Below are 72,089 nucleotides of genomic sequence, written 5' to 3'. Positions count from 1 at the left end.
TAGACTGGTTTTGCCACCTAACACAAACAAAATTCATTTTTTCGTCACAGTTCCAAATCCCTTAAGTTACATCTAACAAAGTGCTCCCTTTAAAGATGATAAACAATGTCCGAAATTTTTTTTATGTCCTTATGTTCGTAACGCAAAGTAATCTCGAAACGTCAGGAAATGCTTCCATCCAAATGAGACAGAGCTGAGGTTACAGTAGGGCTCTGCTGAAGAAACGGAATAGGCTTTCACAAGATTATGTGCCGCAGTCTCATCTCTCCTCCGTATGAGAGAACAGTAGCGATTTGCAGTCGTGATCCACCATCTTTTACTGTGATCTTGCATGATATATTGTCGCTGAGCTGTCTTTCCCGTCAGAATAACACTTTTTCCCTCGCCCCTAACTGGATTTTCGACCGATGGATGTAAAAAGACCGAGGACTGCCCGATGCTTCTAAAATGAGATTTTGTAGCGTGCGGTTACGAAGTTGTCTGCTGTTTCTTTACCAGTTTATAGGTCTGTGAATAAAAGCGTATGATAAGTTAAGAAACAGGTCGTGCTGACGAGAAAAGAATGATAAGCACACTATCAAGTCTATTGTCACTACAATTATTAATGTTCCTCGGGCTGCTAAGCTTAAAACTTGTTTGTCTAAATCATTTCTTTCTTATTATTCGTGCTTTTCTTACCATGGAGTTTATTTCCACATTCTCGGTAAACAAGTGTTGCCTTTAATTCCACATTTGATGATTGTTCTACTGTAGACAAAGGAGAACAGCTGTTTTCTTATTGGCGCACGTAATGATTTCTGGTTTGACGAAAGGTAGAGTTGTACGGTATTAGCATTATTTATCATCGATGATAAATTTTTTGCTTGGTCTTCTTGGATGAAGAGGTATTATCCTTTATACAACTCGCTGGGATTTAGTTGCAGTTGAGCCGGCAATTAACTTGGATTCTTGTTGTATCTCAGTGCAACGTAACGTTATGATCTTCTCAAACTGGGTTTTTGTTGTAACAGTGCTTGTTTTATGTGTAATTTCAAACTGATACAAGTGGGTAAATGTAAATCAGGATTAAATTTTTGTAATAGCTTTCCGGTTTCTAAGTATATTGCTCAACGGTAATCCAACCTCTGGTCCTGTCGAAAAAGAGGCCAGCATTCAATCACCAGTATCTTAGGTTTCATATTTACACAGCGATCCCTTCGATCATCACTCGCCAACTGTTAGATAAACATTCGAAAATAAAACTGGAAACTCACATGCCTGAAGGTGTTTTTATTTGACATTTTATATTACATACTAGGTCACTCAACCCTTTTATATAAAGATGGAATTACAGATAATTGTACGTATGCTGCCTTTATTTAGAAAACGGTAAATGAGTAAGAAAATTATTTGAAATTGCTTACGGTGAAGGTCCTTCCGTTTATCTTGATTCATAATCAGTTGCAAGCGCCATTTTGTAGGTGAAGTTATCCGTAATGCGTGAGGTGTCGCGAAATTACTGCCAACGCGTGAAACCTTCAGGAATGGTACCAACGTTTCGTTCCCGAATGAGATTCGTAAGAAGAAATATCGCTCTGCCAAACCTGCCTTCACTCGTATTGTTCGGAATTTCTGTATCGAATGTTTCGACGATCGGCACCATCCAAGGGAATGCAACAAATATTTCTCAAGAATAAACGTAAGATTAAAATATAATAGTTACTACAAGAATGGATAAGAATGAAATATACGAATATTAGAATTTAAAAACATTATAACCATTGCCTATACGATACACACATATATAATCATGTATGACATTTTTCGTAAAACTCAGTTGTAATTTTATAATTACTATAAAGCCCTTACATCCCAAACATGAAAAAGTAAAAAAGATAAAGAAAAACAGTAATCTTGTATAAAAGACGAGGCGCGAAAGCAGAAGGCCGCGACAATGGCCACTGTGCCTCCATTTCGGCTGAGATTATCGCCCGCTGAATGACACCTAAATTACGTCAAAAAATTTGACCGTCGTTTTTTTCAGACCAGACACGATCGCGTATCAAGGGACAATCGGAGACATATGTTTGTCTATTTTGACACCTCTTCCTCCGAGTAAAGTTTCTGGGAAATAAGGGTTATGGCACTTTCCGTGTTCTCCTCGTGAGTTAGTTTAGAAACCGCATTTCGACAGACTCCAGACCGATTCTGCTTCCACCTACGTACAACTCGCACAGTGATCGCAAAGACAAGAGAAATCCGAGCTCGTACGGAAGAATATACAGGGTGTTTCAAAAATGACCGGTATATTTGAAACGGCAATAAAAACTAAACGAGCAGCGATATAAATACACCGTTTGTTGCAATATGCTTGGGACAACAGTACATTTTCAGGCAGACAAACTTTCGAAATTACAGTAGTTACAATTTTCAACAACAGATGGCGCTGCGGTCTGGGAAACTCTATAGTACGATATTTTCCACATATCCACCATGCGTAGCAATAATATGGCGTAATCTCTGAATGACATTACCCGAAACCTTTGACAACGTGTCTGGCGGAATGGCTTCACATGCAGATGAGATGTACTGCTTCAGCTGTTCAATTGTTTCTGGATTCTGGCGGTACACCTGGTCTTTCAAGTGTCCCCACAGAAAGAAGTCACAGGGGTTCATGTCTGGCGAATAGGGAGGCCAATCCACGCCGCCTCCTGTATGTTTCGGATAGCCCAAAGCAATCACACGATCATCGAAATATTCATTCAGGAAATTAAAGACGTCGGCCGTGCGATGTGGCCGGGCACCATCTTGCATAAACCACGAGGTGTTCGCAGTGTCGTCTAAGGCAGTTTGTACCGCCACAAATTCACGAAGAATGTCCAGATAGCGTGATGCAGTAATCGTTTCGGATCTGAAAAATGGGCCAATGATTCCTTTGGAAGAAATGGCGGCCCAGACCAGTACTTTTTGAGGATACAGGGACGAATGGCGCACCCACAGACTGCGTTGTCTTCTATATCTTTCACATCACTTGCAGCGCCATCTGTTGTTGAAAATTGTAACTACTGTAATTTCGAAAGTTTGTCCGCCTGAAAATGTACTGTTGTCCCAAGCATATTGCAACAAACGGTGTATTTCTATCGCTGCTCGTTTAGTTTTTATTGCCGTTTCAAATATACCGGTCAATTTTGAAACACCCTGTAGATAGTCGTTCTTCTCTCACCACACTTGCGAGTGGAAAAGAAAAGAAATGACTGGCAGTGGTACAAGATACGCCCCACAGTATTTATGTAGATGTAAATTACGCGCAAAACCCCGCGATACAGGTCCGCCAGGCAAGTTGTTACGGCGGCGTAAGCACATCGGTTTTGCGTATTCATGACCACGGGGTGAGCTCTCAAGCACCCATCGAAGGAACCGTGCGTCTTTGTTAATTTTGCTACGCAGCGGCGGCACGTACTGTGTTTCCAAGTGCAAGGCAGTGTTATGCTAGCGGGTGACGCAACCCTCCGTAAGGCTTCTGGCTTAACCGCCTGCAGGAGTTGGCGGCAGCCACCTGCGGTATATCGCCAATTATTCGGACGCGCGCACCCCGGATACGGCTTCCCTTATAGGAACGCAATTAAGGCGGCAGCCGGAGCACTAGCTCTTCCGCGCCGGCTGCCTGTCAAGCTCTGGCAAACCCGTCGACAACAATAGATCCAATTAAATGAAAGAAAAACAGGCGAGACCGCTACCGAAAGATTTCCATACCTTGCACTTCTCCGGATTCCGACGAAATCACAAAGCAGAGTTATTTGCTTTGTGACTCCGGCTGCGGCAGTATGTTGTAGGTCGATGCCGTGCGCCCTTGCACGGGAGATTAAGTTCTCTATTCGGGTCGGAGCTCCTACAGAAATTCCGTTTTGACTCCTGCCAGAGAAGGAACAGTAAGTAAAATCTGTACTGTTGCTTTGAAGTGACAGGGCTTTGAAGCGTGCCTTTATACTCTGCGCATTACGACGAAGCTCTGGTGATATTTTTAGCGAAATAATGAGAAAGCACCGTACAGGAATACAGAAGGGGTAAGTTCTACCCGCTACGTCAGGATTAAATATAAGAAACAAGAAAACTTGAATATATGGGTGGAAAGGACTTTAAAAGCGTTATACTACAACCTCAGTTTTCTTACAGCCGACATTATACGCTGAACAGTCGAATACGTCGAACGTTTCCACCTAAAAACTTTTGCCTCGTTAGAGATATTTGTAGTCTCTTTTCACTTCACGAATTGTGACCTTGGGCTCATGAATCAAAGACGTAACTTTTCCTGCAGCTTTATTGATCACCGATATACAGAGCAATAGAAAATGCAACACATTTTTTTCTGAAAGCAGATTGGTTTTATTCAGGATTCCAATACGTCATATTATTCTCTACTCTTTCAGCCACAATATCCTATTTGTCAACATAATATCCGTTCAATACGACGGCTTTGCGCCACCTTACTGGAAGGGCCTGTAAGATCACATGCTACCATTGTACTGGCCGACATCAGAGTAAACGTCTTGCTGCATAAATAATCAACTCATCATCCACGTACAGTACTGCTTTCCATGGAATGTGCCCTTTATTGGGCCAAACAGATGGAAGTCGGAAGGTACGATATCCTGGATTTATGGTGGATGAGGAAGATTTTCGTGACCTCGTTGCGATGATGAGACACGCCTCACCGAACGACTTATCGTGCTTTTGTTAATTACCAGGTCTTCGTACACGCTCTGCAAGCGTCTTAGAATATCTGCGATACTCTGGTTTTCTATCAGAATAAACTCAATTATAGCGCTCTGTTTGGAACGCAGCTCATTTGAAGACGTCACTTTCAAGGCTACTTACAGCGCCGCCAGCTACCGAAATTTCCTGAAACTATACGGGCTGAAACCGGAATATCTCAAGATGTTACACAAAGCATTCCACATTTTTTCAACCGAAAATGGTCAAGAATGATTTTTTTCATTAATTACTGAATATTCCTCGTATAATGGACTCCACAACAACAGATATGTATGAGGTAAATTCAGTGATATAACACTTTATTTAGTCGGACGGGGTACGAAGAGTAAATATACACGACAAACGGAGTATTTTTGTGCAATTGTTGCGGCCAATTTCCCAAGGGAAATCTATTCCACTTTCCACTCACTGTCTAGAGTATCTTACCACTTCGCTTGGAGACTGATTTGTGTGAAGAGTGGCGAAAACTTGTGGCCATGTTATCTACCAAATGATCGCAACAACACCACAAATAGCTCCCCGTGTGCCGTGCACTTTTACTAGGTAATTTTTTGTCAAACTTGTAATAGGATTATATCACTAAAATTACCTTCTGTACAACTAGAATCGCAACTCTAGCGCAAAATATACGCATGACATTGTTGCATAAAAAATAGTAACTGTCTGTACCTTGTTATTAATGAAGTTGCGAAAACGTATTAATGTATGTTAAAGACCATTTTTCAATGCTCGGTAGTCTGTACTTTGCATTAGTGTTTAGGTCCGCGAGTGGGATATGTTACCATTTGATATATTAATGTAGTTTATTCATAATAAATTAAAACTTAGAAATATGAACCTCTAAGACATGATTTGTTGAGAAGGCAGGCAGGTATCCAAACATGAATTTCATTTTTTGTTATTATTTGTCCATACATTACTCCAGTAGAGCTTCATAGATAAATATTATTTGTTTAACATCCCTTCCACAAATTTACTAATTGAAGAACTCAGTTTATCGTACACATCCTGAGGGATCAGGCACTCAGGTATGGAAGGGAGTGTGTGTGGATGGGGGGGGGGGGGGTGAGGTAGAGGGAGCATTGTACAGAATAATGGTTGAATACAGCATAGATGAAAAGGTTTGCATAGAACAGACTGGTGCCGAGAGCTGCATCAATCCAGTCTTCTGACTGGACCTCAATAACTACTTGCAATCGCTTCCCACGCCCGGGTTCCCGGGTTCGATTCCCGGCGGGGTGAGGGATTTTCTCTGCCTCGTGATGACTGGATGTTGTGTGACGTCCTTAGGTTAGTTAGGTTTAAGTAGTTCTAAGTTCTAGGGGACTGATGACCATAGCTGTTAAGTCCCATAGTGCTCAGAGCCATTTGAACCATTTGAATCTACTTGCAAATGAATTAGAGACGTCAGCCTATGAGCGCTGACCTTACGAGACACCGAGGTAATTAGGGATTCATCTTCAAGAGTGACCGATCAACAAACTGCACTCTCAGAAATAGATGGTAGTGCGTTGCCTTGCTTACAATACAGGTCGTCTGCACAGAGCAGTAGATGAGAAACGTCATTCATATGACGGCAGTAAGTTCCTACACAGCCCAGTCACATTAATGTAACCGCCTGTCAACAACCCGAATAACACCTTCTGCGGTGTGGACGTGCAGGAGAAGAGTCCCTGAGGTTCTGGAAGGAACTAACAGGGATGCGCCACGGCCAGCTGCTCCAGGCTTCCCAGTTGAGGATCCTTGTTGCGAGGAGCCTGATCGAGGTGGTCTCACATATTCTAGATTGGATATAGGTCAAAGAACCTTGGTGACTAGGTGAATATGGGTAAACTCATCCTTGTGCTTTTCGAACTATGGATGTACACTGTGAGTTACATGACACATTGCAATGTCTTGCTGGCAGATGCCATTGTGCCAAGAAAAAAGAAACTGGATTTAGGGGCGGAAATGATACCCAGGGATAGATGCATACTAGTGTTGAGCCATTGTGTCTTCCACAAAGACGAGATCACCCATGGAATGCCACAAAACATTCCCTGAACCATAATGCTCCCTCCTCCAATCTGGACCTTTGTTGCAGTGCAACGGCCATCTGTTTTATGCAGCATAGAATGCGATTTATCTGAAAAGCACACCTGTCACCACTAATTCGACGTCCAGTTGCGCTTTTGGCAAGCAAGTTTCAGCCTACATTGCCGATAAACGCCAGTAAGCATGGGTGCATGAAGAGACGCCTGCAGCAGACGTTCGCTGAATTCTTGAGAAGACACTGACGGTAGCCCCTTGGCGCATCTGGGTGGAACGCAAGACCTTTGGCTCGACGCCTTCACGCACTGTCAACTCACCCACACAGACTCTACAAAGACACTCACTCACAGATACTCTTTCCCTGTGCGCTGTAGTTCTGATGCTACTTTTAATTACTGTTAGCGCTTGTTCTACTGGACGACAGCACGTAGAACAAGCTAAATTGGTGTTTTGGTTGGTACTCTATCAACATACAACGTTTGGTACCGATGTGAGTGTCTGTCGTCTGGAGGCTTGGGTGTGAGCCTCGTGCAGCTGGCGGGTACAAAGAAAGATTCTGGCTGGTCGCCTCCTGTCAGCAGCCATGAGGGCTACTCCCAGTGGTGGCGCTCGCGGCGCCCTCTGGGTGGCTGGATAGCGAAGTGGTTACTATGCTGGCTGAGCTGTGGTAGAAGTGGACGCATGTGTTGCGCGTATTGCCACAGTTTTACACGTAAATTTGAAAAGATTCAACACGTTGCGTGTTTCCGCTGTGTGATTATTCCCACCCACTCTTTGAAAACAGACTGGTCCAATGCTGGACAGTCACAGTGATGATCTCTCTGGTATGGGTGAAGATAGGCAATCACCTGCCAGCGTGGTTGGAGTGGCCGTGGTTCCCCAGGGAGTGCTGCACTTGGTGGCTGGCACGTGCTTCACAGTCATGAGTGTGTACCATCAGAAGGCATTGTTTTCCGATAGTTGTGTGATGTTATTAGAGTATTTAGCCTTCCAGTAGAACCAAGGCTAGGATGCAGTCATAGCGAAACACAGTCGTTGCTGTTGTGGTTTCCTCTAATACACTCCTGGAATTGGAAAAAAGAACACATTGACACCAGTGTGTCAGACCCACCATACTTGCTCCGGTCACTGCGAGAGGGCTGTACAAGCAATGATCACACGCACGGCACAGCGGACACACCAGGAACCGCGGTGTTGGCCGTCGAATGGCGCTAGCTGCGCAGCATTTGTGCACCGCCGCCGTCAGTGTCAGCCAGTTTGCCGTGGCATACGGAGCTCCATCGCAGTCTTTAACACTGGTAGCATGCCGCGACAGCGTGGACGTGAACCGTATGTGCAGTTGACGGACTTTGAGCGAGGGCGTATAGTGGGCATGCGGGAGGCCGGGTGGACGTACCGCCGAATTGCTCAACACGTGGGGCGTGAGGTCTCCACAGTACATCGATGTTGTCGCCAGTGGTCGGCGGAAGGTGCACGTGCCCGTCGACCTGGGACCGGACCGCAGCGACGCACGGATGCACGCCAAGACCGTAGGATCCTACGCAGTGCCGTAGGGGACCGCACCGCCACTTCCCAGCAAATTAGGGACACTGTTGCTCCTGGGGTATCGGCGAGGACCATTCGCAACCGTCTCCATGAAGCTGGGCTACGGTCCCGCACACCGTTAGGCCGTCTTCCGCTCACGCCCCAACATCGTGCAGCCCGCCTCCAGTGGTGTCGCGACAGGCGTGAATGGAGGGACGAATGGAGACGTGTCGTCTTCAGCGATGAGAGTCGCTTCTGCCTTGGTGCCAATGACGGTCGTATGCGTGTTTGGCGCCGTGCAGGTGAGCGCCACAATCAGGACTGCATACGACCGAGGCACACAGGGCCAACACCCGGCATCATGGTGTGGGGAGCGACCTCCTACACTGGCCGTACACCACTGGCGATCGTCAAGGGGACACTGAATAGTGCACGGTACATCCAAACCGTCATCGAACCCATCGTTCTACCATTCCTAGACCGGCAAGGGAACTTGCTGTTCCAATAGGACAATGCACGTCCGCATGTATCCCGTGCCACCCAACGTGCTCTAGAAGGTGTAAGTCAACTATCCTGGCCAGCAAGATATCCGGATCTGTCCCCCATTGAGCATGTTTGGGACTGGATGAAGCGTCGTTTCACGCGGTCTGCACGTCCAGCGCGAACGCTGGTCCAACTGAGGCGCCAGGTGGAAATGGCATGGCAAGCCGTTCCACAGGACTACATCCAGCATCTCTACGATCGTCTTCATGGGAGAATAGCAGCCTGCATTGCTGCGAAAGGTGGATACACACTGTACTAGTGCCGACATTGTGCATGCTCTGTTGCCTGTGTCTATGTACCTGTGGTTCTGTCAGTGTGATCATGTGATGTATCTGACCCCAGGAATGTGTCAATAAAGTTTCCCCTTCCTGGGACAATGAATTCACGGTGTTCTTATTTCAATTTCCAGGAGTGTAGTTGCTCAGTCGTGATAGGATTACGTTTCTCTCCTTGTAAGACACACTGGTACTATTCACACGAAAAATATATCTATCCATTCCAGAATGCTCGCTCAATATCCGTTATCATGTTGTTGTGTTGTCGTACCAGCATTACATTATCGCAAAAGTTTTCTAATCACAATAGTTAGACGGTGTTAAGCACTGATCTTATAGTGTATTCAACGCGAGATTCAGTGTCCTCGGTTTAATGTTCATTGTAGCAAGCATAAGTTCATATCACAAGTTCACACTTATTTAGCTGCAGATTTCATTGATTATAGAGCTGCATCCCTATATCCCCTATTTGCACTGTTGCCGTCACGGTATTCGTTTTAATGTTCCTTGCAGCAAGCACAAGAATCACACCTGGAGAATGAGTTTATCTTACACTTATTGAGCTGGAGACTTCGTTGATTTTTGTAATATATCCGGTATTTGCACAATCCCAGTATTCATTTCAAAAGCGGCTTAGCTCGAGATTACATTGACTTTTCGTACTAATCCACTATCTGCACCGTCACAGTATTCGTTTTTAAATGCATAAGACTACACCCATTACACGATGTGAGGTGAGGTCTGCCGGTACAATATTTGCTATATCAAGCATAAGAATCACACATGGAGGTTACATGTTGGTAATACTTCATGCAGCTGAGGTATGTTCATTTTTATTCGGTCACTGTTTTTAAATAAATTATCTGACCTTACCGCAGCTGTGCTGCTAAGTACAGCAACACATTAGGCAGAAACGCAATGATAATTAAAACACAGTCTTGATCGCAAATTTCCTTTAATCGGAGTGACTGGTTTCCATTCCTAAGGATCATCTTTAGACTCTGAAATAACACACGTACAGATAGAGGGATCCCTACACTAACGTAAATACACTGAAATAAGATTACAAACTACGTATACCCAGAACGGCAGGTGGACTTTCATAGAGCAGGTAGCGCCGATTCACGACATTGATCTGACTGCTAAATGGATAGGCAGGGATTGGTCTTAAATAGCACTGGTCCCACTCACCGCCCTGTGTATGACATCAGTGTTAACTAATCAGAAGTACAGCGTGTACGATTTGCATAAAATGTATTGCAGTAGTCTATATTACTAAGTTATGAAGAAGAGTTATAGGTAAAATACATAGTAAAATAGCTAAAAAATAACTATTCGTCAAACATTATACACTCTAGGAAATAATTAGTTTAAAATAAAGTAGTCTAGGCTGCCCTCTGTTATCCGTTCCGTAATATACGTGCTGTTGGCAACGATGTATGGAATAGCTGCCAAAGGTTGACATAGCGATAGAGAGAAGCTACTGGCAAAGATTATCTATATCGACGTTGAGGGTTGTCGTAGAAATGGCGTCCTATTTCGATGCGCCATTATGAAAAGCTGCCACAGAGTGCTATAACGACAGCGAAGACGATCTATGTAAACATTAAGTGTTGCCGTAAAGACGGTATCCTCTTTCGATGTGACACATCAAAATTAAGTAGAAAATATAATACTGAATATAATAGTCCTTAAAGATTATTCATAGTAATATGAATGGCAGAATAGAGAAACATGGGGCGTTAGTTAACAAGCAATCTTGCCTAATATGTAGGAAGGGAAAATAGACACAAAGGGCAGCATAAGATTCTAGATATACAGACCTCCAATAAATCTCGTTTTAGACACGAAATGGTTATAAATTCATGTAATAGATAATACTGTGTAAAGTAATGGTGATGCTAGAATAACCCTTGCAACATTAAAAGATACAAAATCCGTTAAAAGTAGACTGTTAGTGGAAAAAACAGCTTGTGAAGTAAAAGAGGGGGGGGGGGGGGAGTTGTTGGGAACAGAACATTAAGAATGTTAACATAGCAGCGGTCTTCAATATAAAGAAACTATAATGTCATTAATCATGAAAAAGTGCTTATGATAAAAACACGAGTCGGCATTGTTTGTATAGAAAGAAGGCAAACTGAAACATTGACTGGACAAAAAACGAAAGAGCAGTCAAAATTATAACAAGTCATCAAAAGGGTCAAAGAAATATTTTTCCCTAAAATCAAGCTGCTCGTTCAATAAAGTTAGAGGCTCATTTTTATGATATGCGTAAATTTCTATTCCTTCTAGTGAATTTAATAAAGATCCTTTACGGGCAATGTCGAGAATTTGGAAATTATTTTGGACTGGCCCTTCAGAATGATCACTGTCTGTTAAATGTTGGCCCAATAAAAACTTACCTTGGCTAGTACCTGAGGTGTGTTGTCTTAAAGTTGCGACCTTTCTGTCCAATATATTGTTTCTCATAATCATTATATAAGATTTTATAAACACCAGATTTTTCTTATTTGATGTCATTTAGACCAATTCTGTGTCTAAGTCTCTTCTGAAAGAATTTGTTAGTAGTAAAAGCTATTGTCAATTCGGTATTATTAAATTATTAATTATTTTGTTAGAAATATTCCCCATATATGTCATTTTGGTGACTTTTGGATTACCATCTTCAGAAGTGTCATACGAATGTTGTAGTTTATTAAACAAAAAAATCAGTTTCGTTGGGATTTTAATCATTTGTATTAGCAATCTTCTTTAGTATTGACATCTATTTGTGGATTTCATATGGGGTCAGCGGTAATTTTACAATTTTACAATTCTTTGCATCACTGATTGAAAAAATGCTTTTTTATATTTGGGTGGATGACAAGAAGCAGCATTAATGATGACATCTGTTGCCATTAGCCTTCTGTAGATTGCAAAATGATGTTTATTGTCCCTGTTTGTAATGGTGAGTTCTTAAAAATTAATACATCCTTGATTTTCGTGTTCAACTGTGAAAATCAGTTTGGGATGTGTATTATTCAAACAGTCTTTCAATATGTCTATTTCATCTTTAGCCCCATTATAGAGCAACAGTGTTTCATCGATAGATCGCTTGTAGTATATGTTACTAGTAATTTCTGGGTTATCATTGAAACATTGTAACTCAAAATAATTAACAAAAAATATCTACCATGGTACCAGCTAAGGAATTCCTTATTGCTAGACATTCTTTCTGAAAATAAATTTTACCATTTAAGGAGAAACAGTTAAAAGCTAAAATATTTTCAAGCAGTTCTATGAACTCTGTGATATCTTCTATATCCATGAGTCTGTGCAACTGCAAATTATTTGCAATAATATCAATTGCTTCTTTAACTGGTATATTAGTTTATAAATTTTTAATATCAAGTGAAGCAAATCTAGCACCATTTGGTATGCTGGCATTATAAATTGTTTGTACCAAATCATAGCTGTTTTTAATTTTAAAGCTTTTATCATAAACATGAAAGGACTTCCAAATAACATTCAGACGTTTATTTAATTTATATGAAGGACAGCTCTTATTACCCACAGTAGGGCGAATAGGTAAATTATCCTTATGAATCTTCAGTTGGGGTCTTAATTTGGGTAATAGCAGATTTATCACCTTCTAAAACATTTTTTCGTTAGTCAGAAATAGCGAATTATCGTCATCGATTGGTTTCCTTATCGTAGTTTGAAATTTAGGTTTTGGATCTTCACTGATTTCATTGATCCCATTTTCGCTATAAAGTGTAAGAGTTTCCAATATGTAATCTGCTTCGTTGACAGTTACTAAGGTGTTTCCTTTGTCTGCTTTTGTGACAATAGCCTTGCCTAAGGTCAACTTTTTATTGATATTTTTAGTTATGTTAGATTTACTGTTTGTTTGTTATATATACTTTTCACTGGTAATAAATTCTTTTGTTTACAAGGCAATTTTGTATACTTCTGGTTTACTAAGTTTAGAACATTTTGTAGCAACCTTTACCTCAGCAGTTATCCATTTCACATTTTCGTAGTTTACAGCTGGCTTTAAATTATATTTGAGACCTTTATTTAGTAACGAAGTTTCAGCGGCAGTGAATTGAATATCAGTAAGATTAGAGACGCAAGGATAAAATTTATGCATGTTATAAAGGCAATCAGGCGAACATATGTGTTGTTCATTAACAAGGACTTCTATTTTAGTATGGTGCTTATCTAAAAATATTCATGTAAAAGATTTATCTTGATTTTTGACTTGCAGCAAGTCCACCCTTAAGTCCAAAATTGAACACTAGAGACGCATACTACGCCCGACAAATTGCATTTTATAGCTTCTGAGTAACAATTATAGAAAGCACACAGCATGTTTTATATGTATGGCATGAAGCTCAAGCTGGAAGAGGGCCACAAGAAATTGCATTAGCCATCAGAGATTTTCTTTCTAAAACATCCTCTGACTTGACCACCACATGTTTCAGACTCTTTGCTGATGGGTGTGGAGGCCAGAATAAAATTCATCTGATTCATGGTATTGCATTCTGGCTACTTAAAGTTCTATATTACATAAAGTTTCCAGTTCGAGGGCATCCCTTTCTACCTACAGGCAGGGGATTTGGACGAGTTGGAGAATACTGCGCAGATTTGAAAAATTTTGAATTCACGAAGTATGTACCGACCTACAACGAAGTTGGGGAAATATGGTTAATTGCAAAAGACAGGGAGCTTAAGATCTATAAGAAACTCTAAAATGAATGGAAAAAGGTACAGTGTGTGATAAAAAGTATCCGGACACCCCCAAAAACATACGTTTTTTATATTAGGTGCATTATGCTGCCACCTACTGCCAGGTACTCCAAATCTGCGATCTCAGAAGTCATTACACATCAGGAGAGAGTAGGATGGGGCACTCCGTGGAACTCACGGACTTCGGAAGTGGTCCGGTGATTGATTTCGACACTGCTAAACATCCGTGGGTCCACTGATTTCGATGTGATAGTGAAATGGAAACGTGAAGGGGCAGCATAGCGCAAAAGAAAAGCGTTCAGGCCGACCTCGTCTGTTGACAAAGACCGCCGACAGTTGCAGAGAGCCGTAGTGTGTAATAGGCAGACATCTATCCAGACCATCACACAGGAAGTCCACACTGCATCAGCATCCACTGCAAGCACTAAGACAGTTAGGTGTGAGGTGAGAAAATTTGGATTTTATGGTCGAGCGGCTGCTCATAAGCCACACATCACGCCGGTTAATGCAAAACGACGCCTCGCTTGGTGTAAGAAGCGTAAACATTGGACGATTGAAGAGTGGGAAAACGTTGTGTGGAATGACTAATAACCGTACACAATGTGGCGATCCGATAGCACGGCGTGGATATGGAGAATGCACGGTTAATGTCATCTGCTAGCGTGTGTAGTGCCAACAGTAAAATTAGGAAGCGGCGGTGATATCGTATGGTCGTGTTTTTCGTGGAGGGGCTAGCACCCCTCGATGATTTGCGAGACACTATCGCAGCACAGGCCTACATTGATGTTTCAAGCAACTTATTGCTTCCCACACGTGAAGAGCAATTCGGGGATGGCGATTTCCTCTTTCAGCGCGATCGAGCGCTTGTTCATAATGCACGGCCTGTGACGGAGTAGTTACACGACAATAGCATCCCTGTAATGGACTGGCCTGCACAAAGTCCTGACCTGAATCCTATAGGACACCTTTGGGATGTTTTAGAACGCCGACTTCGTGCCATGCCTTATCGACCGACATCGAATCATCTCCTCAGTGCAGCACCCCAAGAAAACTTCCATCACCTGATTGAATGGTTGCCAGCGGAAGCTCTTATCAAGGCTAAGGGTTGGCCAAGACCATACTGAATTCTTGCATTAGCGATGGAGGGTGCCACGAACTTTTAATGTCATGTTCAGCTAGGTGTCCGGATACTTTTGACACATAGTGTAGATGGTGTAAGCGAAGTAAAAATAATCATTTTGAAAAATTCAAAACTGAAGAGTGTCAGTGATCAGGATATAGAATTAAAATAGAAACTCATTATTACCTCGACGACCATTCTAAATAACTGCCCGCATCTCGTGGTCGTGCGGTCGCGTTCTTGCCTCCCACGCCCGGGTTCCCGGGTTCGATTCCCGGCGGGGTCAGGGATTTTCTCTGCCTCGTGATGGCTGGGTGTTGTGTGATGTCCTTAGGTTAGTTAGGTTTAAGTAGTTCTAAGTTCTAGGGGACTGCTGACGATAGATGTTAAATCCCATAGGGCTCAGAGCCATTTTTTTTCTAAATAATTCACAATGGAGAGACGTCTACAGACGTTAAAGTAACCTCTGGCGTGCCACAGGGGAGTGTTATGGGACCATTGCTTTTCACAATATATATAAATGACTTAGTAGATAGTGTCGGAAGTTCCATGCGGCTTTTCGCGGATGATGCTGTAGTATGCAGAGAAGTTGCTGCATTAGAAAATTGTAGCGAAATACAGGAAGATCTGCAGCGGATAGGCACTTGGTGCAGGGAGTGGCAACTGACCCTTAACATAGACAAATGTAATGTATTGCGAATACATAGAAAGAAGGATCCCTTATTGTATGATTATATGATAGCGGAACAAACACTGGTAGCAGTTACTTCTGTAAAATATCTGGGAGTATGCGTACGGAACGATTTGAAGTGGAATGATCATATAAAACTAATTGTTGGTAAGGCGGGTACCAGGTTGAGATTCATTGGGAGAGTGCTTAGAAAATGTAGTGCATCAACAAAGGAGGTGGCTTACAAAACACTCGTTCGACCTATACTTGAGTATTGCTCATCAGTGTGGGATCCGTACCAGGTCGGGTTGACGGAGGAGATAGAGAAGATCCAAAGAAGAGCGGCGCGTTTCGTCACTGGGTTATTTGGTAACCGTGATAGCGTTACGGAGATGTTTAATAAACTCAAGTGGCAGACTCTGCAAGAGAGGCGCTCTGCATCGCGGTGTAGCTTGCTCGCCAGGTTTCGAGAGGGTGCGTTTCTGGATGAGGTATCGAATATATTGCTTCCCCCTACTTATACTTCCCGAGGAGATCACGAATGTAAAATTAGAGAGATTAGAGCGCGCACGGAGGCTTTCAGACAATCGTTCTTCCCGCGAACCATACGCGACTGGAACAGGAAAGGGAGGTAATGACAGTGGCACGTAAAGTGCCCTCCGCCACACACCGTTGGGTGGCTTGCGGAGTATCGATGTAGATGTAGATGTAGATGTAGAACATTGGCAAAACGTGGACATAAGATGTTTTCCTCTACTCAGTGACCTGTACTAACGTTGTCAAACATGTTAAAGGAAGAGAAAAGGGAAGATTTGCAGAAACTGCTCACTTTACGATTCGGAAAAAAGGACAACAACTTAATTGATTTTTGCGGACCCTAGAGATTCCATGCAGCACTCCAGAAGATATCGAATGTGACTGTTTACAAAACAAAATTTAGTTAATTCTGCCTGTAACAAATTATTGTGTTGAACAGTTTTCTTATGTAATTTAAGACTTCGTAGCATTCTTTCAAGTAAATATTAATGTTACATTGTTCTCGGTTTTATAAGTAAGGTAAATCAATTGAAAATTACTGTAATTTAATAATTAATTTCTGGTGTTAAAGCTCGAGATAATTAATGAAGATTTAATCCTGAAAACCCATCACAATGACTAATGTCCTAGGTGGCCGATCAAAACGTGTATTGTTCAAACCATATATTGATTTTGTAGCCATCGTTATCAAATTTTGAACTGTTGCAAAGTGGTATCGAATTCTATATCCCAACACGGAATAAAGTGTGAAAACAGCATTATGTTCCATTGAATACATTAATAGATATCAGTTCTTCGCTTTTCCTGAAAAATTAGAATCCACGGACATTATACGTTTAGATGAGTTGCCCCTCAATTTAGATGGGAACTGAACGTGTCCTTGTGATAGGAACCATTAATAAGGAAAAACCCGGGAAATCAAAATCGGGGTGACCTGTAAGAGAACTGGACCGATATCCTCCCGAATGCGAGAGCAATGAGCAACCAATTTCAACTCTCTTTCTGTGTTATCATAGTGTGATTTGTTGTGTTTCGTGTTTTGCTCCAAGGAGGCGGTCGGAATCCAATCAGGCGTTTACGTAATCTATTGTGAAAACTGTCTAAAACTAGTCTCTGTATGTGCAGTGTACCAGACAAAGAATCTACGTTAGGTCGTGTGGATTCTATCCTCATCTGGACCACTTCCCTGTTTCGCAAGAATCATCGTGTACGTTTGTCACCGACAAAAACAGACACCGGATGAGGTAATATTTATCGCAATCACAGAGCCTTCCCAAATGGGTGCATTTGGAGCAAATGCATTAGCTACTGATTTGGCATACGGATGAGACAACATCATTAAATGTTTAAACGCTTCACGAGCGCGCATACAAACGAGGTGCTGAATACGAAACAGTGACAATGCTGAACGAATATCTGTAGACATACTGTGCAGTATACCTCATTCTATGAAACGAGGTATAGCCATAAATCACGTGACTGTGGCGTATGCTTGCACTGATTTATAGTTGTTTGGTGGAGCATATGATAGCGTGTCACTAAGCTTGCGGTTGGCTAAACTTTATATTCATGCTTTTCAGAGACAAACGCTACATTTTGCTAAAAGGTGCGGTACCGGTTTCAAGAACGAAAGTGAAAGCGTCCGTTGTAACATTACGAACAAAGTACAGGATCGTGTACGCCCGAGTCCTGCTTAGTGCTTTACGTACCCTCATTTGGCGAACCGTAGAAACACGTGATGCACCCAGAAACCTTGTCAAACATGATCGTTTTGATGGTCCAGGTGTTGTTTTGTGGGAAAGCATAATATTGCCCTGGTGTACTGACCTCCAAATGTTTGAACACTGTACAGTCACAGATCAGCTTTATTGTACACTGTGGTCAGTACGGTGTGTTTCTTTTGAGGTATGCATTCAGCCCTAATCTAATTTTTATAGATCACGATGCACGATCGCATCGAACAGCGTAGCCCGACTCAAATCGCATCGACCAAGTGTAATATCCAGTGGACCATAACTTCAGTGTAATCATTGTCTTTGAGTATAGCTGTATTTTACATTCGTCTCATTGCGTTTTCAGTTACGTTCTTTTCTAGGAACTATCCAAATTTCATCGAGGTACTTCACCTCATGCGATAGTTACTTTCGTCTTTAAGTTTTTCACAAGAGTGTAGTTACCCCTTCCCGCAGGAATACCACAGTAGTCGCATTGTAGCGATATAGACAGAGTAGAACTGTTTCCAGGCGGTCGTATGACCGTCCACCGCTGTTTTAAGTAACGGAAGTGAAACAGTGCAGAGTGATAAGGGGACGTGTAAGTGACAGAACGTCAGAAAGGAGCTGTCTTGTGAATGGTGGTAAATTAAGTAGTCGGATTTGTTGGTGGACTAGCCAACGTGGCTGGAAAGAATAGTGTACGACTCGCGGTCATTCAGAGTGTCGTAAAGAAACGTTCTAACCGACTTAGACTGGAGACAAACGTCAGGCCTTGACAAGGGATCGGATTCATACTCGACAGGAGTCCCTCTAGGTCCATCTAGAATAGTTTATGAGCGAATAGTGTATGTAGAAGAAAGTGTATGCTCAAACGAGGTTGTAAAAATACAAATCAGTGGTCCAAACAAGCCAGAAACTGCCGCGTTGGGTAGCCGTCTGGTCTAGGGCGCCCTGCACGGTTCGCGCGGCTCCCCGCGTCGGAAGATCGAGTCCACCCTCGGGCATGGGTGTAAGTGTCGTCCTTAGCACAAGTTAGATTAAGTAGTGTGTAAGCCTAGGGAGCGATGACCTCAGCACTTTGGTCCCATAATACCTGACCACAAATTTCCAAGAAAACCAGAAACTGGACATTAGTGACTAGAAGCGTCTGTTGTGGTGTGGCTAGTCGCAATTTTGCCTCTTTACAAAGTCTTTGGGTGGTGAGTGCGCCGGTGGCCCAACCAGGCGTCTCATCGGCTGTGTTTAGAGTACATGGTTCATGGCGTATGTGGTTCTGTGGTGGTTAGTGCGTGTATTTTCTTGCGTTACGTTGGTCCACTCATTCATATTACAGTGAACATGAACCGGGATGTGTATTTCCTCATTCCCTGTTACCAAGTGTTGCCATTTTTCTATATCGTCATGCTGAAGTTGCTATGCGTACATGCAGCTTCCAACAAGACAACAGCTATGTTAACAGAGCGTGTTTTTTTCAGTTATATACTAATATACATTAGGTAAACAAGTAGTTTCAAAGCAGTAGATGTCAGATCTTATAGAGGAGCCCAGTGCGGATCAGACCACTATCTAGTTAAAATGAAGTCTTTCTGGCCATGGGAGAATGCAAGGAGTGATACAAGTAACATAAATAGAACGAACCAGACTGAGAAAAATGAAAATTTACCTTTTAATATTGACAGCCTACAAGACGAAAGTATTAGAACACTCTTTGCGGCCAGGATGGGAAGGAAACTGGTTGAATCATTTGAAAGAAGTATAGAGGAAATATATGACTATATAAAGGCTAATGTGAAAATCATAGCAACAGAGGTGTTGGGTAAAAAAGATAGAAACCACAACCGTGCAGCAGAGTGGTGGTGAGAGGAACTAGAGGTCCTCGTTAGAGAAAAACGAAATGCGTTCCTTCAGTGGTTGAATGATAAATCAGAAGAAACAAGATCAATATACAAGGAAAAGAAGAATGAAGTGATGAAAAAAATGAGGATGGCAAAAAATGAAGCATGGGAAAGAACATGTGCCAAGGTGAATAGCAAATTAGGGTTTGGGAGAGCAAAAGAAGCATGGTCAGTATTGAAAGGGCTTCGACAGGATACAAAAAGCAAAACTAATCTCTAACTGATAACACAAATGGAATGGGAAGAGTATTTCCAAAAATTATTAAATGAGGACAGAGAAGAATATCTAGAAGAAGGAACAGGGGAAGAAAAAGGACATGAAGATGATGAGATCCAGATTTTAGAAAGTGAAGTACTTCAGGCGTTGAGAACAGGAAAGAATGGTAAATCACCGGGACCAGGCAATATCAATATGGAGTGTCTAAAATATGGTGGCGACAAAATTGTGAAACTGATAACACAGCTCTTCAATAAAATGATACATGGAGATTCAATACCCAACGAGATGAAGCTAGGTTACATTAATACAATATTTAAGAAAGAGGATCGCCAAATTTGTTCAAACTATCGAAGAATTTGTGTTACAAACACATTAATGAGAATTTTTGCGAAAGTAGTTAAAAACAAACTGGAAAAAAATTTAGAACCCAAGAAGAACAATGTAGATTCACGGCTGTGAGATCATGTGTAGACCATATTTTCACATTACGACAGATTTTGGAGAAACAGGGAAAAATCAAAAAATTTAGAATTAATTTTCATAGATTCAGAAAAAGCATATGATACTGTTCCAAGAAAATTAATTTGGAGAGCACTACATATGGCAAACATAAACCCTTCCTTGATTAAAATAATACAACAGATGTATAAAGATAGCGTTTGCCAAGTGAAGGTTGGTAATAAACTTTCACATAAATTTAGAACAAGCAAAGGCCTTTTACAGGGCTTTCCCATATCACCATCATTATTTAAAATCTATATAGATATTAGCCTTAGAACATGGTCTCGTAAATGTAATAGTATGGGGTTAGAAATAAGAGATGGAATTTACCTACATCATTTATTATTTTCTGATGATCAAGTAGTCGTAGCACAAGATGGGGAGGATGCTAACTATATGTGCAATCAACTAGCAGTAGCATACAAAACTTGGGGTTTTAAGATTAATTACAAAAAAAAACAGAATACTTGACTAATGACTCAGATGAGCTATGCATTGAAGGAAAGAAAATCAAAAAGATAAACACTTTCTGTTATTTGGGATCCATTTTAGAAATCGAGGGAAAATCAGAGTCAGGAATCAATAAAAGAATTAGTAGCGGACGGAGGGTTATTGGGATGCTTAACTCAGTCTTATGGAGCAGGAATGTAATTTTTTGTCAAATTTGGTGTTTCTCTTTGCCAAACTCCATATTACTTTTTTGTCATATTTTGTGTAATTTTTGTCAGATTCTGCACTTTTGCCACAACAGTGCTTTTTGCCGCATTCGGTGTTTTTATGGCCAAATTCAGTGTTCTCTTTTTTTTTTTTAAATTCGATAGTACATTTTTGTCAAATTTGATATTATTGTTTTGCCAAGTCGTGTGCTATTTTTTTCCAAATACGATGCTGTTCAGTTTCCCAAATACGATGTTATTTATATTGCAAACTTGTCAAATTCGATGTTTTTAGCCTAATTCCTATTATTTTTGTAATTTGGGTGTTGATTTTTTCTCCACACCGAAGTTTGTAATGCGGGAAACGCACTTTCAGATTATACACGAAACTCAGCCTAGAGCAGATTATCAGGAAAATTAGAGTGATAACAGTAAATAAAACTCAGATTGATAACGTTTTTATACGGCAAAATTACAAATTTTACGATGCCTCGTAAAATCGCCGATTTCACGTTACTTCGCTAAAAACTGCCAATTTCGCATGAAGTTTCGTTTTATTCGCTAAAAACTGCCAATTTCGCATGAAGTTTCGTTTTACCGTTTTCGCGAAATTTTTCTTGTCCCTAGCTAAAGGAAACACTGCACTCTACTTGGATCCAGCTGAAGACTAAAAGAGAGTCGCTCATAGCAAGCAAATGGCCGTTTTACAACATGAGCCCTGGTTGGGCAAGAGCTCTTGTAGAGGGCATTGTATTATACCCAATTATGGGAGACATCTTGAATAGGTTCCTGTCTGCTGCTTCTCCAAGAGAAGCAACGCCATTCAACTTAGTTTACTGTGTTTTCGCTCTCTAAGAGAAATCGATTTGGAGCAGTGTGACGTCAGCCACAATGGTGTGACGATATCTTCAACCAAAAGGACCTGATATGTTCATGTCGGGTTAGAGAGGATAGATAATTTTGGAAATTTTGTACATGAAAACACCAGGGATTGGAAGAACAAAAAATAAATTCATATCTAAGAAAGCTAAATACGAGGACTTGTTAATGGCATCGATGGGAAGCCGGCTTTTTGGAGATCCTTGTAAAATGGTTCAAATGGCTCTGAGCACTATGGGACTTAATTTCTGAGGTCATCAGTCCCCTAGAACTTAGAACTACTTAAACCTAACTAACCTAAGGACATCACACACATCCATGCCCGAGGCTGGATTCGAACCTGCGACCGTAGGCGTTCGCGCGGTTCCAGACTGTAGCGCCTATAACCGCTCGGCCACTCCGGCATGCGGAGATCCTTGTACATCAGTTATTATGTGAGAGAACAGACAGCGCCTTAACAACTACCTCATTGGCCGCAATTTCGCGCTTTCTTTTTCGTTGGAGGTTTTGTGGCAGGGATTTTGCTGAGTGCAGGGACAGGAAAAGCGGTTGAGATTTATTTAAGTGTAGGGCTTGTGGAGAAGGCCTGTGCTATGATTTAGAAGAGTACACTCCCGTTCGCGGTTAAGAGTGGAGACGTGAGGGCTCCGATGATAAAATGGACCAGAAATCGCAGTATCGGCTTTAAGAAGCAGCCAGTGCATTGTGTGTGTAGTGGCAGTTGAAGCAATCGGGACCTTAGGCAGCGCGCGTCTCTGAACATCAGTTGTGGTGACATTATCTAGCGGTATTGGCTGGTTATGGAGGATCAGTTGGATCACAGTCAGTTTTGTCAGAAAGACATCAGAGAGGTAGTTCTCACGTTTTGGCTGATAATGGAAACAAGACTGAAGAAAAGTCAGGATACGTTCATAGGATAAGATGACTTGGAGAAAGCGTTCAACATTCTCAAATGTTGCAAGATGTTCGAAGTTCTGAGACAAACAGCGTAAACTATAAGGGAAGACGGATAATATACAACGTGTACAAGAACGGAGAAGGAATAATCAAAGTGGAAGACGAAAAATGAAATACAAGGATTAAAAAGCGTGTAAGACAAGGATGTAAACTTTTTCCCTTGCTATTCAGTCTGTAAGTCGAAGAAGCAATGATCGAAATAAAAGAAAGGTTCAATAATGGAACTAAAATTCGAGGTGAATTGTATTAGTTATAAGATTCGCTGGTGACTTTTCTGCCTTCAGTGGAAGAGAAAAGGAATTACAGGATCTGCTGATTGGAATGAACACTGTAATGATTACGGAATATGGATTTAGAGTAAATCGGAGAAAGACAAAAATAATGAGAAGTAGTAGAAATTAGAACAGCGAGAAATTTAATACAGGGAGTGGAGATCACGAAGTATATGAAGTTAAGGAATTCTGCTACATGGGCAGCAAAATAACGCATGACGGAGGGAGCAAAGAGGACATAAAAAGCAGACTACTGCTGACAAAAAAGGTTTTCCTGGCTGAAAGAAGTGTACTGGTGTCAAACATAGCCCTTAACCTGAGGAAGGAATTTCTGAGACTGTACGTTTGGTGCACAACATTGCATGGCAGTGAAACACGGGCGTGGGAAAACCGGAATGGAAGAGAGTCGAAGCATTTCAGATATGGTGCTACAGAAGACTGTTGAAAATTAGGTGGGCTGATAAGACAAAGAATGACGAAGCTCTCTCGCAGAAACGGAGGGAATAGGAATTCATGGAGAACACTGACATGAAGAAGGGACAAGCTGATAGGACATTTGTTAAGACATCAGGGAATAACTCCCACGGCGAGAGAGGGCGATGTAGAGGGTACATACATCCAGTAAACAACTGAGTAGGTATGTTGCAAGTGCTACTCTGACGTGAAAAGGTTGGCACAGGAGAGGAACTCGTGACAGGTCGTATCAAGCCAATCAGAAGACTCATGACTCAAAAATAAAAAAAATTGAAAAAAGCAATAGGCGTCACACAATTAAATTCGTCTGGACACATCCATGACCACGCGAGCAGGAGTAGTTAGATGTTTATTTATCTATTCTCCATTCGGTATGATCTTACAATCATAGTGTAACCACTGGAGGCTATGTTCCCCACACTAAAGTTGTTAGGGTACTACCCTTTCTAAAACCCGAATTCCTTTTCCAGGAACCGTGCCGAGTTAACTAGTGCTTATTCTATCTCATTTATTTCTCCTAATTCAATGCTGATTGTGTGTGTGTGTGTGTGTGTGTGTGTGTGTGTGTGTGTGTGTGTGTGTGTGTGCCCGATTGAGATACCTGTTTAAGTTACCCTAGACGTGTGCACACTGAGAATGATTGTAATAAGCCTATATGCCTTTGGACCTAGTTTTTGATTCAGTAGTAACTGAATCTCTTGCCCACAGCAGTGTAACTTTAATTATTTTTGCCATCTAGTACCCTTGACTCGTTTACAAGGGCCGCCCTGAGTTGTCGTCAATTCCGTTGCGCACAGTTCTTCAATCAGTACCAGAGTTCTTTGGCCCTCTCAATGGCCCAGCTCATGCAAAACTATATAGCAGTCACCACGCCGGCATTTATAGTTCGGTTGCCTCTTGTCTATGTCACCTGAGATTAATGAAAGGCAGTGAGCAGCAGTCGATAAAAGGGTGCTCCCATTGATCGTTTTTGTTGTACAGCTTTCTGCATGATCGTTATCCTTTATAAAGAACTCTCGAGGCTTTGTCTTTTAAGCTGATGCTCTTCGCATATTCGTTATGCCCCATTACTGTCATTTTTCTCGCTTGCTCGGCCAGAACAAGAGGCGGTGACACGTTAAACGCTTAGCCGTTCTTCTGAAAAATAGCCTGGCGGCCTGCAACCAGCCGATACGCCCGACTGCCGCATCCATTTTCGGCGGGTTGTTATCGGCTGTCCGGCCCCGGCAGTTCACCAATTTTCCGACTGCGCCGCATCTCTTCAGAGGAAGGGCGTTTATCCATGGCCAGCGTCAGACAATGGAGGTTATTACTGCTGCGCTCTTGGCCACAGTAGCGGGACAGACAGCACGCAATCTTTTCCAGCGCGGCACGGTGCGAGATGCAACCATCGGTTTTCTGTCTCGCCTGACAAGGTTCGCGATTTATTGCTAAGATTTGCTTTTTTGTTGTTCTCCCTCATTCCAGAACGCTTGCTAAGGAACTGACTTTCGTTTGGAGTTGGCCTCCTTCCACAACAAACTTCGCTACAGCTCCATACATCTTACCACGTTTCTGAGCAAAAGTAAAAACAACAGTAAAATGTTTATTTCGTCCGCAGAGCACAGAACTGAGTCACTGTTTCTGTGTTCCTCATCCTTTTGTGCTCTTGTCCTTGACGGTGTATTTGCCTTACGCAAAGTCTGTTTCAGTACCTATAACGGAAACTTAGAACTTTTATTGCTCTGCAGTGCTCTTCAGCACTCAACGTTGTCACATGCTGGTAGCAGTGTATGTCGGGAATCACAGATAGCGTTGTAGCTTTTATATCCCAAAATGTATATTTATACGTCAGCTGTAAACATTGGTAAGATTCAGAGTTGTTTCATTTAAAACATCTCAAGCGATGTCTATTATTCATATTAGTTGATAGCTTCACAGTAAATCGATTAATGGCAAAACTGTCTTAGATTAGAGATCCTCCCTAATGGCAACTTGGCCGGGAGCTATGCAAGTTAATAGTGGTAAGTGCCAAAAGACAAAGCTGCCAATTTAGTAACACAAGCAGCGTTCGTACCAAGAAAATTCTTTCCGTGAAGCTATGCAAGTTAATAGTGGTAAGTGCCAAAAGACAAAGCTGCCAATTTAGTAACAGAAGCAGCGTTCGTGCCAAGAAAATTCTTTCCGTGAACAGTTCGCACGAATCTGAGGATGATATGGATAACTACGATTCACAAATGTTGTATATGTTCCTGAACGCAAAAGTGCTTCAAAACTTGTCGATAATAAAGTAAATGTTAATATTTAAGCAAGTAAGCAGTGTTTAGTTGTGTCACGTATCATAGTTTACTTGAATTTCCGTGACTGGATGATGGTAGAAAGTTTAGGGCCATCTTTAGCATTGTTTACGTGCTGTACTAAGGTACTTGCTAAAATTAATTTTATATTGTTTGAATTAGGATTAATTTTTCAGCTTATTATATTTTATTAATGCAAAAATTTTTAACACATGTCTTAACATCAAAAACTGAAACAGTTCGGACTTTTCAAATTCGTTTTTCGAGAAGTTTCGCGCGTTATTTCACCCAGTAAGTAATAAGTGGAAAATCAATGCCAACCCTTGTTAAGAGCACTCAGTTTGCAACTAAACGATGTTAAGTACCGACTGGGCAGAATTCACCATTTTAAAAATTAGCCGTTAGTTTGGAAACAGTGATTCACTCAAATACAAAATCACATTGCATGTTCTTGAAATGTTTTAGTTACGAAATATTAATGCCCAACATCTCGAAACTACCACCTTGAGACTTATCACTGTTAACGCACTTAAGTAAACAAAATTGCTTCCACAAGACCTTTCGACTGGACTGGAGGAGGGATTTAAGTCTTGACTTTATAGCTCATTCGGTAAGAGCATTTTTGTGGTTAAATAAGGCCAGTTTTGAGTCCTAGTAATAATCACTGTTTTAATCTGCCAACAAGTTTGTTGTACAAGATTATCAAGAACGTCTTGTACGGTTAAGCACGCAAATAAATTTACAAAACTATATAATATGAAATTAAATTTGATTATTAAAGGTATATTGTACTGAACTTAACGCTCACAGCGGACATGTCCCCTAATATCAAGGCGTTCTGACAAAGAAAAAGAAGCAGTGGTCTCTCCTGACACTATAGATGGCACTTTAATTGTACAACCCTTTCACTGGACATTGGAAGCGTGTAATCGTCATCGCCATACTGGCGTATCACCCGGCGTGATGGTATGGGGTGCCATTGGTTACCCGTCTCGGTCATGTCTTGTTCGCATTCACGGCACTTTGAACAGTGGACGTTACATTTCTGATGTGTTACGACCCGTGTCTCTACCCTTCATTCGATCCCTGCGAAACCCTACATTTCAGCAGGATAATGCACGACCGCATGTTGCAGGTCCTGTACGGGCCTTTCTGGATACAGAAAATGTTCGACTGCTGCCCTGGCCAGCACATTCTCCAAATCTCCCACCAACTGAAAACGTCTGGTCAATGGTGGCTGAGCAGTTGGCTCGTCACAATACGCCAGTCACTACTTTTGATGAACTGTGGTATCGTGTTGAAGTTGCATGAGCAGCTGTACCTGTACACGCCATCCAAGCTCTACTCAATGCCCAGGCGTATAAAGGCCGTTATTACGGCCAGAGGTGGTTGTTATGGGTACTGATGTCTCAGGATCTTTGCACTCAAATTGCGTGAAAATCTCATGGCCGGCCGGTGTGGCCGAGCGGTTCTAGGCACTACAGTCTGGAACCGCGCGACGCTACGGTTGCAGGTTTGTATCCTGCCTCGGGCATGGATGTTTGTGATTTCCTTAGGTTAGTTACGTTTAAGTAGTTCTAAGTTCTAGGGGACTGATGACCTCAGATGTTAAGTCCCATAGTGCTCAGAGCCATTTCAACCATTTTTTTTGTAATCACATGTCAATTCTAGTATAATATATTTGTCCAATGAATACCCGTTTATCATCTGCTTTCGTCTTGGTGCAGCAATTTTCATGGCCAGTAGTGTACCACTCACGTTGCTTGTGCACCAGAAGCAAAATACATCTCGGAACTTTATGGACGGACAGTATATGTCTTTATGAGTCAAATTTCCTAAGTAATATTTCATACATCTCTGTATTTTAGTATATTTTGCTAATTTTGAATACCTTCCAGGAAAGAAAGGTCACTTTGGCAATCAGCCACTCACTTAACAGCTGTTTAAGAGCACATTGCTTCCTGCTAGCACTAGATTTTGATTAATTACCGATAAAAATGCAGAACTATTTCGCATATGATGCTGAAACTTATAATAAGAGCATGCATAACAAAATGAAGTTACAGAACAGTTTTCTGTTTCCATCAGGGGCTGTACTGCTTGGCTGGGACAGACAAAACGGTAACGCGTTTCAGGACTTCCACCCACTCTCCACCTTCACCCCTTCCCTCCCTTCGCCAACCCACCGTCCAGAGCACCACCCTCCGTCCCCACCACCACCACCACCACCACCACCACGTACCACGGAGCATACGCAGATCCGCAGCTACACGCACGTCTCGTGACGTTCCCCGTCTACGTTATGCAGTCATTGTTGTTTTACACTCCTGCTCCTGAAGTATTCCTGGGAAGTGGCAGAGGAAATGGATGTAATTTTTCGCAGCCTCCGTCTGACCGTTCTTTCTGAGAAGACCCTGCTATTTCTGCACCTCACATTTTTGAAGCGAATATCTTATTCTGGGTTTTGCTAACACTGTTTTCTTTCTTAGACCAAACTTACTGTTTAATCGGTCTTGAGATGGGGGCATATAATTTTTAAAAGAAATTTGTTATATGAAGAATATAGATAAACAGCTATTGTTTTGGTTGGAACCATCGCTTATTATGAGATCTATTGGAAGGGGAGAGGAAATGATATTTACTTTTCAGGTGGAGAATGGTACGTCGATAGCTCGTTTCGTGCAAACGGAAGCGAACGAGGGTCAGAAGTGTACAGTCGATCTAGTGAGGCATGAAGTGAAAAGAGACGTTTATAATTACCTCCCAAGTATTGATATTTTGTTGGTACTTTCTTCGTCATTTGTCGGCCTTCTCTCTGTTCTCATTCTTCCACAACCATTCATGCAACTACACACGTAATTATACTCATGAACAATGGAGATGGTGACCAAAATACCAGTATTTACTGTGCTCCTATCTGTATGTGACCTCTTTCACATGATACATAGATATCTTCTGATGATGTCGGCCTGCAGTTTTACTATAAATGGTTCAAATGGCTCTGAGCACTATGGGACTCAACATCTTAGGTCATAAGTCCCCTAGAGCTTAGAACTACTTAAACCTAACTAACCTAAGGACATCACACACACCCATGCCCGAGGCAGGATTCGAACCTGCGACCGTAGCAGTCCCGCGGTTCCGGACTGCAGCGTCAGAACCGCTAGACCACCGCGGCCGGCAGTTTTACTATAGTTTTCTATTGTTTAGAGTTTCGTAACCCTCTTAGCATGTACCCCACTCTGCAACAGACAACATATCATTAGGCGTACTGACAGCAGTATCGATTCCTCCACTGAGTATAAGGACCTTACCAATGATTTGCATGGATCTTGTATTCAACGTGCTTTACAACAGCTAAAGCGCGATAATATCAAGACTCAAGCAATAAACATTCAGAATAAGTGAGTTTGCTGTGGGACGTGTGCCTTACAGACTGATGCATGTTGGAGGGCATAGATTAAAAAGTTGAACGTATTATTCTATAACAACGTGTGCTCCGCAAGTTGTTCTTTGTTTCCCGCAATTTACAGTTTTGTTACTGATGAAAAATTCCTGCATACAAAAATATAGTCACTTCAGGGAATTTACTTCTTCACAGACTTTTACATTACTTTCTGATAATGTTGAAACTTCCTGGCGGATAAAACTGTGTGCCTGACAGAGACTGTAACTCGGAAACTTTGCCTTTCGCGGTCAAGTTCTCCACCGTCTGAGCTACCCAAGCACGACTCACGACGCGTCCTCACAACTTCAGTTCTGCCAGTACCTCGTCTCCTACATTACAAACTTCACAAAAGCTCTTCTGCGAACCTTGCAGAACTAGCACTACTGGAAGAAAGGATTGTGTGGGGACATGGCTTAGCCACAGCCGGGGGTATGTTTCCAGACTAAGATTTCCATTCTGCAGCGGAGTAACGCTGATATGATACTTCCTGGCAGGTGAAAACTGTGTGTTGGCCCGAGATTCGAACTCGGAACATTTGCCTTTCGCGGGCAAGTGCTCTACCGTCTGAGCTACCCAAGCGCACACTCTGCTGCAGAGTGAGAATCTCATTCTAGAAACATCCCCCAGGCTGTGGCTAAGCCATGACTCCGGAATAACCTTTTTGCCTTACTCTGTTCATGAATCCAATTTTGACGGTCTACCAGAACGCGTAATTTACCGTTTATGTCAATAAAAAATTGCAATGTATCTACGTCTTGAAGTGTATGAAAGCTAAAGACTTTCAACACTTTCGGTTATTTACTATGATAAAATATAGTTTTCAAACCATTCAGATGTTCCTATTGCTGAACTCAAAATAAGATATCAATTCCAAATAAATGCTCAGATTTTGCTAATGTACTATCACGTGGAGAACTGTGTCAAACCATCCTTGGAACTGAATGAAGACCGCGACAACATCAACTAACTGAGGTTCCAACGACTGAAATTAACTGTAACCACTAAGGTTACGAATGAAAAAATTGCAACTAAAACGGCGTATTAGACAGTATTACTGAGTATCATTAAGATTCATCAACTCCGAACAATTAGTGTGAGAGATTAGAAACGTGTAACTGAATTTTCTACTTAACGGCCTTACTGCTTCGTTGCCAGAAGCAAGGCGATATCGCTGAAAGCGTTGAGCACCGTCCTTATTTCACATTAGCATCGATCCTTGTAGACCCCTGCATTGTCGGCAAATAAGTTATCGATCGCCGGGGTCGGCGCGGAAACGGTGGAGCCCGCTGCTGGAAGAGGCATAGCAGGCGGACTCCGTAGCGCGCAAACACGCCTAATGGTTACGCTAATGGAGCCCGCAGTCGGCGCTCGGTGTACACAGCCCGCTGCTAAACTCAGCCCTCGAAAACTGTCCACAATAGTTACTAAGCCCAGGTCCCACTTAAAGCTGGGTAATTCGGTACGGCTCAAGTGGCTGACAGAATAGTAATATTATTTGTATACAAACGAACAACAGCTGCAGGCAACCATCGCAAAAATCAGACTAGTATGGAACAAGGGGCCTAACAAGCAATAATAAGACTTGAATAATATATAATGTTATTCTTTCAACACACAGAATTAAGTGTCTTATTCTCTCACCCTTGGAGAAGAATTACACGCAGCGTTAAAGCAACTGTTATCAAATTAAAAATAAAATAGTTTTCAGAACTAAATACTCACATCAGTACTAAGTATTCAAATAAATATGTTAATTTTAACGTAGTTTGTAGTACCATTGGGGAATCTCTTACATATAAAGGCCGCGCGGGATTAGCCGAGTGGTCTAGGGCGCTGCAGTCGTGGACTGTGCGACTAGTCCCGGCGGAGGTTCGAGTCCTCCCTCGGGCATGAGTGTGGGTGTTTGTCCTTAGGATAATTTAGGTTAAGTAGTGTGTAAGCTTAGGGACCGATGACCTTAGCAGTTAAGTCCCATAAGATTTCACGCATTTGATTTACATATAAAGTCTCATTACCGATTTGTATGCTTTTTTTCCACATTCAAACTAAGAAACTATCGTTACAGTGCTTCCGTGCTGTAACAAGTATGTATGAAAGGCCGAGAGCAGAATCGCAGTTTGGTAGGGGGGAGGTTCGTGTTTCAGCAAAGAACATGGAGTAAAATGTTTTTGATGTAGCCCAGACCAGCAGCCATTTATGCAGCGATTCAGACATTTGTCTTATTGTAGTTATGTTATATTAGATTAAACAAGGTTTGAACGACGAAACGGGAGCTGGTGCCCAGGTAAACTGTGCGAATTAATTCATTACTTTTGAAAAAGTCTTTAATTGGGCTAAAATTAATGCTGCCTTCTGAATGTGCACTGTTTGGATTTTACGTGCAAAAACATGCAAAATCCACGTTTTTCTACGAGTTTTTTGAAGCGCACCACTTCCATTCTTTCAACTTGTACGAATCGGATAAAACTTCGCGCGAAGCGAGACAAATTTATAAAGCTAAACATTTCTTTTCATCTGATGATCTTCATTCTTTGTCAAGATATAATGGTTTAAAGTCGACATAATGTAACACGTGAAATTCGCTCTTACGCCTACTGAATGCGTGGAAATTGTTTAAAGTGAAACAAAGAGAAAAGAAATGAATTCTTACGTTAAAATAGAAAACTCGCATTCAAAAACCTAGCTTCATTCGGATTTCACGGGAAAGATACAGCGCTCTAATATTGCACATAGAAAGTATGTAAAATCCGGTTTCACGTGAAACACAAGGGCTGAGATGATTTAAAGCGATGCAGGTGATATTAAAAAATATGTTCATACAGTAACTGTAAGAAGTCTTCACAAAAAAATCTTCATCGTTCTGGTTTTACCTGCGAGAAATCACAAGTGTGTACAGAAACACTGTTTCGTAGAAATGCTTTATATTTTAAGGGCTGTACTTCGACATAATTAAAAAATGGTTATTACAGTTGATTATAATTTCGTTGTTTATACATCAAAGGTTTTATTCAGCATTGGCTTAAAATCACCAAAATATCTTTGGATATGCAAAAAAAAGGATGTACCAAACCACAATTATACCCAGCCCTGTACAAAATAATATGCTGTTTCATGAAGTATTTAAAGTTTTATCGATGAGTAATCAAAGAATTTAGCTAACCCGAAAATCGCTACAAGAAAAATTGATTCTCAGATTAAAGATCACCTTTTTTCGAATCAACATAAAATGCTTTACTTAGTTTCCTTCAAAAAATTCTGTTATCTTGATGAAAATTTATTATCGTACAAAACAAGCTTATGCTCGCCAGTTTTCGTTCAGGACTCAAAATTTGATAGCAGTTTGACGTACGTACATTGTTTGGCAGTTGATCTGCTTATATCAGCCAATCAGGATGATACTTAATTCGGATTGGCTGTTGCGACTCTTCACGCCAAAATTATTCACGTGAATTTTTCTAGCTGTTTACCAATTTCAATTTTTACTAGCGCATAATTTAAATAAACAATCACCAGAATTTTAAGATACGAGATGATAACAAGATGCATACTTTTCATTAGATAGGCTTCTGTGTCACGAATCATTCAGCTTGCGATTCAGTAAGGTTTTAAGTATGTTTATCGGTGTAATATGGTCGTTCCGTAAGTACATGTAAGTCGTATAAACTATTTACATACATTATTATGGTGAACTTCCCACAGCATTTAATATTTCGTTCGGTATCTTATTTACGCTTTCGTTTATTTTGGGCTCTGCACTAAGAATTTGTGATTGTTTTTCATATGTTTGCTTACACAGTCTCATGCGTACTTGAATAAAATGTGTGTAGATATAAAAAATTAAACAAAGTTAAGAAGTATGATATAAACAAAACAAAAATAATTACGAAAAAGCTAATTAAAAGAAACACGTTTCTTTTTCAGTTATCATGACAAGACCTTCTATATTTTTTGCAGTCGATCGTTGGATGCTATGCTTTTCTCGAAGTTGTAGGATTGTGTTCCTATCACTTTAGATTTTCGTCTGTTATTTCACTTAGACTCTTCACCGTAGACGAAAATATTTTCTTATCTTCATTTAGTACAAATGACTAATGATAGTAGGATGACTATCTGGGACAAACTGCGTTTTGATTGAACTGAATTTTAACTTTTCTGACTTTTAATTACGTAATGTGGCGGACGTCCTATCGAGGGAAGGGTCGTTAGGAGTGCCCCAGGGAAGTGTAATAGAACTGCTGCTGTTCTCTATATACATAAATGAATTGTCGAATAGGGTGATCAGCAATCTGCGGTGTTTTCTGATGATGCTGTGGTGTACGGTAAGGTGTCGAAGCTGAGTAGCTGTAGGAAGATACAAGACGATCCAGACAGAATTTCTAATTGGTGTGACGAGAGCTATCTCTAAATGTGGAAAAATAGACATTAATGCGGGTAAATAGAAAGGACAAGCCTGCAACCTTGGGTACAGTATTGCTACCGTCCTACTAGACACAGTCAAGTCTTTTAAACTGGGCATAACGTTACAAAGCGATGTGAAGTGGACCGCGCATGTGAGAACTGTGACACGAAAGGCGAATGGTTGGCTTTGGTTTTTGAGAGAATGTTAGATAAGAGTGGTTCGCCTGTAAAGAAGACTACATATAGGACGCTGGTGAGATATGTTCTTGAGTACTGCTCGAGTATCTGGTATCCGCGCCAGGTCGGACTGAAGGAAGACATGGAAGCAATTCTGACGTGGTAGGTTCGAATAACACATAAGTGTTACGGAGATGCTTCAGAAACTCAACTGGGAATCCGTGGAGGGAAAGCAACGTTCTTTTCGAGGAATACTATTGCAAAAATTTAAAGAACAGACATCTGGAGTTGACTGCCGAACGATTCTACGGCCACCGACATACACTGCTCATAAGGACCACGATGATCGTATTTCCCTCGCTCTGTTTAACAGTGGAACAGGAAATGACTAGTAGAAGTAGAGGGTGCACTCCGCCACGCACCATGCCGTAGCTGTGTAAATGTAGATGCAGATTTCTGGACTATTACTAACCTCTAGTATAGTTATTACTGCCACTAAATTGCCCACTAAAACCTGTGAGCGCTTCGATCATGTTATCGTCTCAAGATGGCACACTCTACGGGCACCAGTAGAGTCCAGCTAAAATTATAGTTCCTTTTAAACAGTGGTCGAGCCCTGACACTGTTGTAATAATGTGACTAATCTAAAAATAATCAAGGTAAGTTGTAGTCATGAAATTGTAGTCACACAACTTCAGAATGCACAACTTTGACAGAGTATCTAGCCCTGCATAAGTGTAAATAACTGTCACTTCTGCGTAAGGGTTTCAGATCATTAAATGAACCAAAATTGCTCAACTTTAACTCAGACTACATGACAATATAGTCACTTCAATATTTGCGATCTACCAATCACAAGTCAGTAATTATAACCATAGCAGAAAAACATTTTTATTCTTCAAATTTCATACATATAGAGGGTGAAGTAAAATCCGCGCCCACGCACTTTGCAGAGCGGCTCCTCACGTACTAACAATAAAGAAATGTCTGTTAGAAAATTTCGTCCTGCTCATATTTCGGACAGTAAATGGACGTTAAAGACTGGCAATATGGCAACACTGTAATCACGTTTAAGGTAACTATCTCCGTCAGACCTCAGCAGTAATGCTGTGTAGTTGGTGCACTGGATGGAATTTTGGCTTAGGATGCAGCAGGCCGAAGGTTCGATTCTGGGTGGAGGCGTTTTTGTTTTTATTTGCTAAAAGCAGTCTGCGTGGTACGATACCTGTCATCTTAATCGTTATACAACAATTACAGTGGGTCTTCTACAAAATATTTGCAGTTACGTACTGTGAACACACAAATGGAAATACAATCGCTTTCATTGGTCAGCTTTTAAAAGAACCTTTTGTACGTCGTGGAGGCGAATTTCTTCGCACCAGTGCATCTGCTTGATTCCAAACTGGTTTAGTGTGATCCTTCCCCAGTGGTTCCATTGATTAACACGAATTATTATTCCTGTTATGTTTAGTTCCATTACATTTCGTTAGTGCCTTAGGTCATCAGTAGGGCTAGCAACGTGCTTTGCAAATAATTTCCATGAGCCCATTCGGGGAAGCTACTCAGGAAAGAGGTTAGGAATTTAGTAGATGCAATGGCGAGAAAAAATTAGAGTCCACGATGTGCAAAAGGCTCCTTTAAAAGGTAACCAGTGTTCATAGTACGTAAATTCAAATATTTTGTAGAAGACACACTGTAAACACTTGTACCACTCAGACTACTTTTGCCAGTAATAACAAATAAGTCTCGACCCAGAATGGATCCCTCGACCTCACGGATGCTAATCGTAAACGCTATCAAATGCACCAACTCCACAGTACTGGTCTATCTCCCGACTGAGGTAGTTAACGTAAATGTGACAACAGTGTTGCCATACTGTAAATCTTTAGCGTCCATTTACTGCCCAAAATATGCACAGGACGAAATTTTGTGATGAAAATTTTTGTATTGCCAGTATACGAGGAATTACTCTACGGAGTCGGAGTGCACGAATTTTTCTTCAGCCTGTATAGCGCTATTTGTGAACTTAAACTTCAGTGACGTGAACTATAAGTAGACTATCTCAATTAAATCTGGTCAGTCATTGAGAAGTTCACAGTATAGCATGTCAAACAGAACAGAACACAACAGATAATATAATATATATACTTTTTTAAATCTGCAGCTGGCTCTTTTTTGCCGCGAGGGATTATCCGAGCGGTCTAGAGCGCTGCAGTCATAGACTGTGCGGCTGGCCCCGTCGGAGGTTCGAGTCCTCCGTCGGGCATGGGTGTGTGTGTTTGTCCATAGGATGATTTAGGTTAAGTAGTGTGTAAGCTTAGGGACTGATGACCTTAGCAGTTAAGTCCCATAAGATTTCACACACATTTCCTCCAGCTGGCTCTTAGCAGTCTGATATTGGTTTACCCATCTTCAGACGCTTCAGACGAGGTCACGGTTAGGTTGGAATTTGACAGCTCGTTTGTAAGTTGCCAAAGCTAACAAGTGTGGAAGCAGGAAACCGGGTTCTACTAACCTGCAGTTTAGTCGGAAGTCTAGGTCAGGTTGAAAGTGACAGTCTGGTTGTATGTTGAAGAAGACAACGAATGTGAAACACTACCTGATGTGCCTTGGCCTCATCGGAAATATCGTAACAACCCGTCTTCGCACAAGTGTCACTCAGCAAAACTGTCACAAAGCCGGGACAGGCAACCTCTGTTTAACTAGCTTAGGGACATATTGGCCCTTTATATCTTGACCTGAGGTCGCCGTACCCAGAAAGCTGAAAACAGGGAGCACCACTTACCGACGGGTACTGGAAACGTGTTACAGCGGCATTTAGAACTTATGGTACATGATCTCTTTGTGTGGCATTCCTCACGTTGCACATATTTTGCAACGAGGTCTGCAGCCAAACTTCTCTACCAGCACAGTGTTTCCTCTTCTCTTTACAAGTCCACTCAATTCCTGGGCACCAATGGGAAGGGCTGTGCAAAATGCTTGCAAACGATCTTTTTGATAATAAGACAAAAATCTCCGTCCTAGCGAATTTTGTACAACATTAACCAGTCCCATGTACATAGTTATTAAACAATTCTGAGCTACACTTCCACTCTTCAGCTAATTTCTTCCACTGCAGCCAATACATTTATTTGCATGTAAACACTCCTCAAAAAGTGGCCTCCGGAATACACCGTCCCTGCTATTTTTTTAAGATTAAGTAATTAGGAGCCAACTAAGTAGACAAGAAGCTGTTCATCCTACACACAACGGTGCCAGAAAGTCAGCCCATCGCTTTACAAAGTCAACAAAATGTCTGTCCACAATGCCGCTCTGTCACTGTCACGGAATGCTAAACTCCTTGCCTGTTACTGACTTCCCGTCGCAAAGTATTCTCAGAAAACGCAATCAGTGGCACAAAAAAGTTGAAAGATATTATGGCCTGATGGCGCGCTTGTAAAAATTAAAACTCTACCCTAGCTTAGGGTGTTCGTCATGCTACAATACACGACTTCGGTGAATGTGGGACTGGACCCCATTTTGCGCTGGGCATATTGTGCGGAAAACTGCACGAACGCGACTCTGGCGGCCATGATAAAACTGCATAAGCCAATTTGTGTTACTACCACGGGCGGTCAGTTTGCTCCATCCCTTCACTGTCTCCTTTGAAAGGCGAGATACAAGTCCCAGAGGAATCCGGCCTGGGTCATCACAAACCCAGCTTAACTGCAGAGAATATTAAATGCAAAATAGCCACTAGGAAACAGAATGAATTACTACGAAAGTAGAGCGCTTAATCCTAGGTATCAGTTACGAATAATACATGAGACGTCTCCGTGCGGCAACGGACTGTTACGTATCAAACGCAGTTACTTTTGTCTCTCCTCGACCTAACACTAATATCAGCAACGGTTACGCTGAAACAACAGATTCTTCCAGATCAAGGAAGTTTCCCACCAAACAACAGTTATCACTGAATTATTGTCGGCTGCCAGAGCTTTAATCCGGAATAAATTTGCTCATTGTATCAGAAAATGTATCATATCTTTCGCTTCAAAAGAATGTTAATGACCTACATCCTAACAAACCAATAATATCTACCCTTTTCCTCAATTCCAAAAGCCGCTTGATTGCTTTCCTACACTGCTGGCCACCCAAAATGCGCCACCCTGAAGGAAGCATGCAAATCAGATGAGATTTTCAGTATCCGTTTGCGGCGACGACGCGAGAGTCACATGACCAGCATTTCAGCGCAGGCGCACATCACGGGCGCCAGTGGAGCCACCTGCAAGCACTGAATAAGGGAGGAGCAGACTGCCGTGTGGACGTATTGGAGTTATTCTTTCGTGCGGTTGTTTTCCGCAAGCAGCTTCAGTAAGTGTCGTAGAACGCAGCGAACGTCTTTCGAACAGGTTTCGAAGTTTGACCGACGAAGAATAGTTACCCATAGAAATTGCGGACTATTCTTCAGAGAAATCGGTGATAATGTCGTACGTAACCAAGCAATTGTGATGCGGATCTGTAATTGCTGGCAGCAGGAGGTAAAGACGGACTGGCGGAGCCGATTGCACCCACCTCGTTGCACCGCTACACGTAATGACAGGCATGTTGTGAACATGGCAGTGATGGATCGCTCTGCTGCGTCACGAACTAGATCACAACAAATTCGGTCAATTGCGCAACAAGCAGTGTCTGCGTGAACCGTGTGATCGACGACGAACATGGACAACACAATGGATCGACATTGTTTTTACCGACTAGTTCCTACTCTGCCCACTCCACCACGATGGTCGGATTAGAGTTTACAGACACCGTGGTGAGGTAGTGTTGGATTGATGCCCGGTCCTGCACCGGGTATTATGGTTTGGGGTGGTACTTGATTCCACTCCCGCATCCTCCTAGTACACTTTCTCACTACACAAACCGGCCAGCGTTACATCTCCGAAGTGTCGGAGCCTGTTGTATTCCCACACCTTTGGAGCTTACGGACGGCCACGTAGCAACAGGATAATGCGCCACCACACGTGACACGCAGTGTTCAAGACTTCTTCGTCGCCTTTTGGGTTGTACTACTGCCTTGACCTCCCTGTTCTTCTGGTCTCTCGACACCACAAATGTCAGGCCGATGACTGTGGAACGACTGGTCCGGGATACACACAAGATCAACTGAAGCAATACGTGGAATCAGCATGGACTGTTATACCAGTCTCTTTGACTCAATAACGAGACGTCTAGTAGTGATTACAGACAGCAATGGCGACCACACTCACTAGTGAATTCATAGTCTTCTTCACACCACAACGGAAGCGCGGGGTAGCTGCGCGGTCTGCGGGGACCGATGACCTCAGCAGTTTGGTCCCATAGGATCTTACCACAAATTTTCAGTTTCACTTCACATGGAATCTTTGTACAACGTGTTATCTCCAAAATCAGTTTGGCTGTGGTATGTCCGGTCCTTCTTCGTGCTGCATTCTGGATGCAAAGCAGTGTATTTGTTGGGAAGCACTATGCCGTAATAACTCAGTTCTCTGCTATTACCTAAAATTACGTTAGCTTTTTCTATACGCGCTGTTATTAATTATTCCGTTACTTCATCTATTTTGTTAGTCCACCACAAAGTGAATACTATAACTTACATTAATTACAGTATTGTTCTCTTTTCTTTCGTTCGAGCCGATTCTTTTAACAATTCACTGTATCTACCAAACAATTCATTAGACAACTGGGCACCATTTTTCCGACTTCTGTTTGGTAAGTCCCGACTGTCATTATAGACGTTTTGCAAATGGTTCGTTTTATGTCTTAAACTGTACAATTATTGTACACTGCCGTTCATGTGACAGGACACTGTTCTTTCTGCTATCGGATCGAAGGTCACGAACTTGTTTTTCGTCCATTAGGATTAATTCATTCGTCTAATGCGGCCACAAAAGTGAACTCTAGAGTTTCTTACTGTGTTCCTGTGGTCTTCTTTTAAATAAATTTTTTCTGGGTTCCGTTTCTTTTTATTGAGGTCAATTTTGGTTACAATTTGGGCATGATATATCTGCAAAAGCTAAACAGTCCATTTCAACGCCATTCTTCTTCATCCCAACCACTAGAGATTTGAACCGGTTCAGAAAATACAGTTCTGTCTCCATTCATGTATTACATTTTACAATACGCAGTTGAACAAATACGGGGAGATTAATATTCTCTCTCTAACATCTGCTTTCATTTCTTAAGGTGAAAATCAACAAACTTTCGAATGTTACGTTCGATTAGACTAGATATACTTTTTCCCGTAGATCTATAGAGAGAAGATCCCCAAGGCTGCAGGATATTTCGTAAAACAAAAATAAATAACCCATACTTATAATATAAACACAGATATGCTAATAAACCTCCCACGATAAGTGAAATGGTCCTCATGGATGTCGAATGGGTAAAATAACTTCAAACGTATTTTCATTTACGAGATAATAAGAAACTTGTAAGGATACATGTAAATTTAAAACGTGCTAACGTACCTGAATATTCATAGGCTGCTGAAGTCACTTATCATCATACACGAAATATGTTCACAGTATTTCAAAATACTGATCATATTAGTGTACAAGTCAGTTTTTACGTATTCATCATCTTCTCTGTCATTATTGACAACATGTGATTATCAAATGGTACTACTAAGAAATCTGTCGGATGAACAGAAGGAGATGACAATCACTGAATCATTTATGTGCGTTTTAAAATGAGCTTCATTACTAGCTATATACTCGTCTAGATTTAAATGAATGTTACTGTTTTTATTATTACTACTCTTTCCTTTCTCAGACGTTATGTCTGGTTAAAAATGGAAAGTGACGCGGACCTTGATCAAGTATGACTTCCTTTTAACTGTACGGTAAATGTTACATTGCATTTAGGAACGTTCGGGTAACTGAACATGTTTTAATAATTACAGATTTCTGTAGTTCTATATATACGTTTGGATGTAGCTGTATTGCGTTGATGTACTGGTGGATATTGTGTGGTATGACTCCTGTAGTTGATAGTATAATTGGTATAATGTCAACTTTATCCTGATGCCACATGTCCTTGACTTCCTCAGCCAGTTGGAGGTATTTTTCAATTTTTTCTCCTGTTTTCTTTTGTATATTTGTTGTATTGGATATGGATATTTCGATTAGTTGTGTTAATTTCTTCTTTTTATGATGTATGATGTCAGGTTCATTATGTGGTGTTGTTTTATCTGTTATAATGGTTCTGTTCCAGTATAATTTGTATTCACCATTCTCCAGTACATTTTGTGGTGCAAACTTGTATGTGTGAACATGTTGTTTTATTATTTTATGTTGTATGGCAAGTTGTTAATGTATTATTTTTGCTACATTGTCATGTCTTCTGGTGTATTCTGTATTTGCTAGTATTGTACATCCTTCGCTGATGTGATCTACAGTTTCTATTTGTTGTTTGCAAAGTCTGCATTTATCTGTTGTGTTATTGGGATCTTTAATAATATGCTTGCTGCAATATCTGGTGTTTATTGTTTGATCTTGTATTGCAAACATGAATCCTTCCGTCTCGCTGTATATATTGCCTTTTCTTAGCCATGTGTTAGATGCGTCTTGACTGATATGTGGGTGTGTCAAATGATGTGGGTGCTTGCCATGTACTGTTTTCTTTTTCCAATTTACTTTCTTTGTATATGTTGATGTTATGTGATCTAAAGGGTTGTAGAAGTGGTTATGAAATTGCAATGGTGTAGCCGATGTATTTATATGAGTGGTTGCTTTGTGTATTTTGCTAGTTTCTGCTCGTTCTATAAAAGAATTTTCTTAAATTGTCTACCTGTCCATAATGTAGGTTTTTTAAGTCTATAAATCCCCTTCCTCCTTCCTTTCTGCTTAATGTGAATCTTTCTGTTGCTGAATGTATGTGATGTATCCTATGTTTGTGGCATTGTGATCGTGTACGTGTATTGAGTGCTTCTAGGTCTGTGTTACTCCATTTCACTACACCAAATGAGTAGGTCAATATTGGTATAGCATAAGTATTTATAGCTTTTGTCTTGTTTCTTCCTGTCAATTCTGTTTTCAGCATTTTTGGTAGTCTTTGGCTACATTTTTCTTTTAGTTCTTCTTTAATATTTGTATTATCTGTTCCAATTTTTTGCCTGTATCCTAGATATTTATAGGCATCCGTTTTTTCCATCACTTCTATGCAGTCGCTGTGGTTATCCAATAAGTAATCTTCTTGTTTAGTGTGTTTTCCCTTGACTATGCTATTTTTCTTACATTTGTCTGTTCCAAAAGCCATATTTATATCATTGCTGAATACTTCTATTATCTTTAGTAATTGATTCAGTTGTTAATTTGTTGCTGCCAGTAGTTTTAGATCAGCAATATGTAGCAAATGTGTGATTTTGTGTTGGTATGTTCCAGTGATATTATATCCATAATTTGTATTATTTAGCATGTTGGATAGTGGGTTTAGAGCAAGGCAGAACGAGAAAGGACTTAATGGGTTTCCTTGGTATATTCCACGCTTAATCTGTATTAGCTGTGTTGTGATATTATTTGAATTTGTTTGGATATTAAGTGTGCTTTTCCAATTTTTCATTACTATGTTTAGGAACTGTATCAATTTAGGATCTACTTTGTATGTTTCCAATATTTGTAATAACCATGAGTGGGGTACAGTATCAAAAGCTTTTTGGTAATCAATGTATGCGTAGTGTAGCGACCTTTGTTTAGTTTTAGCTTAATATGTCACCTCTGCATCTGTTATCAGTTACTCTTTACATCCTCTTGCTCCTTTGCAGCAGCCTTTATGCTCTTCACTTATAGTTTTGTGTATGTGTCATTAATTTCTATGTAATGACTGAAGATAATATTTTGTATATTGTTGGTAGGCGTGTTATGGGGCGATATTTTGCTGGGTTTTCTGTGTCTGCTTGACCTTTAGGTTTCATATAAGTTATTCCACGTGTAAGTGTATCAGGGACTGTGTATGGGTCTGCAATGTGATGTGTCGACAAATGTGCCAACACCTTGTAGATAGAGGAGGCCGAAATGCACGCTGACCCTGGACGAGCTGTCCAAGGGCATCCAATAACGCCTGCGTCTGCTGATTCTGCAAGCGATAAAATTCGGACAGTACATCTGGCGAACTCATGACACAAGTAAATGTAAGCAATTAGAAAGAACAAGACCCTTTCCGTTGCCTCGTCGCCAATGATGTGTTGGTAAATGTGCCGAAAACCTTGTAGATAGCGGCGGCCGAAATGCACGCTATCTAACGCAGACGGGCGTGAATTCTGGAACAGGATAAGTATTGAATGCTAATAAGAAAAGTATGCAGCTCCTCGAATACTTAACTTTTATTTATCCTTGTTGTGAATACAACGTTCTGGATGAGACATTTCATACGATCACTATCAAACTATGTAAGGCTAATGGCGCCTTGCTAGGTCGTAGCCATGGACTTAGCTGAAGGCTATTCTAACTGTCTCTCGGCAAATGAGAGAAAGGCTTCGTCAGTGTAGTCGCTAGCAATGTCGTCGTACAACTGGGGCGAGTGCTGTTCCGTATCTCGAGACCTGCCTTGTGGTGGCGCTCGGTCTGCGATCACACAGTGGCGACACGCGGGTCCGGCATGTACTAAATGGACCGCGGCCGATTTAAGCTACCACCTAGCAAGTGTGGTGTCTGGCGGTGACACCACACAATGTAACTGTTAAATAATTTAGTCAGATGTGAATGTGTTGAGGTGAACTTATTTAGCCAGAAATTTGCTATTTTATCTTTTCCAGGGTCTTTCCAATTGTGCATAGAATTAATTGCTCGGATGACTTCATGTTGCAAAATTATCACTTTAGGCATTTGTGGTATCATCTTCTATGTGTCTGTTTCTGCTTGTATCCACCGTGCATGTCTGTTGTGTTGTACTGGGCTTGACCATATGTTGCTCCAGAAGTGTTTCACATCTGTTATGTTTGGTGGATTGTCTATTTTAATGTGTGTCTTATCTATTGTCTGGTAAAATTTCTTTTGGTTTGTGTTGAATGTTTGGTTTTGTTTCCTTCTATTTTCACTTTTTTTGTATCATCTAAGTCGTTTCGCCAATGCTTGTAATTTCTGCTTCATTTCATCTAATTGCTCTATCGCTTCTTGTTGTGATATTTTACCTAACCTTTTTCGTTTTTTGTCTGATGTTTCATTTCCTATAAATTGTGTTAGCTGTCCGATGTCTTTTCTCAGTTTTCCTATTCTGATCTGTAGCCTGTGTTGCAATGCTGGTTTTGTGGGTTTCTTCTGTGTGTTGGTTGCTTCTGATCTCTGCCTAGTGTGTATATTTAGTGCAGTGAGTGCTCTTATATAAACCAGTAGTTGTAACTCTTGCATAGTTGTATTTTCATTTATTTTGTTGTGTATGATTGTGTTGATAGTAGTTATTGTTGTTTCGACTTGTGGGTTATTTGGGGGTCTATTCAAGAATGGTCTAAGATCTATATTTGTGTCTTTGTATTCTATATGTGTCAGCTAAAATTTTGCTTCTATATCTAACTTGTGTGTCCCTTCATGTTCTATTTGTGCTTGTTCTGGTGGCTGTCTTAAGATTTCGTTTTCCTCTGATTGCTTAATTGATGTGTGTTGTTCTTTGTTTGTTTGCTCTGGGATGTTTGAGTCTTATTACTGTATTTTCTTCTTCTTCTGATTGCACATTATTTTGTTCCAGTATTTGTTGTACTTGTTGTTTGATGTTTTCTAATTCTGACTGGGGTATCCTGTTATTTTTGATTACTACACGGATCTGATCAGCTAGTAGTTTTCTGTTAAAAATTTTAATTCTGGGTACCTGGTAATAAATGTTGTGTATACTTGTGATCTGTATCCGGTTGTGTTGGTTCCTAACTTTGTTGCTGGGTAATAACAGAACAAGAGGTGTCAGTTAACTTCATTTGACCAACTCATCCTCTGTCTTTGTTTTCCTTCTAGGGTGGTTGCAGGAAGCATATCCTGCAAAACACCTCTATTTGGATTTTAATCATTTTCCGTGTGGCTAGCAATGTCGTTACCACTGTGGACGCGAATAGGGTTCAAGCGTCGTCCCCGACCATGACAGCGTTTGTCCGACGCTTCATTAGTTCTGTCCTGAACCAACTAATCACACTAAAAGGGGGGTTAGCCCTATTAGTGGTTTGTTCTTTTCGTCACCTTTTACGACTGGCGAACATACCGGAGGCCTATTCTTTTCCCGGGCCTCCACGGGAATTATTATTATTATTATTATTATTATTATTATTGCTCGTAGTAGCAGTGGCAGTATTCGTAGGAGTGTAGTGTTGGTGTTGTTATTAGATCTTAGCAAGTACTGTAACTCCAAATATTAATTTTTACACTAATGTTGACATTGCTAATATTGCTTCTTCGTTAGAAACACACAGATATTGTTCATAACGTTGTTCCACTATTGTCATTATTAATGATATTTACAATACAGCAGCAATTATGTGCACAAACAAAAGTAAAAGAGGGTACTGGAATATAGTTGAATTAAATCAGATAATGCAACTGTGTTACAAAATGCCAGAATTCCTATTTGGGTATTAAAATAACTGATGAAGTCCGAAGTAGAGAGGATACAAAATTCAAACAGGTGATAGAAATAGAAGAAATTGGTTAAAGGAGCAATCTATTAACATCTAATATAAATATAAGTGTTAATATGTCCTTTGTGGAGGTATTTGTGAGTAGTTTATCCTTGTGTGTGTGTGTGTGTGTGTGTGTGTGTGTGTGTATAAAACTAGACTGAAAGAAGAGACTGGTTGGTGGAATACGTTCTGAGGCGTGAAGGATCACCAGTTACCCGCTGGAAGGAAGAGTGTTGGTTAAAATTGTAGAGAAAGAGTAAACGCAAGCAGGTCTAAATGAATGTACATTGCAGTAGTCAGTCAGAGATCTAGATTCCTGAGCGGCATATAGCAACATGAAAGCTGCAGCAAAGTATTCTTTGTACTATAGAGAACACCGAACTATAATTGTATACAGGGTATTCGGAAATATCGATACAATCTTCTAGGAATAGTAGAATGCCCAGAGTACATAGTATTTTGAATAGGGACCCATGTCCGGAAAGGCGCCACTTCCGTTGTTCCACAGTTTCACGTCAGGTGTAGAATGCCTCCACTCCTCCTGAGGGAAAGAGAAAAATCTGAGACTTGCTTGACGTGGTATGCAATAAGGTAGAGCAGATGACGTGTACTATGCCAGTCACCTTGTGTCACTTAATGTTGTATGCAAGGTTAATTTTCGAGACTCATAAAGAGACTGAGGAAGAACTGCTGGGACGAGTTCTGGCTGTTGCACTAGAAACTGAAGAGATGGCAGGTAGGATGCAGAATGTGTACCAGGAAATGGTTAGTACGTACAATGTCTGTAACAACGTTGGTGGTTATCACGTCGAGCTGCTGTTGTAGTGCATCAGCACTGTTCTGTGCATGCTGTATGCTGGGTTCTTCTTTACTTTGGAATAATGTAAATATGTGTTATTTAAGTGTTAGTACAAAAAAATGTGCGTAATTGATAAGTGGGTGTTTTGTTATGTTTCCGTTCGTATTGTCACCTAATAAATGTAGTTTCAAGCCCAATTCAGCTCCTCAAGCAGAACTGGATGAGTTAAACATCTGAACAGAAACCGTTGTAGAACAGGAACTGTAAGTTTACGTCCATTGGTTCCTCTTCATAATGACATATAGTTATTACCCTCTACAAGTCCTAGAAATTTGTTACGGGAATTTCCAAGTACCTTGTATTTTAATTACATGCAGCGTAAAAAGTCGCATGATGGAACCGATGACGTGGCCGGTGAAGATGCAGATAAGAAACGTCGTAAGTAATCAAGTTATCAGATACCATAGGTAAAGGGTAGTATTTATCAGTTGTTTGAATCTTCGACGTCTCGGGTGAAAAACTAGGTCATAGAACATTGAGGGTTTCTTTTCCCATCTCTGCATCCTCGGCTAAGATACTAACGTCCGAATGCTCCCCCGCGGACCTTCCGCAGCTTATCCGATACGGCCCACGCTCATGGCCTCTCCACCTCATCCATCCGTTTATAGTTAGTCAGCCATGCGGCGCCGAGATATCTTGGGCGTGGAAGCTACGAGGGGGTTGGGTACGAGGGGGTTTGTAAGGCAGTGGAGGTGGGGCGCGGGGCAGTGTAAAGGTGAGCCCCCACGACCACCCGCGCTGTAACAGCGCCGTCATCGCTCAGAGCCACATTTCTCCCGGGCAGCCGTGAAAAGGGCCGGAGAGCCATCGGCGGGTTACACACCCCCCGCCCGGACACCGCTGTCGGCTTTTATGATTACTGCTGCCTACCGGGGAGGAATCGGGGGAAGGGCAAATTTGTCCCCGCCGAGGCGAGGCACGGAGCGGCGCAGTGAGCCGCCTGCGGGTAATTGGCTGGCTTTGACGGCTGCGCCCGCGGAACGGCGAAAAGTGATTCCATTTAGTGGCGCCGCCATTCATCCATCTGCAGTCGCACCGGAGGCCTGTGTCGGCGCGGCCGGCATTAATCGCCAAAGATGGAAAGCGGCTGCGGCTGAATAAATGGCTCTTCTCCGATATGAGAAATATTTCGACCAATAATTTTATATGTGCAGCATAAAACATTTTTTCGGCCCTTCGGTTCCTATAAGTACTTTATGCGAGGAAGTTCGATTAGGAACTTCGTTACTGGCGGATACTCATTTGGTAATAATGATATTATTTGTTGGTAAATCCCAAGGAAAATTTGGCGAGTGCTTGTTGGACTCATGTGACCAATCATTGTCATTGAGCTATTTTTGACATCATTACGAAACACAGCGATCATACTAGATATCTTAATAAAAGTAGCAGTACACGTTATGAAAAAATTTTATTTTTAATTGTGGCTCTCGGCCTCTGCCCTTTATGTCATTCGCAGAACAGGTCTCCGAAGCATATAACATTAACAAAGGATTACGTATGACACAAGAGTGAAAAATGCTTCTATCATAACAAAAAAAACGGCCAATATGTCCTGAGCAGAGAATGGAATGCAAAAGGACGAAACAAGGACTTCGACTTGTCTGGTAGTTTCAAATACATTTAAATCAAAACAATTTGGCATATCCACACATTTTAATATATTTTTTTGTAACATAATGCATCATGTCAAGAGAAGTAAAATAATGCATGATGTTAGGTCGTATAGCATGACATATGCCATCATGTCATTCAAAATTTGTCGTGTCGTGCAGTATGACATAACATATCATTAAAGCTTAGCACACATGCATCCCTACTCTGGAATACTTCCTTTTACAGATCCAACGCCCAGTCAGATTCTTCTTATTGTAGGGGCTGCACACTCTCTAGAACCACATTAATTTGTTTCTAAGTGTTCTTACACACCTCACCGTACATGTAACAGGGAGTAGGTTTGAGAAGAAATAGTCCCTCGCGGAAAAAATCAACCTCCCGCAGCCAGGAATAAAAAAAAAATGCATTAGACTCCCACCAGAAACCAATTCATCACCACAAATTTTATCCCCCCCCCCCCCAGAAAAACTTTTCTAGATGCTGAATTCTTAACAGCAATATGATGTTACGTATAGTTTTCTATGGTTGGCGAATCATCTGAATTTTGGGCAGGAAAATTGCAAGATGCAGGTGTGCCAATTCATTGTATCTAAGAGAGCTCATTGCGCTGGGAAAGAAGAGTTAATTCATAAAAAAGCGCAAATGTATCAAGGTATTTTGTTTTACATGTCTTTGTTTCTTTATGAAGATGATGTGCAGTCCGCTTACGGTTTCTCTACTTCTTGTTCATATATTCGGCAAATCTCTGCTTTTTCCTTCGTTTTAGGAGAGGTATAGATAGAAGGAAGCTTGGTTGCACATTCACAATTGGAAATTTTCTCAGTTTTGTAACAACTCTTTCGACGCTGCATTGGCATTATTTTCACTTCAGATCACATTGTAGACCTTCCCAACAGAAACAGAAACGCAGTTACATGAGTTCTGCACTCGCATTAGGCGTTGCCAACCAGTGAATACAGTTGTTTTTATACTTGCGTGTGCGTGTGTGTATGTGCGCGCTTGCGTGTGTGCGAAAGAGAGAGAGAGAGAGAGAGAGAGAGAGAGAGAGAGAGAGAGAGAGCCGGCCGAAGTGACCGTGCGGTTAAAGGCGCTGCAGTCTGGAACCGCAAGACCGCTACGGTCGCAGGTTCGAATCCTGCCTCGGGCATGGATGTTTGTGATGTCCTTAGGTTAGTTAGGTTTAACTAGTTCTAAGTTCTAGGGGACTAATGACCTCAGCAGTTGAGTCCCATAGTGCTCAGAGCCATTTGAACCATTTGCGAGAGAGAGAGAGAGATAGAGATTAGAATGAGACGAAGACAGAGAGAAAAAAGGAAAGACATCTCTGCTGATCGTACGACTATACGACAAGTTCACTAATTTCCACTCACTCACTCACACCTGTATTTACACACACACACACACACACAAAAACCATGCATTCATAGGATGGTAATGTTGACAACCGACGTGGAAAGCAAATGAATAAGCATATACACTGTGCTAGGTGCGGAACATACGCAACTACAATGTGAGGTGAAGGGGTAATAACGTCATTGCATCATAAGGAAAAAATGTTTCAAAAAAGAAAAAGAACCAAGATTGAATGTCCAACCAATCTTGTTTCGACCCCCAACCTCAGCAAACAAAGAAGGACGAAGCACTGATTTCAATATTACGTAAACAAGAGGCGTAAACACAGTTACATAAATGCTCGCCAACTTTATAAAGAAATACTGTTTTTAACTTACAAAACCAAAAATATAAAAGCCTATTATGTACCAATGTTTACAGAATAACCGTAGAATATGCTTCGTAAATAAAAGCGAAACGCATCTGGTAAAAAATACTCGTTAAATAATTGTAGTACACTTAAGATGAAATAAACAATATTAAAAGAGTTACGATGTTTTTGGTATTTGTAATAAGAAGACTGCCGACGTTTGCTAATGGACGGGTTTGTGACTAGACACTGCTTAATGCCAAGTAATGTGCGAAACACATCAGTACGTGACAGTCCCACTAGCTGAAGAAGGTACAGCAGGGACAACTATATAAGCTGACTTGCGTCTCCATGGCGACCGTTGGCTAGTTAGTTACATCTCGCATGGGCCATTTTGAGCGACAGTTCGTACTGATGCGGAACGAGTCACTTTACATTCAAACAGCGAATCAGTTTGTGCATTTGGCTACGTTACGAACATTTATAATGGTGTATTTTCTTTTTTACATAAATAATATATATGTACGGATGGAAGATACTAGTTTCTAGCTACAATATTTTGCACATAACAATGACAGAAATTTTTCGTCGGGATAGAAGGAACTTTCAAGGAGAATCTTTCTGTTTCTCACAAAATTTTACTCTGCTATCAGACATTTTATACCACCGGATAAGTGATCAAAAAATTTTGTTGCAACATTGTCCACCCCTTTTTGTGCTAAAGATAACGTTAATTTGGAGTAATGAGTGTCATTTTTCCATCTCGTATTGTAGTTATGTACATAATTGATACTTTTGAACTGAGGTTGATTACTTATAACAAATTTCATGAGGAAATAAATATACTGTAAAGCAGTAGTCAGAATGCCCAACTCCTTAAACAGATATTTAGAAGATAATAATAGGTGAAATTCTTTTTGGAAATTTGTGGTAAGTACCTAAGGGACCAAACCGCTGTGGTCATCGGTCCCTAGGCTTGCAAACAACTTAATCTTCAGAATGAGATTTTCACTCTGCAGCGGAGTGTGCGCTGATATGAAATTTCCTGGCAGATTAAAACTGCACTTGCCCGCGAAAGGCAAATTTCCCTAGTTCGAGTCTCGGTCGGGCACACAGTTTTAATCTGCCAGGAAGTTTCAACTTAATCTTACTTAAACTAACTTACACTAAGGACAAAACACACAAACACACACACACACGCGCGCGCGCCCGACACGGGTAGCCGCGCGAGCCGTAGAAAGGCGTCTAAGACAGCGCGGCCATCCAGAGCGGTGATAGTAGGCAATCACCACATAATTTTGTGCAATGAACACTTTCTTTCTTCAAGATGAATTACCGCTAATCATTATTCCTTATTGAACGAAAATGTGCAAAGCATGTAAGCTTACCGATTTGTCTCTGCCCAAGATTTGCAATGATTCTAAGTGGGGCTGAACTCAGTTGTTTTGAATTGTAAAATGTGTTTTTTTTCAGTGTAAATGTTCATCAATACGGGCCCTAAGGACTTTGAAATTTCCACCCTGTTTATTATTTCCTCGCTGTAGTACCTCTAGATATACAGAAATGAATATGTTGTGTCTTTTTAAAATTTGGGGTGAGACCATTCGCAGAAAACCAGTCAATGATACTTATAAGAATTTGTTTACCATTTCTTCTGTTTCAGCACATATGCTTGGGTTCACTACAATACTCATGTAATCTGCAAAAGAACGAAATCTGCTTGTTGTAAACTAGACGGAAGATCGTTTACATAAATGAAGAACAGTAGTGGGTCTAAGATTGAGCCGTGGGGTATCCCACACTTGATATCGCCCAAATCAGAATTATTGCTTGAATTACGTGGTACAATTTTCTGCATTCATTTGGTCAGATATTAACCACTGGTTGGCTGTACCATCAGTTCCATAAAACGTCAATTTATCACGGAGAATAGCGGTATCCGCAGAGTAAAAGCCTCAGAGAGGTCGCAGAAAATACCACCCGGTGCTATTTTATTACCTAATGCTTGTAAAATTTGATGAGTGAACGTCTAAATTGAATTCACAGTAGATCAACCCTTCTGAAACCCAAACTGTGATTTACTAATAATACCAGAAAGAAGAAATACTTACACTATCCTTTACTCAACCTGTCTTTGGCACAGAAAGGGGTAAAATATGCTGCCATAAAAATTTTCGACAAGTTACTGATGAAATAAAATGTCTGACAGACAGCAATAATAGCTTCAAAAACAAACATAAATCATATCTCCTTGACAACTCCTTCCATATAATAGATTAATCCGTAAACAGGAATAAAAAAATATATAAATATAGTATATGCATTTTGTGCCATTTACAGGAATGGGGTAAATAATAGAAATATTTATCTTTAATTCTGTATGATTTTATATATATATATACTAAAAAGTCTTGTTTCATATGTGCATTGCTTGTGCACTTGACACGATCCACATCGTAACGCCCACCGTACGGTGCGATTGATCAATGGAACGCGCAACCAACTAACTAACTAACTACTGTTGCTGTCGATGTGAGATACTATTCTAGAATACATCATCTCGATAACTTTGGAGGATGATATCAGCAGTGAAATAGGTTGGTAGTTATTAACATCTCTCCAAAATGTGCTTTTCCTATTTACATTCTCATCAACATTGGACGTAATAATTTTTTTAAGTTTCGTCCTATGTAATGTTTCCTTATCATGTGTTACACTTATCATTGGTGTATACCCTTAGATGTGGAGAAATAAATACGGTGTGTCTTTTTATGACTGGGGATGGGACCACTTGCAGAAAACAAGTCAATAATACTTTTTGTTTACCATTTTTTCTGTTTCTGTCTGTGTGCTTGGACTGAGAACAAACTAGTGTCCTCTGCAAAAGTAACTAATTCAGCTTATTGTATGTCAGATGGAAGATCGTTTACATATATGAGGAACAATAGTGGACCTAAGATTGAAATCTGGGGAACCCCATACGTGATTTTCCCCAGTCGGAACTGTCTCCCTAGACTATAATGGCTGAATTACTAAGTACAGCTTTCTGCATTCTTTTAGTCAGATATGACATTATTCATTAGTCGGCGATACCATCAGTTCCGCAGAACTTTAATTTATCTAGGGAAACACTGCGATTCACACAGTAAAATGCTTAAGGGAGCTAGCAGAAAATACCAACAGGGTCTTTTGTATTACTTAATGTCCGTAAAATCTGATGCATGAACATGTGAATGGGAGTCTCAGTAGAGCAACCGTCCTGAAACTCAACCTGTGATTTGCAGAGAATATTATTGTTGCTAAGGTAAGGTACTACTGCAGAATACATTACTTTCTCAAAAATTTTGGAAACTAATTTCAGCAGATAAACAGGTTGGTAGATATTGACATCTCTCTTATCATCTTCCTTATAGGTCATTTTTAACAAAGGCACATTTCAGTCTCTCTGGAAAAATACTTTGAGTAAGTGATGATTTCGTCTTCCGTATAATACTGGGCTTATTATATGCGAACAGATCACTAATACTGTACTGAAAACCCCATTAAAACCAGATGAGCTTTTATTTTTGATCCATAGAATGCATAATTTTCTTGATTTTGGAAGGAGAAGTTGGTGATACCTTCATGTTACTGAATTTTATGAAACCTACATTTTCAACATACTGCTGTGATTTTGCTCTTCGTCCGTTTGTCTTGCATGCTTGCTACTATATTTAAGAGCTATTTATTAAATGCATTGTCTACGTGTGACTCACTTCATCTTACATACTAGAACTTATCAACAGAAATAGAACTGTAGTTGAATGTGTTCAGCATTTAGCAGAACATATGTGTGGTATATATATACATATGTGTGGATATATATACATATATAGATATAGATAGATAGATAGATAGATAGAATTTGGATCTTATGCGGGACTTGCAAGGGTAGCCGTGCAGTTGTGATGATCACAGTGTTTAGGATGGCTTAGTGGTAGCCGGCACGGCCCCTCAGCGTGTTCGGGCAGAGGGTTAGCTGCCCTCTGTAAAAATAAAAAATAAAAAAACTGAGTTAATGGATCAACGACGAACTTAAACGGATGTCTTACAACGTCCGCACCGAACAGATGAAACGAACCAAATGAGATTGGAAAAAAAATTAAAAAAGTGGTCAGTGCCTCTGCCTGGTAAGCAGAAGACTCAGGTTCGAATCCTCATCCGTCAATAATTTTCAGTTTTTGCTCCATTGACGTCAATCAATTCCCACTCGCAGTAAAAGTCTCTAATTAGTTTGTGTCTTAGTTCATCGTAGCTACTGGATGAAGTAATGGTTTCTGATCTTTCGTACATGTCCGAAACAACAGACGTTACATATGAACTGGGTGAGTGTTAATAAAACCGACGCACTGGAGGGACGTATTCCCACTGGGAATGGGGGGAGAAACGCATTATGAATATTTATCTGGAAATGCATCATTACCACGGTGTATGGTGCTGATGAATGAAAGTTCCCCTGACGAAGTGCATTGACTGTAGCCCACAGAAGACGATTATGTAGTTTGATGATGCAAATTCTGGAAAAGGTTGCTTTGTCGGTAAAGAGGTCTGATAGGCATCTCATCATTGTGATAGTCTGGCGCGAAAACCATCCTTCCCGTAGAGGAAAATCCGCAACTGGTTATCCTTGCACTCGTTTCACATGGCCCGCATCTCGTGGTCGTGCGGTAGCGTTCTCGCTTCCCACGCCCGGGTTCCCGGGTTCGATTCCCGGCGGGGTCAGGGATTTTCTCTGACTCGTGATGGCTGGGTGTTGTGTGATGTCCTTAGGTTAGTTAGGTTTAAGTAGCTCTAAGTTCTAGGGGACTGATGACCATAGATGTTAAGTCCCATAGTGCTCAGAGCCATTTGAACCATTTTTTGTTTTTGTTTTTTGTTTCACATGATGGGGATAGTAGTTGCTGTCATACGGGATACACATAATCGCACTTGGGCTCACACCATCTTGTCATACTTGCCTGAAGCTTGTACTGCGCATCGTCTCAATATCCAGTAGAATGCGGTCCTCCATCTGTGACGTAAGAACAGTCCGACGCCTCCCTGCACTTTCGTCTGTGTGTAAGGGCCTGTGATCAAACAAACGCCGAAAAGGACTTGAAACGTTGTGTAATGTTGTAGGTATCTGTGAGGACACTTCTTTTGGTATAGGTGTGCTGCCTCTTGACCGTTTCCACCTGCTTGGTCGTACACAAACACCACCTCGTCTTATTTCCGACATGAATACTGGACCATTTTGCTGCTTACAGTACGCTACGTCAGTCACACAGCCTGAAACACACATTAAACACACCGCACGTGGCAAGAGGAACTTTAATTCGTCGGCACAATTTACTGTGGTTATGATGCATTTCCGGACACATTTTGATAGGACACTTTCTATTCCATTTACAGTCAGGAATCAATCCTTGCTGTTTGCCGGTTTTATTAATATTCAGCCAGTGCAATTAAGGCGACAATAGCCTGTGAGCTCTTCAGTGCAGATGCACAACAGTCTCGACCCTTTACGGGATCCGCGACATGCCGCAAACAATGAGGATAGCGAGCAAGGGGCACTACATTTGTAGGGTGTGGATGAGGTGATAATTTGGCTCTGACGGGAGCAGTGCCAGGATAGTTCGTTGAGCTGCGATGACCACTGTGTCCGGACAGCTTAGTGGTCCGAGCATCTGTATAGTAAGCGGGAGGATGGATTTTGTTTCCCGGCCCGGCACAAATTTTCGGCTATCCCCACTGATTTAAATCAACGCCCAGTCGTACCCAATGTCTTTAATTCTCTTGTGCCTTAATTCATAGTGGCTCTTGGATAAAAATATGGTGTCTGTTCATTCGGACGTTTCCGAAATAATGGATACCACATATACACAGTTATGGTTGTGTTTCAACCCTACGTCGCAGAATCACTACCGACACCTAACGGTAAATCATGACACTAACGCTTTTCACAACGCAAATCCTGCAGCGCACAGTCTGAACATAATTCTTATGAAGTTGGGTGCTCACACGGTAAATAGTTTCCTGACTACACTGGCTCAGGTACCGAAAGGTTCATTATAAACACTCTGTATGTTAGCGATCAGATAGAACATTATTTCAAACGAATGAAGTTCTTTGTCTTTAACTGTCTCACATAGGTCAGTTTGGTCTTCAGCATAAGAACTGTTGCAGATTATTGTTCCATTTCATATTAACACTATGAGTTTTGGGTTAACTGATTTTAGTGATGAATTAAATAGGAACACCTAGGCGTCCAGCATACTTTTAGCAGAAGTTCCACCTGTAAATCGAAGAAAAGGTACGTAAAAGAGAATTAGTGCTTTTCACATTAATTTTGGCTTAATGTGTAACGGCCTGCATCTTACAAAATTAAGTTGATTTTAGAAAGAACCCAGCCACAAGCCTTTTCAGCTCCTGCGTTTTTCGACTGATAGACGATATGAAAACTGCTTCTGAATCGTAGATAAAGACAATCAGCTTGTTATGTATACAAATGTCTTCAAAGTATTTTGTCAAAAATAACACAGATTATAAATTGAAAATGCAGGAAATCGTTTCTGATAGTATTCGTCTTGTGTGTAGCCTTGTACGGAAATGAAACATAGTTGCTACGCAGTTCAGACGGCCAAAAATAGACCTTTTGAAAAATGGCGCTGTGGAAGTGGAGCGTGGTACAGGACCATAGGATAGAGAAAGGTGGACCGAATGATTGAGTTCAGTATTATTTACACAATTACACATGTCTCTTACCTCATGGGTTAGACTGGGGTACGAAGTGGGTTCAAGTCTTTGAAATACAATTAAAATAAATACAAAGATGACCACTGAGATTTTTGAAAAGAGTTGAAGAGTGACTTAATCAAAATCAAAGGCAAGCTACCTCATACCGAAGTTCTATCATGAAGTTATTTAAAAACATCTTATTACTTTCAACCAGAGCAGGATCACATGTAAAACAATTAATTCCGACCTGCACTTTTTGGCTAACAGGTATTCACACAATGCTCAACACGCAATATTTAACAGGGGGCCACAGCCAATGGCCCAGTACATATTATCAAATATCAAAGGCTATAAGAAGCGGTTCCTTCCGTTGTTTGTCAGTGGCCTTTACATCCATTCCTTTGGTATCTACCACAGAGCTACTCTCAGTATGTCGCACATGAAGCAACCCAATGTTAGACGCAAGCAACACCCAACATACTGGCACAGGCACTCCCAGCAATAAATAATGACCCTGAAATCAAGTCAGCCATCACACTGTGCATCAATGTCAAAATGGAACTTCACCACAACAGAGAGGGTAGAAAACAAGGATCGTATTAATAACACAAGCACTTTCTGCCGTCAAACTTAGGCCACAGATCCGGTGTGCACTCGCGAAATTTATATTAGCGCCGCACTATACATGAACGAAAGACAGAAATAGTGTTGACGTGGCACCCATACATAAGACTTTACTAACGCAGCACAATCCATATGCAATAAAAGGCTAGATAAACAACTCCTAACCAGAGAGGTCGCAAACACAGTCGGGAGGAAGTATTGCCGACCTAGGCTTATAGTGCCATTCTCGACACTGAAGAAGGCTAAAGATTACATGGATAGGTTGCATAGTTAATGGGGAAACGTTGACTAGAACCGAGTAGAAAAACAAATTCATCGCACAATTTGGCTAAAAGAATGGATCGGTTGCGAACACACATCCTTAGACATAGAGGAATCACCAAATTGGTAATGTAAGGAAGTGTGGGGTGTAGAAATTGTAGTGGGAGACCAAGGCATTACTTCAGTAAGGAAGTTCAAATGGACGTAGGTTGCAGCAGTTAGGCGGGCATGAAGAAGCAGGCAAGGGATTTAATTTCGTGAGGATCTGAATCAAATTAACCTTCAGACTGAAGACAACAATAACAACAACAACAACATATTGCATCATAAGCTACATGGTATTTAAACATCGGTAAAACTATATCTGTATCTGGTCACGAAGAAGAGGTCAGTTATTACGCTACCCAAATAACGCTGATAATTTCTTACTATACCGACATGATCAAAAAGTAAAATTTTCCTTGATTCGTTTTGGAATTTTTTCTCCTGAATTTACGGAGTTGGGTGTTTCGTACTGTGGACTCATTTCCAATGGGATTAGTGTTCATATCTACTTCCAAAATTCCTGATTTGGGTTTTCTATGGTAAGTGTGCAGTACAAGCGAATTTCGGTACGACGAATCATTAAATAAGGTCACACTGAATTTAATTCTCAATTTTTTAAACCTGTATCTGTGCTCCGAGCCTGATGAATGCGACATCTACGGGCAGCTTTATCGTTTACTTTGTATCCACTTTCAGAATAGCAATGTCATGTTCATCGGTGCTTCACAACATATTCGTAATAATTGTTTACACTGAATCTTGTCGAGCATTATTGTGACATACGAGCGTTTGATACGAATGTAGCGAATTTTGCAGCTCTTCGTTGATTCGATATATCTTTTGTTTTAATCTACACTTGCGCAACACAAGCTACGTTTCTATATGTGACAAAAGGTACTTCCTACACCGCTATCATCCGCCTTTTCCGCTTTTTCGTTTTGGTACGATGTCCGGCTCTGAAGACTATCGGTTATCCTTACTTTGATTTCTCAGCCATGGTCGCTTCATGAGATGCAGTGTAACAGTTTTTGAACTATAGGAAATAAAATCGTTATAACTTCTGAATGGTTTGCGTTAGGACGTTCAAACAGCATGATCGGCCACGGGGCATGATGGTACTAGTATGCGCATTTTGGTTTGGTTTAGCGACGAAGCCCACTTTCATTTGTTTGGGCTCATCAATAAGTAAAACTGGCACATTTGGGGGACTGAGAATCAGAATTTCGAGATCGTAATGTCTCTTCACACTCAACGAGTGACTGTGTGGTGTGCAATGACAAGTGACGGAATAATCGTTGTGATCAGATAGATCATATAATGGTAAGACAGAGATTTAGGAACCAGGTTTTAAATTGTAAGACATTTACAGGGGCAGATGTGGACTCTGACCACGATCTATTGGTTATGACCTGTAGATTAAAACTGAAGAAACTGCAAAAAGGTGGGAATTTAAGGAGATGGGATCTGGATAAACTGAAAGAACCAGAGGTTGTACAGAGTTTCAGGGAGAGCATAAGGCAACAATTGACAGGAATTGGGGAAAGAAATACAGTAGAAGAAGAATGGGTAACTTTGAGGGATGAAGTAGTGAAGGCAGCAGATCATCAAGTGGGTAAAAAGACGAGGGCTAGTAGAAATCCTTGGGTAACTGAAGAAATATTGAATTTAGTTGATGAAAGGAGAAAATATAAAAATGCAGTAAATGAAGCAGGCAAAAAGGAATACAAACGTCTCAAAAATGAGATCGACAGGAAGTGCAAAATGACTAAGCAGGGATGGCTAGAGGACAAATGTAAGGACGTATAGGCTTATCTCACTAGGGGTAAGATACATACTGCCTACAGGAAAATTAAACAGACCTTTAGAGAAAGGAGAACCACTTGTATGAACATCAAGAGCTCAGATGGAAACCCAGTTCTAAGCAAAGAAGGGAAAGCAGAAATGTGGAAGGAGTTTATAGAGGGTCTAAACAAGGGCGGTGTACTTGAGGACAATATTATGGAAATGGAAGAGGATGTAGACGAAGATGAAATGGGAGATACGATACTGCGTGACGAGTTTGGCAGAGCACTGAAAGACCTGATTCGAAACAAGGCCCCTCGGAGTGGACAACATTCCATTGGAACTACTGACGGCCTTGGGAGAGCCAGTCCTGACAAAACTCTACCATCTGGTGAGCAAGATGTATGAAACAGGCGAAATACCCTCAGACTTCAAGAAGAATATAATAATTCCAATCCCAAAGTAAGCAGGTGTTGACAGATGTGAAAATTACCGAACAATCAGTTTAATAGGCTACAGCTGCAAAATACTAACACGAATCCTTTGCAGACGAATGGAAAAACTAGCAGAAGCCGACCTCGCGGAAGATCAGTTTCGATTCCGTAGAAATACTGGAACACGTGAGGCAATACTGACCTTACGCCTTATCTTAGAAGAAAGATTAAGGGAAGGCAAACCTACGTTTCTAGCATTTGTAGACTTAGAGAAAGCATTTGACAATGGTGACTGGAATACTCTCTTTCAAATTATAAAGGTGGCAGAGGTAAAATACAGGGAACGAAAGGCTATTTACAATTTATACAGAAACCAGATGGCAGTTATAAGTGTCTAGGGACATGAGAGGGAAGCAGTGGTTGGGAAGAGAGTAAGACAGGGTTGTAGCCTCTCAATGATGTTATTCAATATGTATATTGAACAAGCAGTAAAGGAAACAAAAGCAAAATTCGGAGTAGGTATTAAAATCCATGGAGAAGAAATAAAAACATTGAGGTTCGCCGATCGCATTGTAATTCTGTCAGAGACACCAAAGGACTTGGAAGAACAGTTGAACGGAATGGAAATTGTCTTGAAAGGAGGATATAAGATTAACATCAACAAAAGCAAAACGAGGATAATGGAATGTAGTCGAATTAAGTCGGGTGATGCTGAGGGAATTAGATTAGGAATGAGACACTTAAAGTAGTAAAGGAGTTTTGGTATTTGGGGAGCAAAATAACTGATGATGGTCGAAGTAGAAAGGATATAAAATGTAGACTGGCAATAGCAAGGAAAGCGTTTCTGAAGAAGAGAAATTTGTTAACATCGAGTATAGATTTAAGTGTCAGGAAGTCATTTCTGAAAGTATTTGCATGGAGTGTAGCCATGTATGGAAGTGAAACATGGACGATAAATAGTTTGGACAAGAAGAGAATAGAAGCTTTCGAAATGTGGTGCTACAGAAGAATGCTGAAGATTAGATCGGTATGTCACATAACTAATGAGGTAGTATTGAATAGGATTGGGGAGAAGAGAAGTTTGTGGCACAACTTGACCAGAAGAAGGGATCGGTTTGTAGGACATGTTCTGAGGCATCAAGGGATCACAAATTTAGTATTGGAGGGAAGCGTGGAGGGTAAAAATCGTAGAGGGAGACCAGGAGATGAATACACTAAGCAGATTCAGAAGGATGTAGGTTGAAGTAGGTACTGGGAGATGAAGAAGCTTGCACAGGATAGAGTAGCATGGAGAGCTGCATCAAACCAGTCTCAGGACTGAAGACAACAACAACAACATATGCATTGATGGCACGGTGAGTACCGAACGGTACACAAAGGTTTTGAAAGATTATTTCATCCCCATTATCCAATGTGACCCTGACTTCGACAAGGTGTGGTTCATGCAAGACAGAACCCGACCTCCGCGAAGTGCTTGATGTCCTGGAGGAGCACTTTTGGGACCATATTGTGGTCTGGGGTACCCAGAGACCACTGGCATAGGCCGCAGTTGGCCGCCATATTTTCCGAATCAGAACACATGCGACATCTTATTGTGGGGCTATACTAAAGACGTGGTGTAGAGCAATAACCCCAGAACCATTGCTGAGCTGAAAACAGCCATTCAGGAGACCATCGACAGCTTCGATATTCCGACACTTTAGAGGGTCATGCAGAATTTCACTATTCGTATGCGCCACATTATCGCCAATGATGATAGGCATATCGAACGTGTAGCTAACTAAATCCGAATATCTGTAGTGACGTTTACATGTTGAAGAAAGTGAGTGCACCCCATAGTTTGTAACTTATTTAAGTTCTTTTCCATATAGTTGCAAATAGTATATTCCTGTTTTTTAAACATACATTCTGCTGTACTCCTGTACTGAGGACGTGTAAAATACTACATCAGCTGTAACTAAAAGTTCACAACTTTTATCATTAAGGTAAATACATAAAATACTTAACTCCCTGCTGAAGAGCACCCATGTCAGGCAATTTTCAACTTTGTATCAATGTCGTAGTCAGATTAATTGCTATCACAGTAATATATTGTCACACTTCCAAGAAGTTCTAAGTCCGTTCCCTGAGCTATTTACGTAATGGGTGAGTGGTGATCGTCTTACTGGCTTAAAGGACATCGGTCCTGTCTCTCGAGTTCTCTCACCACTACTCTGTCTGCACGGCAGACCGTCCGCATACGCCTGCTTTGCTGGCAACCCCACAAACTTCGCTGTAACGCAGGGAGCCCCAGTGCACCCTCACAGCTTCCCGTTTGGGCCAACCCACTTGTTGCCAAGGTAGTTTCGAGTAGGCTGCAGATGGTCCTCTGAGAACCACTTACATATCCTCCATACAGTGCTGATCTCCGACTTCCGTATTTTTGGAGCCCTCGAGATTGACATTGGTGGCCATCGATATGCTTCGGCAAAGACGTACAGTTATGTTAAGTATGCAACTGCAAGCGTTTTTCCTGTAACCCATTGACCATTTTGTCGCATAGTAGGATAAATGGATCAGCAGCTAAGGTGACTACTTTTGAAATAATAAACATTTTACTGTCACAGTCCCGCATTCAGTAACGAGATCGTTAACGAAAGCGACCCTTCCGTCTGAATCATCTCTATCACCTCTATTACATTCACATAATGAACAAAATTCATCAGTCAGTGAAACGAGTTTCATGTGAGCTTTCTTCTTTGCCGACAAATCGTGATCCCTCAAAATTCTCCCAATGAAACTCATTCTGGCCTCTGCCTTCCTTACAGCTAGTTTCACACTGCCATTTCACTTTCAATCGCTCGGGACAAATGCTCCTAGATTGTAACCGATTGTGACTGTTTAATGATAAGTCACCAATCACCTAAGCAAAACAATGCTTATGCGTAGTACTTTACACTTTTTATGTTGATGGTCAAAACTCAGTAAATGCGCAAACCAGTATTGCTGTGCAGTAAAATATCATTCAGCATTCAAAATCGAATATAATATTTCTTTATTAAAGACAATCGGTTTCAACAGACTTAGCTGTCATCTTCAGCGTCTTATAATCTTTTTGTTGTGAAACATGTTCATTTTACGCTGAACCTCACACACAAGATGTCAAGTGGATAAAATCCAACATTTCTTGAGAGTGAGATTCAGCGTAAAATGTACATGTTTTACAACGAAAAGATTTTAAGGCCTTGAAGATAAGAGCAAAGGCTGTTGAAACCGGTTGCCTTCGATAAAGAAATATTTTACGCCATCTTGGCTGTTGAATAAGTTTTTACAGTTAAAACTGATCGCCCTTTAGTACATTCAAAATGATAAAATTCATTGACTCCGCAGGGCTGCATGTATTTCGGTATAGTTATCTGATTCTAAGATTTCAGGTAGTCAATAGCATAAATCTCAAACAACGGCATGCAATTTCCGATATTATCCATCAGATCATTTACACAAGTTAACATGAATTCCAGAATGGAAAACAGTACTGAAGAATCTGTTGGATGAGGACTTCGTAAGCTACTATCACCATGGATAAATTCCGGTTGATTACGACTCAAGTGACTCGGTGTGTGGTGACGGGGGCAGGGGAGGTTGTTACCCCATGACTAAAACGCTACATTCTTTCATTCCCTTCTCCTCAAGAAATAGTGTATGTGGTGCTTTTGATATTTAAATAGCATTTGCGTCGTGCCACTCGGTTGTTGTTGTTGTTGCTGCTGCTGCTGCTGTTGGTATTGTGACTGTTGCCATTATCCCGTTGGTGTTATACAACCCTCCACGCTAGGCTGTCAGAATTCTGCAGAAATATTATATCCTTCATTTTCTTCATTGTTTTTCAGTGTTTCGTCCGCGACTGTTTCACTTTCGTAAAACGAAGAACAAACCACCTTCACTCACAAGTTGCGTTTATTTACTGCACTATGCATTTCGAGCCCTGGGGGCTCATCTTCAGGTGCTTTTTAGTGATTTACATCAGGTTTTTCTAGTTGTTTCCTTGTTGATATTACATTTTTTTGTTACAACATGGTATATTGTAGATATAAGTTTAACAGCGTTAGTAATATGAAACTAACTTACAGTTTAACATTGTATAATGTCTGCGTCTGTTGTGCAGTTGGTATACACAATGCACATCTTTAATTTTGCAGTACATACTGGGATATATACATAGTCACACACTTATTCGCACATTGTAGTAGCAGAACGTAAACATGCCAAAGATTCTTTAATTTTGCAGTACATACTGGGATATATACATAGTCACACACTTATTCGCACATTGTAGTAGCAGAACGTAAACATGCCAAAGAGTCTCGTTCACGCAGATGTTCTACTTCTTAATATAATCGATTTTCGTGTTTCTGTCCATTATATTTAGAAGTAGAACATCTGTATGACGGGAGAACGATGGTTCAATCCCGTCTCCAACCATCCTGAATTAGGTTTTCCGTGATTTCCCTAAATCGTTTCAGGCAAATGCCGGGATGGTTCCTTTGAAAGGGCACGGCCGATTTCCTTCCCAATCCTTCCCTAACCCGAGCTTGCGCTCCATCTCTAATGACCTCGTTGTCGACGGGACGTTAAACACTAACCACCACCACCATCTGTATGAACAAGAATCTTTGGCATGTTTACGTTGTGCTACTACAATGTGCGAATAAGTGTGTGACTATGTATATATTCCAGTATGTAGTGCAAAATTAAAGATGTGTATTGTGTATACCAACTGCACATGACAAGCAGACATCATACAATGTTTCATATTATTAACGCTGTTAAACTTATATCTACAATATACCATGTTGTAACACAGAAATGTAATATCAACAGGCAAACAACTAAAAAACCTGATGCAAATCACTAAAAAGCACCTGAAGATGAGCCTCCATGGCTCGAAATGCATAGTGCAGTAAATAAACGCAACTTGTGAGTGAAGGCGGTTTGTTCTTCATTTTACGAATATTATACCTATTGATACCTACAGCCTTTACTCATATTTTAGTTTGTCTCTACAATTTTGACCACCCCTCCCTCCTTCCACAGAACACACAGGCACCCTTCCTTTCATTACAGAAAGATACGTAAAGATTTTTTTATCGGCTGATATCTTGTTTTAGAGAAGTTTTGCATGAACTTCTACGTCCTTCCATAAGATTCAGTACTATCTCACTAGTTATCTGATCCACCCACATAGCCTTTAGCATTCTACTGTAGCAAGTTAATTCAAAGACTTTAATGTTCTTCTTGCCTGAAGTGTTTTAGTTGTTTCACTTCTGTACGAGAGCCCAAAGAAATGTCTTCGGTAAAGCCATTTAACAGTTACAACTATATGCGACTTTAAAAAACTTCCCTTCTTCACATATGTGTTTCTTACTTTCGGCAGCCTGCATTTATGTTACGAATGCAAAGGGTACGATGATTCCAGTACTCAGTTAAACTGCACGTTCCCCGATAGCTGGCAGGGCTAATTAGTTGATTGAGCGAAGGGAGACAGAGACATAAAACTTCCAGTGAGCTGGTAACCAGTGTTATTGCTAAAACCACCTCACAACCGTGTGTTTCGTCTGCCTTTAGGGTGATTTCAGTGTATCTCGGTAACAGAGACCAAAGACGGATAAAGTGAAACACAGTCGCTGCTGCACCTTGAAAAAAGGCCGTAGGTGTTAGGCAGGGTGATCAGGATAAGCTGCACATCGTAGCGAGTGTCGCTGGCTGTCATTTTCCGTCGATGGCAGGGCGGACCAGATCGACGCAGAGACCTGCAGCAGACTGCGCCGAAGGGCTCCGCAGATATCGGCGAGCGGCGCGCGGCACTTGGCGCCCTGCCGGCGCATGGCCCTCTGCCCACTTGCCTCGCGGCAAGGACACACGCTGCCCGCGGGCCTGCGGAGCTCCGCGGCAGTGCAGACCCCATCGATCCAGGCTGATGACCGCCCTAGGCCCCTGCCCCTCCCTTGCTATGCCGTTTCCTTTCCACGGGAACCACCAGCAGCAGTAACCTACTTACTCAGTTCCGTTATGTTCATCGCTGCAGCAACGCAAACGGGGCCTTTGTCACTTCCATGTGTTAAGAAGTCACTTTGCCAAGTATTGTACAGATGGCAAGTGCGACGTCGATGGAATGGAAGAGATGGTTTTATGGTTTTCTGAGACGGTTCGAAAGCATAAATACGAAGAAGAAACGGTTGTGTTTGTTGTAGTTTTTGTTTACCATGGTAAGTTCGAGTCAGCGGAATGCATGCGACTGCATGCGTACATGATATCTTCCAAAACGCAGCGCTTGGGGTCTTATTGATAATACGGTAAGGTCAAATGTTCTGGATAGCGCTTGGGCTACGGACCATTTGTACACCCAACAGAATGATCGTCTTGGAATCATTATTCTACGGTACAGGGTCAACATATCAATATTACACACTACCTCCTGATTAGGCAAAGGAACAAATCGGTTGGTTCTCCTCGTATTTTATATGGTCTACGGTGGGCTTGATGGGACTTAGACAGGCACCATTACTTCATGGGCGGTTCCTCGGGAAACACCACATAAATGTATATGTCAAAAATCCGCCTCAGTTGCGATATGTTACTGGTCTTTACCCAGGTTTCAGTAGAGTAGTCTAGCATTCTTCAGAAGCATAAAATAACCTAATACATTCCAGAATAAGGCACGGTCAAACATCAAAAGCTAAAATATCCTGGTAGCACGTCGAGCTACGTTACTTAGCTGAGGAACAGCCCCGGCCCCACTTCGTGGAAAGCGGTCGGTTAGCCCCGGACGCTACGTTCGAACTGACTGTTAAAATTTCTTACCACATAAGTAGTTCTTTTACTGTATTTTAGCCATCATTAACGGACCAGAACCCAGCTGAGAATACCTAGACGGCTACATGCAGTAAATGGCTGAGGTTTTTACTATGTATTCCCAATACCCCAATCTCGAAGAGTCTGGAAAATTTTCTTATTTTCATCCGTTTCCAAGATTCATAGGTTCAGAGTTATCCTACTTCTACAAATAAAATCCAGTATGACGCGAAATCTAAATAATAAATAATAGTACAAATTTGCTACAGCGTTAACGGCATGTTCTCTAGGCATTTATCTAGACGAATAATCTTCACGTTTTCAAAAATATTTATCTCTTATTGACAAACACCCCAAATAACTTATGTTTGGGGTACCAAAACACAGCTGCGCATTCCTAGACGTCTATGCGCAGCAAATGGTTATAATTTTTACGATATATTCCCAAAATCCCCTTTTCGAAAAACCTTGAAAATTTCCTCCATATCTTTATTTCTTTCCGAGATACAGAGGATCAAAATTATCCTACTTGTACACGTAAAATCAGATGTGAGGAGAAAACATCGTATATAAAGTAACGTAGATCGGAGCAACTTGCTATAAAATGTTTTCGTTATATCTAAGAACCCCACCTTCTAGTACTGAATTACATGGAATTTTTTTTTACACCTCTAATCCCATCTGAGGTACGAATTGCATGCCCTGCTGCAACAGGGGAAAGAAGGGAATAAGCAGAAAAATGCTCTCACCGGAACACAAAAAATACGGGTATGTTCCTGCCTATTCCTAAGACTGACTGAAAAGTGGGGTTCCAGCTGCCTCACACTACCTTCCTCAATGCCTTCAAAAATATCCCCAAAAATTTTGGCATGCGAACATGTTGTTGTTGTTGTTGTTGTTGTTGTTGTGGTCTTCAGTGCTGAGACTGGTTTGATGCAGCTCTCCATGCTACTCTAGCCTGTGCAAGCTTCTTCACCTCCCAGTACCTACTGAAACCTACATCCTTCTGAATTAGGGTATTCATCTCTTGGTCTCCCTCTACGATTTTTACGCAACACGCTGCCCTCCAATACTAAATCGGTGATCCCTTGATGCCATAGAACATGTCCTACCAACCGATCCCTTCTTCTGGTCAAGCTGTGCCACAAACTTCTCTTCTCCCCAATCCTATTCAATACTTCCTCATTAGTTATTTGATCTACCCATATAATCTTCAGCATTCTTCTGTAGCACCACATTTCCAAAGCTTCTATTCTCTTCTTGTCCAAACTATTTATCGTCCATGTTTCACTTGCATACATGGCTACACTCCATACAAATACTTTCAGAAATGACTCCCTGACACTTAAAGCTATATTCGATGTTAACAAATTTCTCTTCTTCAGAAACGCTTTCCATGCCATTGCCAGTCTACATTTTATATCCTCTCTACTTCGACCATCATCAGTTATTTTGCTCCCCAAATACCAAACCTGCTTTACTACTTTAAGTGTCTCATTTCCGAATCTAATTCCCTCAGTATCACCCGACATAATTCGACTACATTCCATTATCCTCGTTTGTTGATGTTCATCTTATATCCTCTTGTCAAGACGCTATCCATTCCATTCAACTGCTCTTCCAAGTCCTTTGCTGTCTCTGACAGAATTACAATGTCATCGGCGAACTTTAAAATTTTTATTTCTTCTCCATGGATTTTAATACCTACTCCGAATTTTTCTTTTGTTTCCTTTACTGCTTGCTCAATATACAGATTGAATAACATCGGGGAGAGGCTACAACCCTGTCTTACTCCCTTCCCAACAACTGCTTCCCTTTCATGTCCCTCGACTCTTATAACTGCCATCTGGTTTCTGTACAAATTGTAAATAGCCTTTCGCTCCCTGTATTTTACCCCTGCCACCTTTAGAATTTGAAAGAGAGTATTCCAGTCAACATTGTCAAATGCTTTCTCTAAGTCTACAGATGCTAGATACGTAGGTTTGCCTTTCCTTAATCTTTCTTCTAAGATAAGTCGTAAGGTCAGTATTGCCTCACGTGTTCCAACATTTCTACGGAATCCAAACTGATCTTCCCCGAGGTCGGCTTCTACTAGTTTTCCATTCGTCTGTAAAGAATTCGTGTTAGTATTTTGCAGCTGTGGCTTATTAAACTGATTGTTCGGTAATTTTCACATCTGTCAACTCCTGCTTTCTTTGGGATTGGAATTATTATATTCTTGTTGACTCTGAGGGTATTTCGCCTGTTTCATACATCTTGCTCACCAGATGGTAGAGTTTTGTCAGGACTGGCTCTCCCAAGGCCGTCAGTAATTCCAATGGAATGTTGTCTACTCCGGGGGCCTTGTTTCGACTCAGGTCTTTCAGTGCTCTGTCAAACTCTTCACGCAGTATCGTATCTCCCATTACATCTTCATCTACATCCTCCTCCATTTCCATAATATTGTCCTCAAGTACATCGCCGTTGTATAGACCCTCTATATGCTCCTTCCACTTTTCTGCTTTCCCCTCTTTGCTTAGAACTGGGTTTCCATCTGAGCTCTTGATGTTCATACAAGTGGTTCTCTTCTCTCCAAAGGTCTCTTTAATTTTCCTGTAGGCAGTATCTATCTTACCCCTAGTGAGATAAGCCTCTACATCTTTACATTTGTCCTCTAGCCATGCCTGCTTAGCCATTTTGCACTTCCTCTCGATTTCATTTTTGAGACGTTTGTATTCCTTTTTGCCTGCTTCATTTACTGCATTTTTATATTTTCTCCTTTCATCAATTAAATTCAATATTTCTTCTGTTACCCAAGGATTTCTACTAGCCCTCGTCTTTTTACGTACTAGATCCTCTGCTGCCTTCACTACTTCATCCCTCAAAGCTAACCATTCTTCTTCTACTCTATTTCTTTCCCCCATTCCTGTCAATTGTTCACTTATGCTCTCCCTGAAACTCTGTACAACCTCTGGTTCTTTCAGTTTATCCAGGTCCCATCTCCTTAAGTTCCCACCTTTTTGCAGTTTCTTCAGTTTTAATCTACAGGTCATAACCAATAGATTGTGGTCAGAGTCCACATCTGCCCCTGGAAATGTCTTACAATTTAAAACCTGGTTCCTAAATCTCTGTCTTACCATTATATAATCTATCTGATACCTTTTAGTATTTCCAGGATTCTTCCAGGTATACAACCTTCTTTTATGATTCTTAAACCAAGTGCTATGATTAAGTTGTGCTCTGTGCAAAATTCTACCAGGCGGCTTCCTCTTTCATTTCTTAGCCCCAATCCATATTCACCTACTACGTTTCCTTCTCTCCCTTTTCCTACTACCGAATTCCAGTCACCCATGAATATCAACTGTTCACTACCTGAATAATTTCTTTTATCTCATCATACATTTCTTCAATTTCTTCATCATCTGCAGAGCTAGTTGGCATATAACCTTGTACTACTGTAGTAGGTGTGGGCTTCATATCTATCTTGGCCACAATAATGCGTTCACTATGCTGTTTGTAGTAGGTTACCCGCATTCCTATTCTCCTATTCATTATTAAACCTACTCCTGCATTACCCCTATTTGATTTTGTGTTTATAACCCTATAGTCACCTGACCAGAAGTCTTGTTCCTCCTGCCACCGAACTTCACTAATTCCCACTATATCTAACTTTAACCAATCCATTTCCCTTTTTAAATTTTCTAACCTACCTGCCCGATTAAGTGATCTGACATTCCACGCTCCGATCCGTAGAACGTCAGTTTTCTTTCTCCTGACAACGACAACCTCTTGAGTAGTCCCCGCCCGGAGATCCGAATGGGGGACTATTTTACCTCCGGAATATTTTACCCAAGAGGACGCCATTATCATTTATCCATACAGTAAAGCTGCATGCCCTCGGGAAAAATTACGGCCGTAGTTTCCCCTTGCTTTCAGCCGTTCGCAGTACCAGCACAGCAAGGCCGTTTTGGTTATTGTTACAAGGCCAGATCAGTCAATCATCCAGACTGTTGCCCTTGCAACTACTGAAAAGGCTGCTGCCCCTCTTCAGGAACCATACGTTTGTCTGGCCTCTCAACAGATACCCCTCCGGTGTGGTTGCACCTACGGTACGGCTATCTGTATCGCTGAGGCACGCAAGCCTCCCCACCAACGGCAAAGTCCATGGTTCATGGGGGGATGCGAACATATTCGCGCTTTTTTATGGTGTGAGAGATGAAAGTCGAAGTGGCAGAGAGTCTAAAAGCAATAAATACTGGAAGATAGTAGAGAGTGGCTGTGTTGCAGAAAGAGCGAAGGAGACAATGGCACTGTGAGAGAAAGAGAGAGACACAGTAACTGCGGTAAATAACTGATAGTGACAGTACAGTGCAAGATAATAGGGGAAGGAGGCGTGCCAGGAGGGAGAAGTGGAGGAATAAAGAGAAAGAAGAAGTGGAAATATGTGAGAACCAGTGATTATGGAAACAGAGTGTAGCCAACGAGGAAGAGAGTGATAGTGACAGTGAGAAAAGATAGCAGCAATAGGAAGGAAGAAACAGGATATTAACAGTAAGAGACAAAGAGAGCAAAAGAGAGACAGTGACAGGAAGAGGAGAGTAGTATAGGGCAGAACGAAGGGACTAGGGCTGTGCGACACAGAAAGAATAATAACTAAATGACTTGACATTAGCTATTAAGGTTATGAGACGTAACAGACAAGCATGGAGGAGAAGAAGATTAAACTGTGTCACTAATGAGAACGTACTGAATCGAATTGGGGAGAAAACATCTTTATGATACAACTTGAGTAATCTAAGGGATGACTTCATAGAATATCTCTGAGGGATAGTTAATTTGTTAATGAAGGACAGTATGTGTATGAGGGTAGTGGATGGGGAGGGGCGGAGGGCGTTCAACCATGCAAGTAGCTAGCATTAGTTACGTGAAGATTAAGAGGCTAGCATAGGATAGACTAGCATGGAGAACCGCTCCAAATCAACCTTCAAACTGAAGGCGACAGCAACAACGACGTTGTCAAGAGATCATACGGTCAGATTTTGTTCGTCGGTTGGTCCCCCCCCCCCCACTCCCCTCCCCCCGCAGCATGAAGACAACATGCTATTTCAGATAAACAACGCACCTCTCTCAATTATTTCAGATGGGTGGCAGGAATGCTCCACGCACATATGTCCTCCTACCCCTCCGCCTTCAGGACCACTGATCTGAGTCCTGTATGGAACAGCTGTTGAGTGGGATGGGTGCGCCTTGGACTCTAAACTGGGTTACAGACCGCGGCTGAGCGGTAATTCATAGACTCTTTTTTTTATATCTCGCGAGGTTTTGTATCTGCGTGACTTCGCAGTTAACGATGCGGATCGGGCTGCTATACCCTGCCACACACCTGCTTCTAATTCATTTGGTAACGTGTGTTGTTTGTACTGGTGACACTACATAAGCCTTGTACTACCAAGAGACGGCGACTATGCATGCTGGTGTGGTGACGAGACAGCCATACTTTTAGGGGTCCGGCAATGATCTACACCAGTGTGCGA

This window comes from Schistocerca americana, chromosome 4 (genome assembly GCF_021461395.2).
Source record: "Schistocerca americana isolate TAMUIC-IGC-003095 chromosome 4, iqSchAmer2.1, whole genome shotgun sequence".
In the NCBI taxonomy this organism is placed as follows: Eukaryota; Metazoa; Arthropoda; class Insecta; order Orthoptera; family Acrididae; genus Schistocerca; species Schistocerca americana.
The sequence above is the reverse complement of the archived record's forward strand: the minus strand, read 5'-3'. Positions refer to the sequence as shown.